The sequence below is a fragment of the Lactuca saligna genome, chromosome 5 (assembly GCF_052625555.1).
Source record: "Lactuca saligna cultivar CGN05327 chromosome 5, ASM5262555v1, whole genome shotgun sequence".
Taxonomy (NCBI): domain Eukaryota; kingdom Viridiplantae; phylum Streptophyta; class Magnoliopsida; order Asterales; family Asteraceae; genus Lactuca; species Lactuca saligna.
The window spans coordinates 98,635,765-98,707,853 of NC_136421.1; the positions used below are offsets into that span (position 1 = coordinate 98,635,765).

The window sequence follows — 72,089 nt, forward strand, 5'->3', positions numbered from 1 at the left end:
CATACATGACAATACATTTTATAACACCAAGTTACTGATGTGTTTTCGTATTAACAATGTATAGCCGACTTGCAAATCACAACTCATATATCTCTGTTTTAAGATCATAGATATTATCGTCTCAGTATTACTTGTGATGAATTCCATGAAGTAATACTCTGAGTGTGGGTTTATCCAATACTCAAATCTCGACTTCTGAGTACTCATGAACATTGCAGCAATTCTATTTCTATGTCTATCCTTAGACAATCTGCAATCCTATTCATGACAGCCTTAATTCACTACTTACTTCCAAAAGTACGAGCGACTGTGGAGTTTGAATAATCATATTATTCAAGAAGTAAAACCTACAAAATATGAAACACAAATTGACAAAAGGCAGTAAAAAACTCATAAATAATACTTTATTATTTAATCACCAAAAGTCAATTACATTTACTTTGTAACAAGTTTCTGAACTAAACTAATCTAACTACTAAAACTAATATCATCTTTCATTCCTATGCTTCGAGCATGCTGAATATGCTTAGCCCTACACAGACCCTTTGTGAGGGGGTCTGCTGGGTTATCTTCAGATGACACCCTCTTTACAACAAGATGGCCTTCTTCTACTCTATGTCTGATGAAATGGTACTTTCTGTCGATATGCCTGGTTTTACCATGATCTCTGGGTTCCTTAGTTAAGGCAACCACTCCCTCATTATCGCAGAACAGATCCGTAGGCTCCTGGATGGTTGGAACACCTCTGAGATCTCCGATCAAGTTCCTCAACCAAGCTGCTTCTTTCGATGCTTCACTTGCTACTATGTACTCTGATTCACGAATAGAATTGGCTACCGTATTTTGCTTGGAACTTTTCCAAGTAACTGCTCCTCCATTCAGTAGAAATACCCACCCAGATTGAGAATAAAAGTTATCTCTATCCATTTGAAAGTTGGCATCACTGTAACCATCTACTCTCAAATTATCATTGCCACCAAGTACAAGGACCCAGTCCTTCATTCTTTGCAAATACTTGAGTATATTCTTTACTGCTATCCAATGAGCTCTACTCGGGTTTCCCTAATAGCGACTGACTATGCTCAAAGAAAAGGCCACATCCAGGCGAGTACATGTCATATAATACATGATCGATACGACAGTGGAAGCATAAATTACACGAATCATGTCAGTTATTTCCTCATCTGTACTAGGGCATTGAGTCTTACTCAATTTGGTATTGCTCTAGATAGGTAGCTCTCCCTTCGTGGAATTTTCCATACTAAACCTCTTTAGTACCTTATCCAAGTATGTGTTATGACTAAGTCTAATTAGTCTTTTCTTTCTATCTCTCAATATTATAATCCCAAGAATATAGGCAGCTTCTCCAAGGTCTTTCATAGAAAAACATTTTCCAAGCCAAGACTTAACTTCATCCAAAGTTGGAATATCGTTACCCATGAGTAATATGTCATCGACATATAACACCAGGAAAGTCACTATACTCCCACTAGCCTTGATATACACACAAAATTCATCTTCACTCCTAGAGAAGCCAAATTCTTTGACTTTCTCATGGAAGCAAAGATTCCAACTACGAGATGGTTGTTTCAATACATAAGTGGATTTCTCAAGCTTACACACTCTATTGGGAAACTTTGCATCAAAAAAACCCTTTGGCTGATTCATGTAAACATCTTCAGCCAACTTCCCGTTAAGGAAAGCAGTCTTGACATCCATCTGCTAGATTTCATAGTCATGAAAGGCAGCTATGGCGAGCAATATTCTGATAGATTTAATCTTGGTTACTGGCAAGAAGGTTTCATCATAGTCAACCCATGGGGTTTGTGTCAAACCTTTCATAACTAGTCTAGCATTAAATGTGTGTACATTCCCATCCATGTATGTCTTCTTCTTAAAGATCCATTTGCACCTAACTGTCTTACGACCTAGTGCATTATCAACCAAATTCCAAACTTGGTTATCATACATGGACTTTATCTCATTGTCCATTGCCTCTTTCCACTTGGAAGCCTCTGGGCCTGCCATTGCTTCCTTATAAGATACTGGTTCATCTAAATTTACCAATGTCCTATCACTGATGAATGTGTCACCGTATGAAGTAATATGATAACCATACAACTCAGGTGGCACACTCACCCTAGTGGACCTTCGAAGAGGTAATGATTTATCAACTGGTTCAACGGGAACTGTTTCCTCTGGTTGAGTGCTAGTGTCATCTAAGGTTCCTTCAGTAGTTGACTCTTGAATCTCTTCAACGTCAATGGTACTCCTACTGTCCTCTTTGAATATGAGCTCCCTTTCTAGAAAGACCCCCTTCATGCTACAAAAACCATGTTCTCACTGGGTCTGTAGAACAAATATCCAAAAGACTTTTTTGGGTAACCAATGAAAAAACATTTAACAACCATAAATTTTACGCCAAATTTAAACTTTTTCAATCATAAATAAAAACCACATAGCATTGTTTACAAAATGTTTTCAAATCCTTTTCCATTAGAGTGTCCCAAAAATCATAACATAAGGATGAGGAGCGATGCGGTCACGCCTTTGCCTTTCCACGATCTCCTGAAGTACCTGAAACAATAAACTGAAAATTGTAAGCCTGAGGGCTTAATGAGCTACCCCCAAAATACCAATACCACACTAGCAATACCATAACAGTAATAATCAATCAATCAACATGCATACAGGGCCATCGGCCTGACTGGACCGCCCTACCGGGCCTACAGTCTGTCTAAATCTATCCCGAGCCTTTAGCATGACTGGTCCGCCATGTGGGCCTACAATCTCCCCGGACCACTCATAGGGTATGTTGGCCTTCAGCACAAAGCAGGACCGCCTCAACCCAACCATTAGCAAATAATCATGTAGGCATACTATCATATACTGGCATATACAAACATCAAACATAATTGTTTCACTGATCATCAATCATAGAATATCTCCTGTAACTAGAGTACCGACCTAGCAGGTCACTAACATACCAATCCCTATGGATCATAAGAGCATAACATATTGTCTGCCTCGATTCTTAACTAACATATCATAACCACATGCAACATATCTTAACAACAACAACTAAAGGGTCGGCCTTGGTGCCGTAGACCCTTTCGATATAGTGAGGATAACTCACCTTTCAAATGTCGACTCAAAAGATACACTCCAACCCTCAGATCACCTGACACCGGCCCCACCACCTAAGAACATAGTACAATATGCTCATAAGTCCTTAACCTTATAAGGTACCCTATAACCCACCAGTCAACCCCTGGTCAAAGTCAAAGTTCTTAGTCAAGGTCAGCAGTCCATGTCGACCTTAACTCGCCAAGTACCCTTAGGTACTCGCTGAGTTCTCTGAAGTACATTCCAACTCCCCGAGTCATCAGAGCGACTCGTCAAGTTCCTTCGATTCTCGATCAAACTTGAGGTTACCCGTTGAGTTCCCTCCTTGCAACTCGACAGATACACACTCATACATATCCAAGAGAAAACTCATTCGACTTGCCGAGTTGTTCTTTAACTCGTCGAGTCTTATGGCGATCTTCATCGGACTCACCGAGTTATTCATCAACTCGTCGAGTTCACGACCATCTTCATGTGACTCGCCGAGTCGGCTTTGCGACTCGCTGAGTCCCTTCATAAATTTTATCATGCAGAGAACTTTTAAGCCATGGCAAGGCCCCAACTTGTAGATCCAACTTCCTTAAGCTTGCGTATCATGTAAAGTTGCAAACTTTACGTGCATGCAAGGCTCCAATGACTCAAAAATCCCAAACTAAGCTTGAAATGGGGTTTTATACTTAGGGAGGGGCTCAAACTTGCCAAAGCTAAGAACTTTATGGTCCTTCAATCCATAGAGAGTTCAGATCTGAAGTTACAACTTCAGATCTTGGCTCATACTCCAGGAAATGACTTTATAACCCAACCAAGTACCCTAATATCCAACCAAGGAGGTGTATAACGAAATAGAAAGGAGGATAACAACTTGATACCTTCCCAAGATATGAAAACTGGAGTAGATTCGGATTTTCCCCAAGCTCCTTGCTTCAAACCACTTGCTTCCCAAGCTCTTTTCACCAAATCCTCTTCCAAGGCTTCAAACACACAATGGGCACACATACACACGTATTAGGGTTTGTTAAGAGACTGCAAAGAGGCTGAAAGAGGTTTGTGTTCCCTTAAATAGGGTGCACAACCCTGGGATTTTAGGTTTCAGCTGCCAGCTCCCACTCGCCGAGTCCCAATATAGACTCGTCGAGTAGGTTACTTAAGCCGCGATCCTTCCTTCTGCTACTCGACGAGTAGATCAACCAACTCGTCGAGTAGGGCTTAACTCAATAACTCATATTTAGACAATACTTGAGAATCGGAGAGTTACAACTCTCCCCCACTTGAACTAGACTTTGTCCTTGAAGTCCGATGGAATAAACAATGTTGGGTAATGCTCGCGCATCTCCGACTCCAGTTCCCATGTCCACTCGAATCCCTTCCGATGTTCCTACTGTACCTTTACTAAAGGTATTTCCTTGTTCCGCAGAATCTTCTTCTTCCTTTCCAAAATAGCCACAGGCCTCTCCACATAGTTCAGGTGCTCATCGACCTGAATGTCATCCAACGATACCACTGCCTCCTGGTCCATAATGTATTTTCGCAATTGCGAAACATGAAATATGCTGTGGATCCAGCTAAGCTCCTCCGGAAGCTCTAGCCTATAAGCCACCCTGCCAACCCTGGCAATAATCCTGAACGGCCCAATGAAACGGGTACCCAGTTTTCCCCTCTTCCTAAAGCGGATCACACCCTTCCAAGGTGAGACCTTCAGAAGAACCATGTCACCCACCTGAAATTCCAGCTCAGATCAGCGTCGGTCGGCATAACTTTTCTGCCGGCTCTAAGCGGTCTGCAGTTGCTGTCTAAATTGTTGTACCATCTCAGTAGTTTGCAAAACTACCTCTTTCCGACCCATCACTTTGTGCCCAACCTCGCCCCAACAGATTGGGGTCCTACACTTCCGCCCATACAATAGCTCAAAAGGCGGGGCGCCAATACTGGAATGATAGTTGTTGTTGTAGGCGAACTCTGCAAGCGGTAGGTGGGAATCCCAACTTCCACTGAAATCAATAACGGACGCCCTCAACATATCCTCGAGGGTCTGAATGGTCCGCTCACTCTGCCCATCAGTCTGTGGATGGAACGTCGTACTAAAACGCAGTCGTTTACCCAGTTCCTCATGGAACTTCTACCAAAAATGGGAAGTGAACCTGCATCTCGATCGGAAATAATATAAACTGGAACCCCATGGTGAGAGACAATCTCCCTAACGTACGGGTCAGCCAACTTCTCTGCTGACGAACTCTCCCATATGGCTAGGAAATGGGCACTCTTGGTCAATCGATCCATGATGACCCAGATAGCATCTAACCCCCTTGTTGTCTTCGGCAACTTCGTGATGAAATCCATTGCAATCCTTTCCCATTTCCACATGGGAATCTCTAGAGGTTGCAACTTACCATGCGGCCTCTGATGTTCGGCCTTAACCATCCTACAGGTCAAGCACCTCTCAACAAACCAAGCGATATCCCGCTTCATGCCAGGCCACCAATAACTCAAACTCAAATCACGGTACATCTTGGTGGCTCTCGGGTGAATCGAAAAATGAGACTTATGAGCCTCATCCATCACTATCTGTTGGATCCCTCCGGACATCGGAACCCAAACCCGACCGTAATGGGTCAACAATCTGCGGATATCCTAAACAAATCGGGCGCTTTTGCCCTTAATCCTCTCCAACCTCCAGTTCTCTAGCCTCATGCACTCAATCTGAGCATCTCTGATCAAACCCACTTGTAGGGAATCCACTGCTATCCTCATACACCTGGCAGGGGTCGAGGACCCAACTGACTTGTGGCTCAGAGCATCCGCAACCACATTCGCTTTACCAGGATGGTAAAGGATCTCGCAATCATAGTCCTTGACCACATCCAGCCACCTGCACTGCCTCATGTTCAGGTTCGGCTAATCCATGATGTGTCTCAAACTCTTGTGATCCGTGTATATAGTACAACGGACCCGTTACAGATAGTGTCTCCAAATCTTGAGAGCGAAAACTACCGCTCCCAACTCAAGATCGTGCGTAGGGTATCTCGTCTCATGCAGCTTCACTTGCCGCGATGCATAGGCTACCACTCGTCCCCTCTGCATGAAGACTGCCCCAAAGCCTGTGATGGATGCATCATAAAATACCACAAAATCCTCCACTCCCTCGGGGAGCGTCAACACTGGCGCCTCGCATAAACACTTTCGAAGGGTCTCAAACGCCCTCTGTTGCTCAGGGACCCACCGAAAATCCACCATTTCCTCGTTAGACGAGTGAGGGGTACGAAAATCTTGGAGAAATCACGAATCAATCTCTAATAATACCCTGCTAAACCCAAGAAACTCATGATGTCTGAGGGAGATTTCAGAGTCTCCCACTGCATTACCGCCTCCACCTTGGCCGGATCGACCAAAATCCCCTCCTGTTTAATGAGATGTCCGAGGAACTGGACCTCTCATAACCAAAACTCACATTTCAAGAACTTTGCATACAACTGTTCTTGCCTCAGAACCCCAATAGCTCCCTAAGATGCTCTGCATGCTGCTCTCGAGTCTTGGAATACACCAAGATATCATCTATGAACACAATGACCGAGCAATCGAGCATCGGTTTGCAGACTCGGTTCATCAGATCCATGAACACCATTTGCGCGTTGGTGAGCCCAAACGGCATCACCACGAACTCGTTATGACCATAATGGGTTTGAAACATGGTCTTCTCCACTTCCGCCTCCCTCACCCTGACCTGGTGATATCCTGATCTCAAATCAATCTTGGGAAAACCAAGATGCACCCTGCAGCAGATCGAAAAGATCATCTATCCTTGGGAGTGGATAAAGGTTCTTCACTGTTAATTTTTTCAGCTCCCTATAGTCAATGCACATCCTGTGTGAACCGTCCTTCTTCCTAACAAAAAGGATCGATGCTCCCCAGGGTGAACTACTCGGACTAATAAACTACTTGCCCAGCAGCTCCTGCAACTTAGATGATAGCTCCTGCATCTCAAGCGGTGCCAGTCGGTACGACGCCTTGGCGATAGGGGCCGCACCTGGCACTAAGTCGATCCTAAACTCAACCTACCTCTCCGGAGGCACTCCGGGCAACTCCTCCGGGAACACATCAGCAAATTCCCTCACCACCGGGACCTCAGAAACTGAGAGCTGCTCTCTAACCCGTGCATCTACCACATACGCCAAATAACCGGCACACCCATGCTGAATATACTGTCAAGCCTTGGCTGCCGAACAAAACCCTGATCCTAATCTGGTGCCCTCACCATATCCCAACATGTCCCTCACAGTCAATCATGGCGCCAAAATGGCTAAGCCAATCCATCCCTACAATCACGCATACATCCCCCATGGGGATAGGAATCAAATCTATCGAGAAGGACACCCCTACAATCTCTAACTTGCATCCACGGTAGACCGAAGAAGCAAAAACCCCATGCTCGTTGGCGATCGAAACTCGCAACAGACACTCAAGATCATCTATCGGCATACTGAACCCTCTAGAGAAGGACTGAGATACAAACGACCAACTCGCTCCCTAGTCAAATAATACCAAAGCGGACAAGGAATTTAATAAAAGTGTACTTAATCACAGGTACAATAATTAAGCATAACACAAATACAAAAACGGAGACAGGGAATAGAAACGTACCTACAACCACATCTGGTGCTAACTTGGCTTCCTTGGTCGTGATCTAGAAGGCACAACCCTGAGCCTTCGGAGGCTCCACCTTGACTGGCCTCCCATCTCCAATCCTCACAGTAGCTGGCGTGGAACCTTGCGCCAGCTTGGCGGTAAGCTGCGGACAGTTGGTCTTCATATGACCAACATGATGACAATGGTAACAAATCCTCATATCTGTGGGAAAGGCGGACTGATGGCAGTCCCTGGCATAGTTCCCCTCCTTGCCACATTTGTGGCACCCACCTCCTTCTCTACAAACTCCCGAATGAGCCCTGCCACACTTTCCACAAGTGCGGCTCTGCTGACTTCTAGACCGTGTATCAACGGTCTTAGACCACTTAGGTGCCAGTTGAGACTGTGTTGGTGCCTGATGTTGCTCCTTCAGTTGCAGCTCTATCTCCAACTCACGCCGCATCGCGACTTCTTGAAGGTCCAGGAGGGTATCACATCGCTTTGTAGACACGAACTGTTGAATATCAGTCTTGAGCATACTCAGATAACGAGTCATCTGAGACTGCTCTGAAGCGAACTTCGGGCAAAACATACCCCTCTCCATGAACATATGGGTGATCTCCATCACAGACTCCCCATCCTCTCTCAATGTCAAAACCTCTTGAGCAAGCCGCTCCCGTTCCACGTGCAGAACGTAGCAGGTGCGAAACATATCCCAAAACTGCTCCCAAGTAATAGCAGCCCGCTAATCATCATAATATGAACCTGTCGTCAATCTCCACCAGTCCTTTGCCCCGATCCTAAGTAGGTTCAGAGCACACCTGACCTTCTGTTCAGCAGGACATGAGCACGTGAAGAAACAACCCTCCACGTCAAAAAATCATTGCATAGCCCTGATTTCATCCTTTGTACCATCAAATGTCGAGGGCTTCGTATTATCAAAGACCTGGTACTGGAAAGCCCTGTTGGTTCCTCCTCCAACCCCTGCCACAGTTACAGCCGAAGTGGCTGCAGCGACAGCTATCTCTGCTAGAGTTGCATATCACTCATCAAAGTACTCAACCATCATGGTCTTAATCAACCCAAACATCTCTGGCAGTTGCGCTCGGAATGCAGTAGCAATCTCGTCGTGCATGATCTCCCGTATCATTGCATCCAACTCCTCGGTCCCTATCTGAACCACGGGCTTAGGTGCTACTGGCACCTCCAATCCTCCGTCTCCCGATCCCGATCTTGATCCTGATCCTGATCCGGATCCCGAAGCAACACGTCTCATCACCACCATATTGAAATATATACAAGTCATCACATAAATAACATAATGTCGGGAGACCAAAACCCAGAAACCCTAGGGGTTGTGGTTTCCTTGCTACACATATGGTACCTGTGCTTTCAGTAGTACGGGCCCATACTACCTTCCACACCTACCCATATTTGTCTCAAGTATCGCCACAACGCCCTAACAATATCATCAATATAGAAATGCGCCCAACCCTCACTTCTAGAGGAATATCAACTATCTCGCATCTAATCTCTCCATTCTTCATGACTCATACATCCATGAAACTTCCACCATCCCCTGCAGTGCTAGTGCATGCTAGCTGCACATAACGCTGGAACGCAATAGACTTTCGAATATCCAATCCTACACGAAGACTGAATCAACATTCTTAGGCTATACGGTCCTTATTATGCACGGCCGTGATGCATACCCTAAACATCTACAATTATGATGTCAATTCCACACACAAGAAACCCTAGGCTAATAGGCATCATGCAATCAGGAAAATCTATCATGTGATTCCTGAAGATCCCTAGCCTAGCACGAGCATGCTGTTCTAACATATCAAAATATCAAATAACTGCATGGTATTTTGGGGTTTACTTACAGGCTCCGGCTGATCGTACCTTCTGCATCCTCCATCCTTTATTTTGAAAACCATTTTAAAATTATTCTGAAAATCTCCTTCATTTGAGACTGGATTCACACGAGTGTTCCTCCAATTCACTCAAACCAAGGCTCTGATACCAACTTGTAACAACCATAAGTTTTACGCTAAATTTAAACTTTTTCAAACATAAATAAAAACCACATAGCATTGTTTACAAAATGTTTTCAAATAATTTTCCATCAGAGTGTCCCAAAAATCATAAAATAAGGATGAGGAGCGATACGGTCACGCCTTCGCCTTTCCACGATCTCCTGAAGTACCTGAAAAAATAAACTGAAAATTGTAAGCCCGAGGGCTTAGTGAGCTACCCCCAAAATTTCAATACCACACTGGCAATACCATAACAATAATAATCAATCAATCAACATGCATACAGGGCCATCGGCCTGACTGGACCGCCCTACCGGGCCTACAGTCTGTCTGAATCTATCCCGAGCCTTCAGCATGACTGGTCCGCCATGTGGGCCTACAATCTCCCCGGACCACTCATAGGGTATGTTGGCCTTCAGCACAAAGCAGGACCGCCTCAACCCAACCATAAGCAAATAATCATGTGTGCATACTATCATATACTGGCATATACAAACATCAAACATAATTGTCTCACTGATCATCAATCATAGAATATCTCCTGTAACTAGAGTACCGACCTAGCAGGTCAGTAACATACCAATCCCTATGGATCATAAGATCATAACATACTGTCTACCTCGATTCCGAACTAATAGATCATAACCACATGCAACATATCATAACAATAACAACTAAAGGACCGGCCTTGGTGTCGTAGACCCTATCGATATAGTGAGGATAACTCACATTGCAAATGTCGACTCATAAGATACACTCCAACCCTCAGATCACCCGACACCGGCCCCACCACCTAAGATCATAGTACAATATGTTCATAACTCCTTAACCTTATAAGGTACCCCATAACCCACCAGTCAACCCCTGGTCAAAGTCAAAGTTCTTAGTCAAGGTCAACAGTCCATGTTGACCTTAACTCGCCGAGTACCCTTGGGTACTCGCTAAGTTCTCTGAAGTACATTCCAACTCGCCGAGTCATCGGAGTGACTCGTCGAGTTCCTTCGATTCTCGATCAAACTTGAGGTCACCCATTGAGTTCCCTCCTTGCAACTCGACAAATACACACTCATACATATCCAAGAGAAAACTCATCCAACTCGCTGAGTTGTTCTTCAACTCGTCGAGTCTTATGGCGATCTTCGTCGGACTCGCCAAGTTGTTCACCAACTCGTCGAGTTCACGACCATCTTCATGTGACTCGCCGAGTCGGCTTTGCGACTCGCCGAGTCTCTTCAGTCATTTTATCATGCGGACAACTTTTAAGCCATGGCAAGGCCCCAAATTTCTTATCCAACTTCCTTAGGCCTGCTTATCATGTAAAGTTGCAAACTTTACGTGCATGTAAGGCTCCAATGACTCAAAAAGCCCAAACTAAGCTGGAAATGGGGTTTTACACTTAGGGAGGGGCTCAAACTTGCCAAAGCTAAGAATTTTATGGTCCTTCAATCCATAGAGAGTTCATATCTGAAAATAAAACTTTAGACCTTGGCTCATATTGCAGGAAATGACTGTATAACCCAACCAAGAACCCTAATCTCCAACCAAGGAGGTCCAGAACGAAATAGAAAGGAGGATAACAGCTTGATACCTTCCCAAGAGATGAGAACTGGAGTAGATCCGAATTTTCCCCAAGCTCCTTGCTTCAAACTACTTGCTTCCCAAGCTCTTTTCACCAAATCCTCTTCCAAGGCTTCAAACACATAATGGGCACACACACACACACACGTATTAGGGTTTGTTAAGAGACTGCAAAGAGGCTGAAAGATGTTTGTGTTCCCTTAAATAGGGTGCACAACCCTGGGATTTAGGGTTTCAGCTGCCAGCTCCCACTCATCGAGTCCCAATATGGACTCGTCGAGTAGGTTACTTAACACGTGATCCTTCTTGTTGCTACTCGACGAGTAGATCAACCAACTCATCGAGTAGGGCATAACTCAATAACTCATATTTAGACAATACCTGAGAATCAGGGCGTTACAAAAAATTTCTCACTTCTTGTTGCTGGCTTGTCGTGAGTATTTCATCTTACGAAAGCTTCACAACCCCATACTTTAATATGTGCTAACGAGGGAACTTTCCCTATCCACATCTCGTGATGTGTTTTGGCAACCTTCTTTATCGGTACAAGATTGAGGATGTGGGAGGCTGTCTCTAAGGTATGGCCCCATAAATGAATTGGAACTGAAGCACGACTCATCATAGAACGAACCATGTCTAACAAGGTTCGATTACGCCTCTCAGCCACACCATTTAACTGTGGTGTCCTAGGATGACTCAATTGTGAGACTATCCCACATTCTTTTAGATAGTTGTTGAACTCAATACTAAGATACTCTCCGCCTCTATCGGATCTAAGTATCTTTATTTTCCTGCCCAATTGATTTTCAACCTCATGTTTAAACTCTTTGAACTTTTCAAAGGTTTCTGAATTATGTTTGATTAAGTATATATAACCATATCGATTAGCATCTCTTGTGGTTGATCTGAAGGGTCCACACACATTTATATGTATGAGGTCCAACAAACCTTCACCTCTTTCACAAGACATTGTGAATGGTGATTTTGTCATCTTTCCCAAAAGAAAAGATTAACACCTATCATCCGATTTTAGGTCAAATGATTCCAACACTCCATCCTTTTGAAGTTGGGTTATGAGTTTCTTGTTAACGTGTCCAAGACGACAATGCCACAAGCATGCCTTGTCTACACTGTTAGACAAGTCAATATTAAACACACTATTTCCTAAGCTATCAATACAAGTCACTGTTTCATACACACCATCACAAGGTAAAGCTTCAAACACGAAAACACCATTCTTATAAACATAAATTGAACCATTCAAATCATTAAAAGAATATTTAAAACCTTGTCTAAACAATGCATGAAATGAAATAATGTTTCTCGTCATCTCAGACGAATAGCAACAATTCAATAAATCTCATCTAACATCATTACTTAGCAAAAGTTGATAAACTCTGATCTTGGTCACTGGTGAAGACTTCTTGTTTCCTATGATAAATTTTATCCTTCCTCGCTCTATCTCCTCACTTTCCTTTAGCCCCTGCAAATCAGAACAGATATGAAAATGACATTCTGTATCAAGGACCCATGAACGAGAATATAATGAGTTATTAGAAGAAATAGTGTAAATACCTGCCAAAGATCGCTTCACTTTGCCATCTTTGATATCTTGTAGATATTTTGGGCAGGTTCTCTTCCAATGCCCTTTTTCATTGCAATAAAAGCAAATAGCATCCTTTGGATCAGAAACATGGGGAATGGTAGCACTGGGCTTAGCCTTTGGGCCACTGCTAGATGACCCAACTTGGACCTTTCCCTTCCATTTTTGCTTAGGAGGACCTTTCCTCTTTGTACGCTTTCCCTGTCCAATAGCTAAGACAAGAGCACTTGTAGGATTGGAGGCTATACTTTTACCCTTCATCCCTCTTTCATCTGTCTGCAACAAGTTGTGCAATTGGGCTAGTATCTGCTCAAGGTTGTTCAAATGGTAAGTTAGGATAATGTCACAACTAGAAATTTTTGGTGCCTTGTAACTACAACACTTATGTCAATTATGAATCAAAAACATGAAAGCATGCATGATGCTTACTCTATGACAACAAAATTTCAATCAAACACTTCATACAAACGCTGCAAATAGTCAACAAACAGTTGGAAACCTTAAAAATCCTTGTTTAAGTCCATTTTGGATTAGGATTTCCTTATTGGGCCCAATGGACCAATAAGCTTCCAATTGGAATATCATGGGTTCTAATTGGACCCACTTTCATTTATTTTAATATTTTGGGCCATATTGGACCTAGAATGAAATAAAATATTTAATACGACCATATTGGGCCATAACAAAACTAAATATCCCTAATGGGCCATAAAAATTTATACTTTGATGTATATTGGACCTATATCTTGGATTTAATCACTCAAGGCCCAAAACTTTCTCCTCTCTTCTCCATTCTCGACCCAAACCCAAAGGAAAAGAGGAGTTGACTTATTAGTGCCACCTCATTTTTACATGGAAGTTATCCATCCAAATAACCCAAATCTCCATGCAACCATCTTATCAATCCTCTCTCTTCTTGCTCTCGGCCGAAACCAAACACACACACTTCATTCAAAAATTCTCTCAAAGAAACTCTCTCCCCATTCTCTCTAAATTTTCGAGATCTAAGAGGTGTTCAAGGGATTTCATCCATAAAAGTCATCATTCAAGGTAAGTTGGTGCTTAAATCTATGATCTAACTCACTTCTTTTCATCAAAAATCATCTCTTAATCCATTAAAGTTCATGATCTTGCATCTTAGAACCCACTAAGTTCGATATCCATCCAAGGAACTTTCTAGGGCCAAAAATAGGACCAAACTTCTCCAAATCTTCTTCAAAACCGATCCACAACTCAAGGGGAGTTTCATAGCCCCTTCTTTTCGGTTTTTATGAGTTTTATGGGGGAGAATACAAGTAAATGTGTAGATCTATGTGTAAATGTATGCTATGTGTGATTTGATGCATGTATGTGTGTGATATCATGTGTTTGTGATGAATATGTTATCCAAAAAAAAAAGTGTGTAAAAACCGAGATCTAAAACATGAGGAAGGAAATAAACATAACTTAAACTATTTTACACTAATCAAGTCAAGAAAAATAATTTATATGGTTAGGATGAACATAGTTGAACATAAAACCCATTTTTGGGCATAAAATGTCAAAAATACAAAACTTAGGGGCCAAACCGACAAATTATAATTCCTGGAGCGTCAAAAGGGTCCAAACAGTTTCTATAATAATTTTTCTGAACAACAACATTGTTGAAGGGCTAAAAATGTAAATTTTGAATTTAATGGGCTAAATTTGGGCTTTTCGGCCCAATAAGCTTCAAAATGCGAGATTTCTAAGTTTAAGCAGCTGAAAATGCAACTTTCTGTAAAACAGGGGATTTGAAGTGTAATAAAACTATTCCAATGGTCAAAAATGCTTTTCAAATTCAAAAAGGATAAAAAATGTAACAAAATTTCTATTTTGGGCCAAAAATGTCAAAGTTGCGAAATTGAGGGTTTTAACCGAGAAAACATCATTCTGGAAGGACCAAAGCTGTTTACAAAATAAATTTGGGCTAAAAATGTCTTTTCAACAAGTTTATGATACAAAAGTGTCAAAATAATGTTTTAAGGACTAAAATGAAATTCTTTTATATAAAGGACTAAATGTGCTATTTTTATAAAAGAAAGGTTGTGAAAAGGTAAAAATCTTACTTTTAAACAAACTAATTCATTAAGACAAAATACAAGATCCACGACTACCGATGAAACGTAAAAACAAATACACTCTCACAACCAATATCGTTACAAAACGAATTGATTCGGTCTCAAATCAATAACAAAACAAAAACCAATAAACCATAGTATTTCAATAAACACGTGATAACGACGAGGAGTCAACATTCAAACTTTGGGCTTGAAAGTTTCAAATCGTGGTTGTTGGGCCTTGCTAGCCCAATAACATGATCTTTGGGCCCGAAGGGAACGCGCTTACATGTTAATGGGCCTTCTATGACCCAATTACATGTAAAAGGACTTTCAATAGCTCTATTGTGCTATTGGGCCCTAATGGTCCATTAGTACTGATAGTGACGTCGAGAAGTCAAATGCGAGTTGGGCCAAGTGCCTTTCGCAATCCCAATAGCCTTGAATAACTTATGGAAATAAAGGGGGCTTCGTACCCTCCTTTCTCCTCGGTTCTTGGGCTTGTGAGAAATCGAGTAAACAGATTCGTGGCGTAAATCAAGAGAAGTCAGGGTGGTTGGATTAAGTGAGTAGTACGGACGATGCCTTAAGGATTGTTCGTAATTTGTAGTTATAAACTAGTCATTTTCATTAATGCGTGATTGTAACAACTCACAAACCTTAATTAATCCAATGTCACCTGGGTAATCAAAAACAATCTTCGTATCGGTATAACAGTAAACAAGACATGTAATTTACGTATTAGGAAAACATCGGCTTTTCCCGGGGAGTTCAACATTTTAACCTGTGAGATGTATACAAAGTTCAATAATTATACATGTTTTCAAAATCGACAAGCATATTTACGGATCTTCACACTTTTTCTATAAACAAATACTCTTTTAAGAAAATATCGGATTTTCTAGGTTTGCAATCTTCACAAAAATCATTTTTCCATAACATTACTTATGAACTCACCAACATTTCATATGTTGACGTTTTTCAAAATAACTTGTATTCTCAGGTAACAGGTAAGCCAAAGAATAAGCACCAAGTTATGTCATGGTGTTTTGCCTAGATTTCCTATCGAGTGGTTTATGTTATGAAATTGTAATGACTAAAACAATGTAATAGATGTACACAATAACAGTTGTACTATTTCAATGCATGGTGCTGGATGATGTTATGATTCATGTATAATCATTGTGATGGTATTCAATTTAAGTCACAAGAGCCCTCGGACGTTTCCGCCGTTCGGTTCGGGTGTGTGACAGATAAACTGACCATAACAATCGGGTAATGAGTTCAAGACCATGTCAATGGCCAATTCCTCAGCAAAGTGAATGTTGAGCTTGACCAAACGCTCTATGTAGCAGGAGTAGACATCTGAAAAGAAGGATAATTTTAGTTAGATTTCAAGACACCTTAATATAGTAACCCAAAAATACACTATCAAGGTTAGGATCCAACTATGATGGTTCACAAATTAGAAACGGGATGCTGAGATCCAACTGTAAATTTCATAAAAGTAAGTGAATGACGATTCACTAATTCCACCTAAAGACGAAACGAATGAAGTGAAATTCCTAATTCTTTTGAGATACATTGAAACTATTCAATGGCATGTTTTGATCTCGGATTATGCTCTTCTATTTGTGACTGGGATATCGATGATCACAAACAAGATGTGAATAACCATGCAAATGTGCTTGGTAACCTCATTGTCTTTATCATTAACTATTGATGTGCCGGTAAACCACACACGCTACATCAAAATGATAATTATGATATACCCATACTACTCTTTATTAGTGCCTATTAGTGTGCTGGTAAACCACACACGCTCCACTAACGACCAATAAAGCATAATGTGCAATTTCATGGACTAGCATACTTTTCACATTTTTCCTAAAGTATAGAGTTGGGATTTTTTTTAAATAATGTTCTAGTACTTTCTTAATAACATTATGTTTTTAATGAAATGTAGTTGTCCTATCAAATCCGTTCTGTTAACGACCCTCAACTAATCAAGGAAGCGATGGGTGAGAGTGGACACCCATTCAACTACCATTTTATAGGCAGTTTCCTTATACCCCTTATAGATTAGCTTCGTGAATGAGGCATACTAGCGATTTGACTGACCATATTCTTATACATATATAATATTTAACTTTTAATTATAATACATATATAAGGTGTGTTTTAAACTTTTCAAAACTTTAAGGTTTATATAAATTTCAAACAATTAAACTATTAATTTTAAATTTAAAATAAACCAAATAACTAGATTTAATAATTATTTATTAATTAACTTTTAACTAATTTATTAAATATTGTATGTATTATCTAATCAAATTAAACAATTAATTTAATCATAATCCTTATCCCTCTAGATTTCGAAAATTAGGGTAAAAGATAATTTCCTTATTTTTCTCAATTATCCAATTAGGTAATAATTATCCAATAAAGCAATAATTATCCAAAATAAGATAAAACCATAAAATAAGAAGCAAATTTCAAAATTCAAGGGAGGAGGCTAGGGTTTTCCAAAACCCTAACCCTAATTTCAATTAGGGTTTAAGAAGTTAGGGTTTTTTAGAAAAACCCTTTGAATCAAAAACCCTAAAAATGAAAACATGGCCTTTTAGGGTTTAATAGCTATAAACCCTAATTTGCAATTGAACTATTATAGCAATTCAATTTAAAACAAAAATAGTGGCTCTGATACCACTGATGGGTTTTAGGTAAAACAAATAAACTAGAAAAACAATTCCTAAGTTCACATGCAACCTACTTTGGATCTATGTTTTAACTATTGAACATATAACTTTGAATTGCAAAACAAGAACCCTAAGGAGAGAGGATATTTTCAAAATTAACCAACCAGGGTTTTAGAGTTACATACCTTTCAATTGTTATAGCAAACAATTGGTAATCCTTTGATCTTAATCTTCTTGGAAGCCTATCACCACAATTGTAATGCCTCTAATGGAATCACGCCCAAGAGCTAGCAAGAAGGAAACTTGTAGGAGAGATGCTAGGGTATGCAAAAATCGGCCTAGGGTTTCTTCAAAAGAAGGAGTGCCAATTTTGGGAGCCAGGAGGTTCCTTATATAGCTGAGGGATCTAGGGTTTAGGGAAAACCCTAATGTTCCTCTGCTTGGGGCCTAAGTTTATCCAAAGGCCTTATCCAAGCCCCTTGGACGAAATCATTAAGGTTCGTCCAACCCCTTCCAAGGAGGTTCTGGAACCTTCCACTCAACTATTAGATAATTGCAAACTAGTCCCTGCACTTTATAATTAATGCAATTAACCCCAAAATTAATTCTAATTAATTTATGGCTAACTATTAATTAAACATTATGATTTCTAATTAATATATTAATCTTTTAACATATTAATAAATCATTTATATTAATTTATTAATCTTATAATAAATCGATATCTCTCTTTTCATAATTTCCTTGTCTAGTTGCTAGGTTTGAGGGCAACCCAAAAGGACTGTGTTGCTATCAATTCAAGTGCATACCGATTATAGTTATGGGCTTAGACACCTAATCCAACATTCTCAAGCTACAAGAATCACTACAATCGAAGCTCCGGTTCGTGTCAACGTATCTGATACGGGGGTACCTATCGATGGCACCAAAACCCTTGTTACCACCAAACCTCTTTCACCATCTCCTTCAACAGATCCTGAACTTATTCTCGGTGGTGATAACTTTTATTTCAACTCAAACTACTATAGTCCTTATCGGCTTCCAAGTGAAGATGAAGATGTTGCCCCGACGACAAGGCAACATTTAAAGAGTCTTAATGACAAACTTGACAGATTACTTGCTTCCTCGGCAACTTATTCTGATGTGGTTATGAAGGCTTTTCTAGACATAACTCTTCAGCAGTATACCACTTCGATTAACAAAGCTACAAAGGTTGTGGATGCCACCACGTCTTCCTGCAAGAAAGCAACTGCTGATATGGTGGATCTTATTCATGATTCATAGATTTTCTTGGAATCATTCAAAGGCCACGCAGATTCCAATGCCGTCAAAGTCAATGCTACTGTTGAGGAACTCTCAAAGTCACTTCAAGAGGAGAAAGTGAAGTTTGACTCTGTTCGATCTGAATTAAAAGCTGATCACACCTCTCTTCTTACTTCGGTCAATACTCGACTCGATAAGCTTCAAGTTGACCTAGTTATGGAAAACAAGATAATGGATGAAATTGCTCGCAAAACTACCACAATTGAAGTCCAGTCTATTCAATTTGCTCAAGCCCAGAAGGAAATTGACTCACTCAAGACTGAGCGGGCCATACTAATAAGTTGTGTCGGTGATGTTCTCTCTATTCTGGGTAATCTTGTCAATGCCCATGACCCTGTTCTCACTCTTACCATCCGGAATCATTTGACTACAAAACTACTTCCAGCTATTCAAATCTTAAGTCAGATTCAGGGTGTTACGGAGCCTATTGCCACTCCACAACAAATAGGAGAAAGTGTTCAAAATCCTCCAGTTCCACCCAAGGTCACTATCAAATCTCAACCCAAAGAACCAAAGGTTAATGAAGCCTCGGGTTCTAGTGGACAGGATAAGGTGAAGGATGTTTCAGATGAGAGTGATGAGGAAGAAGAAACAATTGCAGAAGCTTTGAAGAGAAAGAAAATGGATAAAGAAATCAATGAAAATCTCCGAAAAGCCATAGAAGAAGAAGAAAAAGAACGTATGAAAAAAGAAGAACATGATGTGTTGATATGCAAGCATTCTCTCTTCCCCCCTTAGACTCGGGAAAGATTGATTAAAGAAGTGATTGAGTCCCCAAGCACTCACTGGTTGGAACCGGTTGCTTCATTCGATTGTGTCAACATGAAGGAATCTCAGTTTGATATGCCAATTACTTGTAGGGCATTCTTGTTCCATTATTTTGATCCAACAGTTGACGTTCCTTCTCCTCACCCATAGGTTGATCAAGATCTTGTTGACTACTTACTATCTTGAATTCGCTCAACCCCAATACTTGACATGGGGTGTACAGAAAACAACTTATGTCAAGGTATTGAAACCTTCTTCTGCTGGAAAGTTTATCAATGTTAAATTTAGGGTGACCCGAGGTTCTGACAACTCGGTTCATATGATTTCTTTGGCTAATCTTCCAAACCTGAACCCACATGATTGGATTTTGCTATTCAACATTTTGCTTACCAATCAACAACAGTATGTGCTGATTCTCAACCATATCAAAAGAATGCTGGCTTCCTACATCCATGAAGTTGCTAAAATAGATCAGGAGGTTGCAAATGTTTTGAGGAAGAAGCCGACAGTGAAGCGCATCGGGAAACCGAGTGATCTCAACAAAATGAAGATGTGCAAGATTGATCGAATACATCACACTGTTATGTTCACTAGAGGTGAAGGTGAAAAATACCTTTTCGCTCTTGTTGACAAACACTTGTTCTCCACAACTTGCTTGGAGCACGTTCTTGACATAATCCACAGGTGTAAACAGAATATTGAATCGGATAATAAGAACTTCTCTAACATGCTTCGGTGGTATATCGCTTTTCGTCAGACTCTATTGGCCATTATATCGAAGGTGTTCAAGACGGTGAAGAAGTCTACTCTTACTCAACCGAACTGATCTCTCGTCTCATTGACGCAAAAGGGGAGATTGTTGGGTTTAAGAATGTTGCGTCATTGGGCCTGATGCTATTGTTTATTTTGAATACCCGGTTTGGGTCTATCCAACCGTGGATTATAATTAGGGTTAGCATATATATATATATATATATATATATATATATATATATATATATATATATATATATATATATATAGTGCATGCATGTATAGCTTTTACAAAAACACTTTCGATTAATAGCTTTTGCTGCATTGTAACCCAAACACACGTTTACAGTCGAAATTCTTCATCGAGCTCTTCTAAGGTGTTGAATATTAATCATTCGACATCGTTTGATCCATTCTTGTGTTCTTTACTTCATCAATATTGTTTATCTGTTTGGAATCTATCGATCTATTAGCGCAATATTCCCATCATATAAATAAGTTTTTATCAAAACCTGTTTGAAAATATTTGTGATTCAAATATGAAAAGAGTTGAAAAAAAAAATGAGTTTTATCGCATCAACCCGAATTTTATTGTAATAATGTTTCTATATATCAAATGTATATTGATTTCTAAATATTCATTTTAAATGATTTATTAATGTTTAATGAGTTTTGTTTGATGTAAATGTTATACTAAATGTTGTAGTGTTTTTATGTTGTTAAACGTTGTAGTATTTTTCCATATTATTTCTTATTTGTTTTATATACAAATCAACATATGTTTTATATATGATTGCACAATTTAAAACGGTCTATTAAGTCATCAGAAATTATAGTATTTATTGTTTCATACTACTTTGTTATTTGATATATATATATATATATATATATATATATATATATATATATATATATATATATATATATATATATATATATATATATATATATATATATATATATATATAGAGAGAGAGAGAGAGAGAGAGAGAGAGAAATTAACATACATTTGATATACAATTTACACAACATAAAATGGTCTATAAAATCACTAATTAATAGTAGAAATAACCAATGATATAAACTTATTACAATGAATAAAACTAATATGTTAACTACATGTTTTATTTTGCTACTGACATTGGTTTTAGCATATATATATAAATACTAAATCATAATTTGTAAAATTTTATTATTTTAATTGTATAATTATATTTATGCACAATGCACGAGAATTCGCCTAATCTATTCTAATAAATAAAAATCTTTTTGCCACATGTCATACTCTCATTGATTTGGTCAAATATCATTTTGTCGTTATTTTTAATTATTTTTTTCCACATGACATTTTGTGTTTTTTTTTTCATTTTATTAAAATCCATATAATATTTAAATATAATAATTACAATAAAGATAATAATAAATATATATCAATTTTATTAATTAACTTTCATTCTAATTTCAAATTTTCTAAATTAAAACCTCATTAGTTTCTTTTATTTATTTTATTTAATTTTTCTTTTAAATGAACTCACATGACTAAATTACACGATTCGTCTCTGATGTAAGTGTTAAATTGCACGTTTAGTCTCTATTTTTAAAAATTAACTCAAACCGTCCTTTATGTCGTTAAAAGTTTCACGCTTCGTCCCTAGCGTGATTGAAATAACTATATTGCCCTTTCATATTTCTTTTCCATTTATTTTTTTAAATGTTTATTGATTTTGAGTTTTTTTTATTAAAAAATAAATAAAAGTGGGCCCACACCTTTTTTACCTTACCCTCCTCAACCTTTCCCTATCAAAATCAAACGAACAGGAGCTTCTCCCCCTTCCTCTCTTCTCCGTTCTCACAGTTATCTAAGCGTAAAATCTTACAGAAATCTAGCAAACTTCCACTGTCGGAAATGTCCAACCTCTAAAACCTCGTCTTCTTCCCGAAAGTTTCTGTAACAGGTGAATAAAACCACCACCACCACCACCACCATTGGAGATGTTAGGGTTGTATCAGGTGAATAAAAGCACCACCACTATCATATTCGACCACCGTCTCCGTCAAGAGAGGCAGCTTCGCCAGAATTGCTTCCCTTCGTCTTTCTCCGCGTATCTCCTTCCCATCCCACTCTCTCTGTCTCGATTGTGGGTTTAATTTTCAGGTTTGATTTTGGGTTTAATTTTCTATTTCATTTCAGCTTACAGTTTGAGTTCCCAAGTTGGAATTTAGGTTTCATTTTGAGTGTAAGTTTGATTTCAGTTTTCTGGTTTAGTTTCAGTTTTAATATGTCTGCTTTCGGTTTTAGTAATGAGTGAGATCATTTTTGAGCTGTAGGTTCTTGAACAATAATGATTTACTTGAATCTGACTCACTTATGAATGATTTCAATTTTGATTTTAAGGTTCAAGTTTTGAGTGATTTACTCTGATAGTTGGCGGCGAAGATGGTGGAGTGAGTCGTGAGGGTAAGGGTTATATGAGAGATGTTTTATGGTGTGGCTGGTCTAGATCAGTTGTTAGTGATAAAGAGAGACAGACAGTATCCGGCGGAGATGGTGATTGTTTCCGATGGAGATGCAGGTCGTGTTTAGGGGTTTAGAGGACAGAAAATGGAAATGGTAAAAGGATGTGGGGGTGGACCCACAAGTTTAAATAAAACATTTTTTCTAATAATTAAAAATAATTAGAAATCTGAAAAAATAAATGAAAAAGAAACCAAAAGGGCATTATAGTCGTTTTATGTCTCTCAGGGACGAAACGTGTAACTTTTAACGATATAAAGGACGATCCGAGTTAATATTAGAAAATAGAGATTAACGTGCAATTTAACACTTACACCAGGGACAAATCGTGTAATTTACTCAACTCATATAATACATGAGTCTTACACCTAGAATACTTATAAGACTTAGGTGAGTGCGTTCGGTAGAGACCGCAGTCTCCCTCCACCTCAGCTTGAACACCGCCCCTCCACCGCGGTTTGGGTGTGGTGGAGGCCGCACTACGGTAGTCCCCTACTGCACTCCCCTCTCTCTCTCTCTCTCTCTCTCCCTCTCCTCTTTTACTTGCTCTCTCTCTCTCTCTCTCTCTCTCTCTCTCTCAACCAATCATCTTCATTCTTTTCTTTTTTTCTTCTCTCTCTCCGAACTGTTTTCACACTCCCATATTGTGGTTTCAAATTGACATCTACATGGTATAGAAGGGAGTACAATTTTAGTAGCACCACTCGCTCCAGCCTAAGTAATAAGGTTGGAGGGAGTGGTGCCACCGAAACCGCACTCCCTCCTCCGCCACATAAGCGTCATGTCACTTTTTACCACTCAAGTGTGGTTTCTTGTCATACCAAAGGTGTGGTGCCACACTTTTCATTTCTTTTATTTTTTTTATTTTTTTAAAGTATTTTAATTTAATAAAACTTTTTTTTTTGAACTATTTTAATTTAATATAACTTCTATTTTAATAAAAAAAAACATAATTCGTCATTACTTGAAAATTAAAAAAAACAGTACATTGCGTTACAAAAAAAAAAAAAAACCCACACACATGACATTTAAATAATCCTAGAAACTTAAAAAACATAAATAAAATAACTAAAGAAAACTACATAAAGTCGTTATCCGATAACTCGTCTTCAGGGAATCCGGTGGATCCAAATTAAGGTTAATATTTTGAACCCCGTAAATGTGTTCCACCAAGCTATTGCGAAGATTGTGAAATGTTTCAGTGCAACGTATCTCTGCTCTCCTGTTTATATACTCTTCGCCACCAATTTCTATTAGTTGTGTCTCTGGTATGATTTCTTCCTCGTCAAATGCACATATTGTTCTTCCTTCGTCTTCAATAATCATGTTATGCAATATAATACCTGTATAAATGATTTCTTGAAGTTTTTCCTCGTCCAAATAAGCTGCTAGTTTTTTCAGTATGAACCACCGTTTCTTCAGAGCTCCAAAAGCACGTTCAACATCCTTCCTAGCTCTTTCTTGAGCTCTCTTGAATTTCTTTCGTCTAGAACCATGTGGAGCTGAAAACGATTTAACAAACACAACATACTCAGGATAGATTCCATCGACCGGATAATAATCATACTTATATGGCGTTCCACGCACTTGAAAAGAAGAATCTGGTGCGGATCCATCGTATATGTTGTTAAATATTGGTGAACGGTTAAGAACGTTGATGTCGTTAATCGAACCAGGAGAACCAACAAAAGCATGCCAAATCCACATATCTTGTGATGCAACTGCTTCAAGTATGACCGTTGGGTGACCATGATCACCTCGGGTAAATTGCCCATGATATGTTGTAGGATAATTTTCCCATGCCAAATGGAGACAATCTAAGCTTCCTATCATTCCAAGAAACCCATGCACACTAGCATGATGAACTTGCAATTGCAGGATGTCATTACGTGTAGGCTTACGTAAATATTTTGGACCATAAAACTGAATCACAGTTTTGCAGAAAAAATGGAGACTGTCTCGTGCTATCCTAGCAGACATCCTAAAACTTTCGTCTAACGCATCAGGCAGAATGCCATATGCTAACTAACGAAGTGCAGCCGTGCATTTTTGTAAGGGAGTGAAACTGAGTGTACCTCTAGCATCATAGCGTTGTTGGAAAAAATTGCACTCCCTCGTTACATCTTCAACTATACGTTCGAATAAACCTTTGAGCATTCTAAAGCGCCTACGAAAATAATACCCTTGGTAAGTGGCATTCTCTACAAAATAGTCTTGCACCAAACGTTGATTGGCTTCTTCACAATTTCTGTAAATATATCTTCGTGTTCTCTATTGAGAACTTGCAGCTGCGTTGTTACATACAACGTTGTATCTTTGTTCCGCCATTTGAACACACGCAATAACGGTATCAAAAATAGTCTGAAATTCTTCAGAAGATGACATTTTTGGAGAGTGGTGATTTAGATTTTTTTTTTTTTGAGAGAGAGGAGATTGTGTTGTGAAAAAAAAAATTAAGTTGATATGTGTACATATATAGGAAAGAAAAAGCAAAAGAAAAAAAAAAGAAAAGAAAAGAAGAAAATTACACGAATCTTGCGTTCAACGGTCAAAAAGTTGACCAACCAATCGGAATTCACGGTCTTCAAGGACCACACAGCGGTCTTGGCCGCAGGAAACCGCGCCCGGAGGGCGGTGTTCCATGCTTAGGTGGCAGCGAACCGCGGTTTGGGACCGCACCACACCGTGTAACCTAGCCCTGTCGAAAATACTCGTTACCCAAATTACCTGCTCGATTTTTTCGGGTATCGGGTAATTCGGGTCGGGTAATTCGGGTATCGGGTTAATTTTTTCGGGTAATTGGGTAACCCGATTTTTTTTTCAGGTCGGGTAAAAGGTAAGTGTATTGGGTTTCGGGTATACCCGAATTACCCGAAATATATATAACGTCTCAATTCCCAAATCACAACCCAATTTATTTTACCTCGTTCTTTTTCTCTACATAAAAAAAACCTTGTCTGCCTCTTCGTTCGTCACCGTCAAATCGTCGATCTTCTTCAGCTGTTCGTCGCCACCTCCTCACCGGTCATCAGGTGGTTATCGGCTAGCCGCCGCCTCGCCGGTCATCAGGTCTTCGTCGGCTCGTCGCAGCGTGACTTCAGCTCGTCACCACTCCAAGAAAAAATCACGGATTTGAACTTCAAAATCATATGTAAGTAATAACAACCAATTGATTCTCTTTTTGACATAGAAAATTAGCAAACTAGTGCAACTTTGAATGAGGCTCATGTCGATTTAAAGAAAAAGAAAAAGCATTGCTTTTATTTTACAGTTTACAATTTGTTGGGATTCATGTTGAATCTTGATTATGCTTGGCATGGCGATACCCAAATTGAGATATATAAAATATTCCCGCTCGATTTGTTTTATCTTTGTAACACCCAAAGTTTCGAAGGCCAAGAAAGGAAGGAAAAACCCTAATTTAAGGGTAGACTCGACGAGTCCAAGGAGGGACTCGGCGAGTCCGAGCGGGATCCGGGTCGAGGAGTAAGCGACCGACTCGGTGAGTCGGCCAAGGTGACTCGGCGAGTCTGGTCTGAATGAGGAAAACCCTAATCTCGGGAGTTGTATCCTATTTAAAGGGTGTTATGTCCCTCTCTCAGCCCCCATATCACCCTAGAGAGCCAGTGCACCCTTGATTTCGTGAGAGCTTCCATCATTTTGAGAGTTAAAGCTTGGAGGAAGGAACTTTGGGGAAAGGAACTTGAAGGGCAAGTAGGTTGCTTCAAGGAGGAGGTGTAGATCTGAGATCTACTTCAGTGGTGCTCATCTTGGAGGTAACAAGTTGCTATCTCCCCTCATTTGCACCTAGATCTTTGTGTGTGTTTTGGGCATTCTTGGCTTAAGAGTAACCATTGAGCTAGAGGTTCAGATCTGAGGTTGCTACCTCAGATCCATGCTTATTTTGGTCTAGAATTCCGTAAAGTATCAGCCCTTGAGTGGATCATGGAGCCTTTTTGCCTTAAGCCCTAGTTTATAGCATATTTTGCCTAGATCTCCTTCTCTACACGTAAAGTTTGCAACTTTACATGGGGAAAAGGCTTGGGAAGGGTGGATCTACAGTTTGGAGTTCATGCATGACTCAAATGTCCTCTGCATGTAAGGAGATCTGAAGGGACTCGGCGAGTCCTTTGAGTGGACTCGGCGAGTAGCATGAAGTTGTGGAGAAACTCGACGAGTGGGATGAACAACTCGTCGAGTCGTATGAAGATTGCCTTGTACTCGGTGAGTCTATTCTTGGACTCGGCGAGTCAGGTTGCGAAACCCCAAACCCTTCGAGTTGAGACTCGAATCAGTGAGTCGGGTGGAGACTCAGTGAGTTGGATAGGTCTGGACTCATAAATCGGTAGACTCGGCGAGTCATGGACTGACTCGGCGAGTCGAGTCGCGAATGGAAGGAATCTGAACATTATGAACTCGGCGAGTCAGTAGGGTGACTCGGCGAGCAGGGTTAACCTGGAAGGTTGACCTTGACCAGGACTTTGACTTGGACCAGGGTTGACTTGGTTGTCTTTCGGGGGACAGTTAGACTCAATGTTGCATTGATATTGGTAGTTCGGGGAGCAAGGGGAGCAGGAGTTCCGGGAGTTGTCGGGCAGCAGCTAGTGAAATCATCAGCAAGTTCAGCCAGTGCACGTGAGTTTCCCTTTGTGTGAATGGGTCTAAGGCCACAATGCCGGCCCATGTAGTCATGAGTAGAAGACCCGGGGGTTAGCCCTAGGCACGGTATGCTAGTATGATATTCAGGACGAGGTCCAGTAATAGCTGGTGGGTGCCCAAGGATTCGTTTATATAGATTATACTTGTTGTCTGTGTGATACATGTATGTGCCTGGTAGGGAGGTGAGTGTGGGCGAGGTCCCGTATCTCACCAATAGCAGAGTGTGGATGGGGTTTCATATCTCATTAGTAGTAGAACAAGGGCGAGGCCCAAACTAGAACAGGAGTGAGAGTGGGCTAGGCCCGTACCTCACTACCATTAGGAGCGTGGACGGGGTTCCATGACTCATCAGTAGCAGGACATGGGCGACGCCCAGAATAGGCGAGGCCTTAGGACAGAACCAGTTGCATGTGTTAGTTATGTATTGTGAAATGTTTATGTGTTATTATTTGTTGGCGGGCGAGGCCCTATGACAAGCGAGGCCTAAGTAAAACAGATCTGTACCCGAGCGGGGCTCGAAGCCAGGCGGGGCCTGGAGCGGCGGGGTCGTTGTAGCGGGCGAGGCCCAAGGTAGCGGGTGTGGCCTAGTATGTGCAATATGTGGTTATGCGTGGTATGTGGTAGGGTGGGGAACTCACTAAGCTTCGTGCTTACGGTTTTCAGTTGAGTAAATTACATGAATGATCCCTATGTTTGGGGTAATTTACGTGTTTGGTCCCTAACTAATTTTTTTAACTCGAAAAGTCCTTAATGTTTGTTTTTGTTACGCATTTGGTCCCTACTATTTGTTTTTGTTACGCATTTGATCCCTATCTTACCAAAAAAGACTATTATTTAAATAGGAAAAAATGGTAGGATAGGTAAGGTAAGGTGAGGGGAATGGAGTTCGGGGTGTGTTTATTTAAATAAATTAAAAAATCAATGGCAAAATAATCTTTTTAGGTAAGACATGGACCAAACGTGTAACAAAAACAAACTATAGGGACCTTCCGAGTTAAAAAAATTAGTTAGGGATCAAACGTACAAATTACCCTAAACCATAGGGACCATTCGTGTAATTTGCTCTTTTCAGTTTTGGTTTCAGGTACTTCCGGTAACGGAGGGAGGAGCTCGGGGTGATCGCATGGCACACACCATAGATTAGACAGCCTGGGAATGTTTACTCTGATAATAAACATGTGTTTTGAAAACTTATACTCATATTATGTTTTGGAAATGATGATTTTACCTTGAGTAGTGAATTATTAAAAGAAATTTTTGGTCTTAAATTTTGGGTCGTTACAAGTTGGTATTAGATACTTGGTTTGAGGGATTTGGACATGCTCTCGTGTGTGTCTGAACTCAAACCGAGGATTTGGTATGAGAGTTTTCAAAACAAAAAGATAGTTTTGTAAAAAGAGAGTTTTGAGAAAGAAAATGGTTTTAGAAAAGTAAAAAGAATTAAGAAAGAAAAGAACTTTGAAAAGAAAAGAGGTGTAGTGCATGCAATCAACCGAGCTCAAGTAAGTACCCCAAAATACCCATACGAGTTTATGATTTGATTATCAGTTAATAGAATAGCATGCTAGATTAGGACTAAGGATCTAGGGAGGATGCCTTATGTGCCTATTATATGTGTTTTTGATCTGCATGATAGTGCTTAATAGTCAGTAGTAGGATAGCCTGATTAGGTTATGCCTGAGTTTATGAGTTGTATTGCATGCTAGTTAAGATTCTTGCTATGTGGATATGATTGCTTGAGTATGTTATGGTTAGGCTTTCCCTTGTCTGAATGCTGCTTGCTTTGTGCATTGTGGGATTCTAAGTGATGGGAGTTAGCCATTAGGTGGATATGTCACATCGCATGTGATCAGGGTTAAATAATCTCAGAGTGTTGGATTTGGTCCTATTGCACAGCTCTTGTTTGAGTCCAACCGTTGTAGGAACGAGTCTTTTACTTGAAGGATTATCTGAGCCTCGTCACATGTGATGGTATCCAGGTAATAGCTAACTGGCATTGCAAGGAGGCCTTCAGCAGTTGAGGACTGGTTTGAGTTGAGTCAAAGGTTTCCCTAGGGTAAGCCTAGGATGAGGTAGTGCTGGGAGCAGTAGTAGTAGAAAAGGGACTTGGTGGAGTCAAAGCAGTTCTTGAGGAAAGTACGGATAGATGTGGAAGGTAGTATGGGACCATACTACTGAAAGCAGAGGATCCGTACTCGATTCGGGGAAGGCCGAGACAAGACCGGGAACCTGGTAGTGAGCATGTTTGGTCTCGCGGCAGTGAGGAGTATTCTGATAATGGTTATGTTATATGTTATATGTTTCAGTATGGTGACATTGCAAGAGGGACCAGCGGGCGGATCAGGCGCCGGAGGGGGATTGGGCTCGGGTTTAGGGGCCGAGCAGCTCGAGGAGCGGATGAGAGAGTTGATATCAGCCGAGGTGACGCGCAGTATTCTAGCTCAGACTCCTGTGATCTTTGGCACGGTCAAGGAGGGTATATTGGAGATTTTGGATGAGAGGCTGGGAGCCTTCCGTACTGAGATGATGGCCTTGCTGGGAGCGCGTACCTTGACATTTCGGGAGTTCAGGGCTTGCGGGGCACCAGATTATCATGGGGCTAGGGACCCCATCGCTAGCAGCAGATGGTTGGCTGATGTTGCCAACGCATTTCGTACGAGCCGGTGTCCTGAGGAGGACAAGGTCAGACTCGCTTCCTGTCTTCTAAAACACAGAGCGAGGGATTGGTGGGAAGAGATTGGTCATGCTTTCGGTGATGACGCCGCGTTGGACGCGATGACTTGGAGTGATTTCTCAGCTAGGTTCAGAGCGGAGTTTTCGCCGATTATTGAGGTGCAGCAGTTGGCCCCGGAGTTTCAGGATTTGACGCAGACTACTGAGACTGTGGCGGAGATCACCGCCAAGTTCAGGGAGAGAGCCCTTCTTGTTCCGCAGTATGTCGTGGATGAGGAGATGAAGAAGGCACGATATCACGAGATATTGAGAGATGCCATCAGGGAGTTCGTGAGCAGGTCCGGTTGTAAGACGCTGGAAGATATGATTTCTCGGGCCAGGGAGAGGGAAATCGATTTGGAGCAGATCCGGAAGAGGAAGTTGGATGAGGTTCAGGTAGCCGCAAGTTCGGGCAAAAGGCCCAAGGTATCGGAGTCGAGATCGAGGGATTATCAGGACCGCAGTCGATGCGGAAGCTGTGGCAGAACGCACGGGGGCGCGTGCAGGAGTGGTAGTGGTGGTGAGTCTGGCTGTTTCAGGTGCGGTCGGACTGGTCATTTTAGCAGAGATTGTACTGTTACCACCACCCAGGGATCAGACTTGATATGTTTTCACTACAATCAACGGGGCCACAAGAAGGCCCAGTGCCCCAGTTTGCTTTCAGCAGGATGGGTGATGACACCTGCCCCTGCAACTTTGAGGATCACAGACGGCCGTCAGGGCTGTGCGGAGGCGCCTGCAGTTGGAGGCAGGGCTTTTCAGATGGCTACTTTGGAGACGCGAGCAGCGCCGGACGTTTCAGGTATGCGACTTCCGTTTTCAGTTCTTTTATTTTGTGCATGATTATATTGTTATGGTTCTACATCATTATCTGTATGAGTATTTTATTTTTGAGCGGATTGTCTATGATCGAGTTATATGCCATCTGCATACCTTGGATATTGGTTAGTAATTAAGGGATGGGTTGTATCGAAGAAGGTTACTTAGGGTGCAGTATCTGTAGCATGCCTTGGAGAGACTCGCTATGTCTCGCTAGTTCGGAGCCGTATAAGTTTTAGAATGGTCAGGTTAGACCCTTAGCTATGGTAAGCTTGGGATTCCTCAGCGGATTGATTATGGTAGCAAGGATTGGGATTTCTCTTCATCGAGCATCGAGATGTAAGCAGGATCAAAGTGGGGGAGAATCCTCTGAGTGTATAAGGGTAAGAGCACGCAAATCCAGATCGAGTATGTGATTTCTGAGAAGGAAAGGAGGTAGTTCAGCATTTGACGGATTGAGTAGTTCAGGGTTGGGAGTTTGAGAAACTCCCCATCAATCTGTGCGTGTAAAGGGTAATGGTGAGTATGTGGTTCGGATTCAGGTTGAAGGGTCGCCTGTAGGGCTCGTGTGAGTCGGAATGGAGATCTTGAGGTCAAATAGCGGGAGATGTTTTCGTGTTAGCAGTCAGTGGCAGAAGCAGCATGTAGAGCATGGAAGAGTGGCGGGAGAGCCTCGGTTTTCTTCAGCAGCAGTCAGTGGTGGAAGTGATGTAAGACTACGGGGCAGCCGTAGCATTCCGTAGTAGCTTCGTTGGCGGAATCGAGGGGAGGCCCTTATCTCCTAGCATTCAGATAGGGATCGGGAATGGGAATGGATGAGAATGGTAAGGAGTTGCCTGTATAGCCCTTGAGGGATGAGACCTTGGAAGAGGCCGCTCTAGGATATACTCGGGTGAGACCCGTAGGCGAGGCCCGTATGAGGATAGCAGTATAGGTGAGACCTGAGAGCAGGGTTGCTCAGTAGTATGGTTGGGTGAAACCCGTGGGCGAGGCCCGTGAGTTTTAGCAGTGCAGGTGGGACCTGGTAAGGATCTTAGTGTCTAGATAGGGGGGTCGAGGATCCTAGAATATTGTAGTGCCAGCTTGGTAGAATAGATTGAGAAGTATAGGTGGCGGGAGTTTTTTCGAATGTCGTTGGGAGCGACTAGTGGTTGTGTTGGGTCAGCAATCGGTGAGAGTCGGTAATCCAGATATTGATAGGTTGGTAAGGACTAGGATGGTCTCAGTTCATCCGGAAGCCAGATAAGGAATAGCAGAATTTCTAGTCAGTAGTGGTGCGGGGATGTAGAGTATGGTAGAATTCAGTTAGTCGGTCGAGGGTTGCTCGACACCAAATGGTAGTAGAAAGAACGCCAAGTGGATACTGGCAATGATGACCCGTACTGAGTAGCGGGAGTAATAGATTGGGGGAAGACAGGGTCTTCACGGTGGCAGATGAGATAGATGGTTATGGAGCGTTGCCTCGGGAAGGCAAGGAAATCGCGCAAGGAAAGAAGGGGTGAACCCCTATGTTGCAGTACCCGGAGAGTACCAGAAAGATTGTCGATTGAGTAAGTCGTGTTTCCAGGACGTTCAGGGTCAGGGTGCACCCGAGATCATTATCGGTAAGGATTGATGTTAGTCTGAATGACTGAGTGGAGGGCCAACAAAGTTAGGCAGCTGGTGTTAGAACGAATGGTGAGGTATTGGAGGCAGATCGCAGGCAATGGAGTATAGTAAACTTCGAGGACGAAGTTTAGTTTAAGTGGGGGAGAGTTGTAACACCCAAAGTTTCGAAGGCCAAGAAAGGAATGAAAAGCCCTAATTTAAGGGTAGACTTAGCGAGTCCAAGGAGGGACTCGGCGAGTCCGAGCGGGATCCGAGTCGAGGAGTAAGCGACCGACTCGGCGAGTCGGCCAAGGTGACTCGGCGAGTCTTGTCTGAATGAGGAAAACCCTAATCTCGGGAGTTGTATCCTATTTAAAGGGTGTTATGTCCCTCTCTCAGCCCCCATATCACCCTAGAGAGCCAGTGCACCCTTGATTTCGTGAGAGCTTCCATCATTTTGAGAGTTAAAGCTTGGAGGAAGGAACTTTGGGGAAAGGAACTTGAAGGGCAAGTAGGTTGCTTCAAGGAGGAGGTGTAGATCTGAGATCTACTTCAGTGGTGCTCATCTTGGAGGTAACAAGTTGCTATCTCCCCTCATTTGCACCTAGATCTTTGTGTGTGTTTTGGGCATTCTTGGCTTAAGAGTAACCATTGAGCTAGAGGTTCAGATCTGAGGTTGCTACCTCAGATCCATGCTTATTTTGGTCTAGAATTCCGTAAAGTATCAGCCCTTGAGTGGATCATGGAGCCTTTTTGCCTTAAGCCCTAGTTTATAGCATATTTTGCCTAGATCTCCTTCTCTACACGTAAAGTTTGCAACTTTACATGGGGAAAAGGCTTGGGAAGGGTGGATCTACAGTTTGGAGTTCATGCATGACTCAAATGTCCTCTGCATGTAAGGAGATCTGAAGGGACTCGGCGAGTCCTTTGAGTGGACTCGGCGAGTAGCATGAAGTTGTGGAGAAACTCGACGAGTGGGATGAACAACTCGTCGAGTCGTATGAAGATTGCCTTGTACTCGGTGAGTCTATTCTTGGACTCGGCGAGTCAGGTTACGAAACCCCAAACCCTTCGAGTTGAGACTCGAATCAGTGAGTCGGGTGGAGACTCAGTGAGTTGGACAGGTCTGGACTCATAAATCGGTAGACTCGGCGAGTCATGGACTGACTCGGCGAGTCATGGACTGACTCGGCGAGTCGAGTCGCGAATGGAAGGAATCTGAACATTATGAACTCAGTGAGTCAGTAGGGTGACTTGGCGAGTAGGGTTAACCTGGAAGGTTGACCTTGACCAGGACTTTGACTTGGACCAGGGTTTACTTGGTTGTCTTTCGGGGGACAGTTAGACTCAGTGTTGCATTGATATTGGTAGTTCGGGGAGCAAGGGGAGCAGGAGTTCCGGGAGTTGTCGGGCAGCAGCTAGTGAAATCATCAGCAAGTTCAGCCAGTGCAGGTGAGTTTCCCTTTGTGTGAATGGGTCTAAGGCCATAATGGTGGCCCATGTAGTTATGAGTAGAAGACCCGGGGGTTAGCCCTGGGCACGGTATGCTAGTATGATATTCAAGACGAGGTCCAGTAATAGCGGGCAGGTGCCCAAGGATTCGTTTATATAGATTATACTTGTTGTCTGTGTGATACATGTATGTGCCTGGTAGGGAGGTGAGTGTGGGCGAGGTCCCGTATCTCACCAATAGCAGAGTGTGGATGGGGTTTCATATCTCATTAGTAGCAGAACAGGGGCGAGGCCCAAACTAGAACAGGAGTGAGAGTGGGCTAGGCCCGTACCTCACTACCATTAGTAGCGTGGACGGGGTTCCATGACTCATCAGTAGCAGGACATGGGCGAGGCCCAGGATAGGCGAGGCCTTAGGACAGAACCAGTTGCATGTGTTAGTTATGTGTTGTGAAATGTTTATGTGTTATTATTTGTTGGTGGGCGAGGCCCTGTGACAGGCGAGGCCTATGTAAAACAGATCTGTACCCGAGCGGGGCTCGAAGCCAGGCGGGGCCTGGAGCGGTGGGGCCGTTGTAGCGGGCGAGGCCCAAGGTAGCGGGCGTGGCCCAGTATGTGCAATATGTGGTTATGCGTGGTATGTGGTAGGGTGGGGAACTCACTAAACTTCGTGCTTACGATTTTCAGTTTTGGTTTCAGGTACTTCCGGTAGCGGAGGGAGGAGCTCGGGGTGATCGCATGGCACACACCATAGATTAGACAGTCTGGGAATGTTTACTCTGATAATAAACATGTGTTTTGAAAACTTATACTCATATTATGTTTTGGAAATGATGATTTTACCTTGAGTAGTGAATTATTAAAAGAAATTTTTGTTCTTAAATTTTGGGTCGTTACAAGCTTTCATTCGGTTATATTTGTTTTCCAAATCTGATGATACTCTTTTGAACTTTGCGTTGCGTTGGGTGATGAAAAAGGTTTAAATTTATTTTGTGGACATATTGATAAGTTAGAAGAAAACATATCCACCAATGGTGTAATTTACCCAACTTGTGGGAAATTTAAGGAAGCACTATAAAAAGAGGGCATATATCTCCAAAGGAACAATAAGAGGATTCTGATTCAGATCTGAATAGACCATGCCATGGAAAACGTATGTTGTGGAATCATCTGAACAAGATGCAAACAAAGGGTAGTTGCGATGGAAAGCCACATTTATTATGTCTTTATTGTGAGATCTGAACACATTTGAAAAAATCATATGGTAATGTTAGATTCATGGATATCAATCATGGTATGTATTAATGAAAAACATATCTGAGAACTTTGTAAGGTTTTGAAGAAAGATCCATGTCAAACCAACATAACTTTCCATCTTTACTTCCCACAATAACATTATCACCTGCATAAAAACAATAATATAGTTTTCATTAAAAATTATTGATAAAGAACAATAAACAAGGGATAGAATTTGAAACATACCACCAGGATGAATGGAGATAGAAGAGATTTCACGAACTCCAGCTTCAAGCTTTTTGATGAACTTCTTCATTACTAAATCATAAACTCTGACATTCTTTTTTCTTGACAATATTCTTTTTTATATATTATTATGTCTAGATACATAATAATATATAAAATGATCTTGTTTTGGTTAATAAACTATGTAAATATTGAGAAATGAAATTTGTGCACTAGTTAGGCCCTTATGTCATTCATGCATGAACTATTGTATGCTTAATGTCGATCAGGCGGGGTTGCTGGTAAAGTGGTAAGTATAACCCTTTTGCAGACAAGAAAACAATTTTTTGAGTTGCATATAGAAGAAAAATTATCGTTAATTTAGAAAAAAAATAATGAAATATTTGACAACTATTTATTAGGGTATATTTGGAGGATAAATGAATAGTATTTTGAGTAGAAATGTGGGGAAAGAAAGAAAGGACAATTCTGCCCACTCAAGACCCATACCTATATGGGCAACAGTTGCATGGTCTCCCCACCACAACAATAATAACCTTTGCCATTTCTAATTCTAGAGACAATTTATCGTTTTCATTGAAATATTTTGTTATTTTTTATGTTTTTTTTCCTGTTGTTTTATTTATTTATTTATGTTTCTTAACAGTTTTTCTGTTTTTTTTTTCTTATCTTAGATGTCAAAAACGGATGACTATATTGAAGTGGAAGACGAGACGATTGAAGTTGACAACCCAACAAATGATCAAGTTCCACAAGAAAAAGAGAAAAAAACTAAAGAATTCAACCCAAGATTGAAATTTTGGAATGAATTTGAAAGATATAAGGACGAAAACGGTGTTCAAAGATGCAAATGTAAGCATTGTGGTGGTGGGAATTATAAGTGTGAATCGGGTAGTTATGGGACCAAAAATCTAGGTTATCATTTAAATAAATGTAAAGTTTACTTGGCTACACTTAACGGTGGGCAAAAACAACTAACTTTCCAATATGGTGATGAAAACAAATTGTCGGCTTGGAAATTTGATCAAAAGGAGAGTCAGAAAGCTCTAGCCCACATGTTGGTAGTTGACGAACTTCCTTTTAGCTTTGTAGAAGGTGCAGGCTTTAGGTATTACAATAGTGTTAATCAACCATTGTTTAAAGTTCCATGTAGAAGTACAAGTACAACGGATGTCTACCAATTGTCTGTAGAGGAAAAAGAAAAAATTCGTGACTTTATTAAAAAAAATGTTGGTAGAATATGTTTGACTACCGATACGTGGACTTCTAAACAACAGTCATGTTATATGTGTCTCACCGCTCACTTTATTGATAACGAATGGAAATTAAAAAAAAAGTGTTGTGTTTTTCTTCTCAAGAGAGTCACCGTGGGGTTGATATTGGGAAAATGGTTGAGAAATGTTTAACGGAGTGGGAAGTATAAAACGTTTTCACAATTTCTGTTGACAATGCAAGTGCGAATGATGTGACAATTGACTTCTTGAAAAAAAGTTTTCAAAACTCCAACAAGTGTCTTCTAAATGGGAAATGGATGCACATTCGATGTATTACCCACATTTTAAATTTACTGGTGCAAGATGGCATAAAAAAAGTTGATAAGGCGGTGGAGATAGTTCGATGGGCAGTTAAATGGATTAGGCAATCGCATTCTAGAATTCATAAGTTTATCGAGTTTGCTAAGGTTGCTAATCCCGGTATAACAAAACACTTGAAGAGAGATGTGCCAACAAGATGGAACTCTACTTACCATATGTTGGAAATTGCCCAAGCATACGAAAAAACTTTTGAGAGATATGATCTTGAAGAATTTGATTTTCGGTAAGAAATTGAAAAGGCGGGTTTGTCGATACCTTCATCAAGCGATTGGGAAAGGGTTAGGAATGTATGTCATTTTTTAAAACCTTTTCATGATGTTACTTTGAGGATTTCCGGGACACTTTATGTGACATCAAACACATGCATTGAAGATATATATTCCATTCGTACGCTCTTGGATGATGCTATTTCCGATTCTAGTCTTTGTGATATTGCATTGGCCATGAAAATAAAGTTTGATAAGTATTTTGGCGAAATAGAAAAAATGAATTTATTGCTCTACTTTGCTTTGATTCTTGATCCGAGGAACAAAGTAAAGTATTTGGTTATACTACTTGAGGATCGTTATGGAGAAAAGGGGGTGGAGGCCAAAAAGAAATATATCATGGATTCTATGTATGAATTATATAATGATTATATTAGAATTCATTCTCCAAGTTCTACTTCAAGTACTGCCGAGTCTACCACTTCATCATCGATACTAGGGAAACGCCAAAACTCGGATTTTATGGCACCTAATCCCCCATTAAGAAATAAACTAAGAGAAAGAATGAAGACGAACATAGTTGAATCAATTGGGGAGTTAGAAAAGTATTTGCAAGAAAGTGTTGAAGACGACTCATAAATGTTTAGTATTCTAGATTGGTGGAAAGTGAATAGTCCAAGATTCCTGGTTCTATCATTGATGGCTAGAGATGTGTTTGCCATTCGCGTCTCAACCGTGGCTTTGGAATCCGTTTTTAGCACTAGTAGGAGGGTGTTGGATCCGTTTAGGAGTTCTTTGACTCCTAAGATTGTTGAAAGTTTAATTTGTACACAAGACTGGATTCGGGGTAGCATAAGTGACACAATTGATTATGAAAAAGATTGGGAAGAAAATCAACAAATTGACAAAGGTAATTGTTTATCGTTCATTATTTTAATTATTGTAAATTTAATATATTTTCCTTTTAATAATAACGTTATTTGACTTTTTTTTATATAGAATTGAGCAAGATGAAGTAGTGAATGTGTAAAAAGAACGAGTAGGTGCAAGAAGACGGATATATTTATGAATGTCTTTTGGAACCTGAATGTTATTATTTTCGTAATATGTAATGGATTTCTATGTTTTCTGGATTGACGATGTAAGTTTTTTTGGTAAATGCAAAATATATGCACATACATTGATATCAAGTAATTTAAATGATTGACTTTGGTTGTTATTATTTCTTTTAAGTATTTGTTTTTTAACATCTTATTAGATTTGATTAAATCGTTAAACGAATAGTTTATATCTCAAATATTATTGAGTAAAAAATCTCAATGCTCAAAATTTGAGCACAAATACTTATTTCATTAAATTTATTTTTAGGTCCCATTTAAAAAAAAAAAAAATCAGGTAATACCCGAATTACCCTTACCCGACCCACTACCCGAATTACCCAAACCCGAATTTAGTTTGGGTAGGATAACGGGTAAATTTTTTAACATGAATTACCCGAATTGCCCGAAACCCGAAAAATTTACCCGATTGACACCCTACTATAGACTAACTCATATGGCAGGCCACACAAAATCTTAACATCACCGACAAGTGTCTCAATTTCGTCATTTTCTTCAAGTTGTTGTGCGCAGTCTCCCTTAACATACGCACTCACCCACCACCGCCACCAAACTTTTTGATACCCAACCCATGATTTTCACCAAATATTTGATAATAATTAATATATTAATAATTTAATACCCACCAAGGGAATATACTATGTGGGTCCCTGCATTATTCACCTATCTCTATATTCTGCTCTTCAATATCATTTTCAACCACATTCGGTCCTTCATCTATGTTTTATCATTATTTCACTTATAATTTTATTCATAAAACGATTAATCAACAAACGTATACATTTCAAGTGGATTAATCAATTTATCAAGTGGAAATATCACTTTCCATTTAAAAATACAATAAACATAAACATAAAATAACATATAAAAATTTGTATCTTAAAATTTTAATATTTATTATTAGAATAGAAGATCTAAACCAAGCATTTACTATCCTATATTTGAAGAAAGTTTCTAAATGAAATGTTGTTTATGTTTCCAACATTTGTTTTTATATTTTAAGAAATTCTTGTTATTTTGTTATTTTGCTGACGATAAACAAATAATAGCCATTAATAAGAATTAGTTTAAAAAAATCATCTTTCTTGTTCTTGGTAATTATGATTTACCTTTTCAAGTTTGGTTGTCGGACTTGATTTTAAAAAAATCATCTTTCTTGTTCTTGGTAATTATGATTTACCTTTTCAAGTTTGGTTGTCGGACTTGGTTGAAGGAGACATTTGAAGGTGGATTCATCCAATTAGATCTACATTAATTAATAGTAATTAGAGTATTTTTATCGTAACTCGGCCGAACTAATTGGCACATGTTGATCACTCATTCAGTGTGTCCTCAACAACTTATTCCACTTTTGTTCAAAATAAAGAGACACTTCAACCTACAAAATTATAAATAATATTTTTGGATGCATAATTAGTTAATAAATTTTATTCTATCTATCTATTCTTATAAAATAAAAATACCATATAAAACATTGCTATTCATAATTTCCATAAACCAAATACTATTGAATCCTTCTTTTATGCAAATGGTATCAACTTCTTTAGGAGTTTCATAATAAGCGTATTGAAGACTTGCTTCCAACTTCATGTGTCACAAAAATATACTTTTCGAAGACAGAAATTACTTTGTGATAATTTGGTGTTTTCTTTGTTCTCTGCAGTTTACCAAGGCTAGTAATTAACTATAAACATTTTGCAATGGATAATCATTAAGTATCATCCTCTGTTACCATATATAATAAATAATATACTAGCATAGATATAAAATTCATTTACTCAAAATAATAAACGAAATACGGCAATAAATGTATAGCTAAGGGATCAAAAACATAATTTCTCTTACCTAGTCCACAGAAATATAAATATAAATATGTGCGTATGAGGTCAATAACAACCCCTTATCACCAACCCACTACTACTCATGAAATACTAAAAAACGAACATAGAAACAGAGAGCATTGAAGCTCTTCCTCTTTTTATAATCCACTTCTCTTGAAGTGGGTGTTGTTCATTTGAGCTTGATCCATTCAAGTTCAATTCGAATTCACCATACACACACAATGGAGCGTGCACGCAGGCTAGCAAACAAAGCCATTCTCAAGCGCCTGGTTTCACAAACCAAGCAAAATTCACCATCCCCTGCGTTGTATTCATCTTCGAGGTATGTTTCCTCGTTATCTCCATACCTTTCTCGTGACAGAAATGTTAGATCAGAAAGAAACTTTCATGGGTTTGTTTCTCAAACTCGATCCATATCCGTCGAAGCTCTGAAACCCAGTGACACTTTCGCACGCCGCCATAACTCCGCCACCCCAGCAGAACAAACCAAAATGGCCGAATTTGTTGGCTTCTCGAGTCTCGATTCACTCATTGACGCCACTGTACCTAAATCGATCCGCCTTAATTCAATGAAATTCCCCAAATTCGATGAAGGCTTAACCGAATCCCAAATGATTGCACATATGCAAGAATTAGCTTCCAAAAACAGGGTTTATAAGTCATTTATTGGAATGGGGTATTACAACACATCTGTTCCTCCTGTGATTTTGAGGAACATTATGGAAAACCCTGGTTGGTACACCCAATACACTCCCTACCAGGCTGAAATTGCGCAGGGAAGGCTCGAATCCCTGCTCAATTTCCAAACCATGGTAACGGATCTTACTGGTTTACCCATGTCAAACGCTTCATTACTCGATGAAGGAACCGCAGCTGCAGAAGCCATGGCGATGTGCAACAACATCCAGAAGAATAAGAAGAAAACATTCATCATCGCAAGCAATTGCCACCCACAAACAATCGACATCTGTAAAACCAGAGCAGATGGTTTCGATCTTAAAGTGGTGACATCGGATCTGAAAGATTTCGATTACTCTTCTGGTGACGTTTGTGGAGTTCTGGTTCAGTATCCCGGCACCGAAGGTGAGTTATTAGATTACAGCGAATTTGTGAAGAACGCGCACGCTAATGGTGTGAAGGTCGTCATGGCTAGCGATTTGTTGGCTTTGACTATCTTGAAACCTCCTGGTGAATTTGGAGTTGATATTGTGGTGGGTTCTGCTCAAAGATTTGGAGTTCCCATGGGTTATGGAGGTCCTCATGCAGCGTTTCTTGCAACATCACAAGAGTACAAGAGGATGATGCCCGGAAGAATTATAGGTGTCAGTGTTGATTCCACTGGAAAACCTGCTTTACGTATGGCGATGCAGACAAGAGAACAACATATCAGAAGGGATAAAGCTACCAGCAACATTTGTACGGCTCAGGTATCATTTTTCCCAAAATCTTATAACCTTTTTTTTTTTTTTTTTTTTTTTTTTTTTTTTTGGAATTGGTGACATTTTGTATTGTTATTATGTAGGCATTGCTTGCGAACATGGCTGCTATGTACAGTATTTATCATGGACCTGAAGGCCTAAAGACCATTGCACAACGGGCCCATGGACTTGCTTCAACATTTGCTGCTGGACTGAAGAAACTTGGGACAGTGGAGGTCCAGGGTCTTCCCTTTTTTGACACTGTGAAGATCAAATGTGCCGATTCAAATGCAATAGCTCAAGAAGCTTACAAAAACAAGATGAATCTTCGGATTGTCGATAAAAACACTGTATGTTTTCAGTGTCGATTAACTTGTCTTTTGTACGTCTTACTTCCATGTGCTTTTTAATTTTGTTCCATTTTTGTTATCATGGAACAAAATTAGAAGGTATAAATAATATGGACCTAGGATGTGTGATCTTAACTCATGAATGTTAGCAAACATGAGTTTATTTGTGAAGTTAATTGTAATCTTGTTGCTCTCAGATCACTGTCTCGTTTGATGAAACAACCACTATTGAGGATGTTGATACCTTGTTTAAAGTGTTTGCATCGGGGAAACCGGTGAGTATTATTGTGTTCATCTGTTTCTACTGGAAAACGGGTTATAAAGATTGTTGTTGATTGATTGTAGGTGACATTCACTGCTGCATCTCTGGCACCAGAAGTTGAGGATGTCATCCCTTCTGGGCTTGTAAGGAAAACTCCATTTATGACACATCCAATTTTTAACTCGTATGTTTCTTTCTTACTTTTTTTTAGCTTAACAAGTTTACGGGTTTTAACCCATATGATATCTGACATTTTTGACATTTTGTTTTTGGGTTAACTAGTTTTCACACAGAACATGAGCTACTGAGATACATCAGTAAATTGCAGTCGAAGGATCTTTCATTGTGCCACAGTATGATTCCATTGGGGTCTTGTACAATGAAGCTTAATGCAACTACAGAGATGATGCCTGTGACATGGCCTGCCTTTGCAGATATGCATCCCTTTGCACCTACCGAGCAAGCACAAGGATATCAAGTAATCATGATTTTTTTTTTTTTTTCTCAGCATGGTTGTGTTTTTTCCTGAAAATGAGGATATGGAGCCATCTGTGTTGTTGTGTCGTATGTAACAAATGGGGCATATAATAATTTATGATTTAGTATTTTAAGAATTGTGTATTTTCAGGAAATGTTCAAGAATTTGGGCGATATGTTGTGTACTGTGACTGGATTTGATTCATTTTCTTTGCAACCAAATGCTGGGGCTGCTGGAGAGTATGCTGGGCTGATGGTTATCCGAGCATATCACATGGTATAATTCAAAATATTTTCGCAGATTATGTCTGGATAAATGATGCTTAATTGTTTTTGGAAGATGATTGACAGCACCCTTAGGGAAATGAAAGCCAAAAATAAAGGGTTAAATTCACTTTCATTTATTTGTTTATTATAGCATCTTACTTTAATTTTTTTCTAAAGACATTGAAAATATATTATACCCATTTGAATGACATTGCTATTATTGGGTGGGTTTTTCAAACTACAATGTTAGATGAAGAAATGAATGCTATAGTATTTAAATAAATTTAAGTTAGCTGCTATTTCTTACAATAAACCCAAATATAATGAGGAAAACTTTGTAAAAAGTTATGATTTTCCTGACTTCCTCCATTTTGTTGTTCTTTCTGCATTAAGTCAAAAAACAACACCCATATGTGAATGAACTGTCTTAATGGGAGTAAATGATGATTTTACCCTTGTGTAGGCAAGAGGTGATCATCACCGCAATGTATGCATCATTCCGGTGTCAGCACACGGAACAAATCCAGCAAGTGCTGCTATGTGTGGAATGAAAATCATTACTGTTGGAACCGATGCTAAAGGTAACATCAATATTGAAGAGGTACGAAAGGCTGCTGAGGCAAACAAGGACAAACTATCTGCACTAATGGTATGTTTATTTATTTTTTTCTCAAAGAAAAGAAGATTCATTCATTAATAGTTAAAAAAAATGTCGGGAATAACGATTTTCAATTTCAGGTTACGTATCCTTCAACCCATGGAGTTTATGAAGAGGGTATTGATGAAATTTGCAAAATTATTCATGACAATGGAGGTCAGGTTTACATGGATGGAGCAAACATGAACGCACAGGTATTGATGAAATTTGTATTCATTACGCAAATATTTAAAAATTCATATGATGGTTTTGTTTTTGTGTTGCAGGTTGGGCTGACGAGTCCTGGGTGGATCGGTGCTGATGTTTGTCATCTAAACCTTCACAAGACATTTTGCATTCCACATGGGGGAGGTGGTCCAGGAATGGGTCCCATTGGAGTCAAGAAACACTTGGCACCCTACTTGCCTTCCCACCCTGTGGTAAATTTTCAATTCTTTTTTTTTTTTCATAATAAATAATAGTTATGAATGAAGATTGTGGTTGCTTAGGTGGCAACAGGAGGGTTGCCAGCCCCTGAAAAGGCTGAGCCGCTTGGCACCATTTCTGCAGCACCTTGGGGTTCGGCACTTATCTTGCCCATATCATACACATATATTGCCATGATGGGATCTCAGGGACTTACAGATGCATCAAAGATAGCCATCTTGAATGCAAACTACATGGCAAAGCGTCTTGAGGTTTCTTTTCTAATACTTCCATTTTTTGTTTCTTCTAATTAAATCCTTGTGCTTTCGTTTTTTCTCTTATTAATAATAAATACGTTGTACTTTAAAATTATAGCTGGGGAAATTGATTTGTATTTGGATGACGTTACTGTAATTGGGTAGATTTTTTAATGTATAATATTTTAATAGGAAGAAATATTTGATTGTTGGATGCTATAGTAAAGAAATATTTGATTGTTGGATGACGTTACTATTGGGCTTTTTCTTATTAAAACATTGCACTGTAAAATATCTACCCAATTACAGCAGTGAAAGTTGCATTATTTTTGGATGACATAGCTATAGTTGGATAGATTTTCCAATTTGTAGGAAGCAATCAAAGTAGGATTGTATAATAAAGAAATCAACAAAAGTACATTGGTATTTCTTGCATTTAATCCTTTTTGACCTGGTAAAGGGGTGCAACATTCACCCATCCTAAGCATGGGTGGACTATCCGCAAGCCAAAAACGAGTTTGTAATGCTTTGTACCAAAATAATAAAAAATTTGTTATTGTAGTACTCTCATGAAACATATGAGCTGTGATGGGATGTGATGCATTAATGTTATTATGACTGCTACATGTGAAACTAAATGGTTTTCCTTTTGGATTATTTTCAGAGTCACTACCCGATTCTTTTCCGTGGTGTTAATGGGACTGTTGCCCATGAATTTATTGTTGATTTGAGACCCTTAAAGGTAACAACTAACTTGTTAAATTCTAGAAAAAAAATATTATCACAAGTGTAACTCTTTTGTGTTTGATAATTTAGACAACAGCAGGAATAGAGCCAGAAGATGTTGCAAAACGTTTGATAGATTATGGATTTCATGGTCCAACAATGTCATGGCCAGTTCCTGGGACGCTAATGATTGAACCTACCGAAAGTGAAAGCAAGGTATATTCATATTCGTGTCTTTTTTTTTTCTTCCATTAACTTATCTATATCACTTTTTTTTTTTGGTAGTAACAGTAACATATTTATATTGTGAAAGTGCAGGCAGAGTTGGACAGGTTTTGTGATGCTTTAATCTCTATTAGAGAGGAAATAGCAGAAATCGAGAAAGGAAAAGCTGATATCAACAACAATGTTATCAAGGTATTTATTTTATCCTGATTTTAATTTTGAATTTTAACACTGATAAGAAATTAGTATTAAATTGATATTGAAATAAAAATGTGATTGGATTGATAGGGAGCCCCTCATCCCCTCCAAGTGTTGATGGCGGACAAGTGGACAAAACCCTACTCTCGCGAATATGCAGCCTTCCCTGCTCCTTGGCTTCGTGCTGCCAAGTTCTGGCCAACTACATGTATGTCTCTCTCCTCTCTCTTATACTAACACTAAAATATCAAAACATACATCTATAAATAAAAACCGAATTAATTAGAATCAAAATAAAGTACTAAGGGGGTGTTTGGATTAGATTTTTAGCTTATTGCTTATAGCTTATTTGTGGTGGGAATAAGCAATAAGCAATAAGCATGGGGAGGAATGCTTATTAAAATTAGCTTATTTAGCCTAATAAGCTGGATTTTATCCAAACACTTAAATTAGCTTATTGTGGGAATAAGCAATAAGCACCTCTTTTTTTCCTATCCAAACACCCCCTAAATGCAAGAAATAACAATATGCTTTCACTTATTGTTTATTATAGCATCTTGTTTTCATTTATATATTAATTTCTATTTTTTTTTTCATAGTAAGGTTTTTGTAATTTGAATATCAACCCAATTATAGCTTTGTACAACAAACTTTTTTTTTTTCATAGACATTGTACTTAGAAAAATCTACTCAATTATAGCAATAAAAGTTTCAAAATTGCTTTCATCAGTAGATTTTTATGAAGTTCATTGTTGTAAGTGGAAGAAGTGATAGTAGGATGATATAAGAAAGAATACCTGAAAGTAGATTGTTATTTCTTGCTTTAGCCCTAAACACCTAAACTAAAAGATTAATTTTGGTGCTGAATTAATATATAATTCGTGCAAATCCACAACACCAATCCCAATTAAAGGACTTGGCCCATTAATGAAGTAAAAACTTTACGTATAAAGTAAGAAATTTATTTCATTTCCGTCTATGTGGGACCAACATATCCTTCTGAAAAGGAGTTTTTTTTTTTTTTTTTTTTTTGGCTGTGTTTCATTATTTACCAATAATGGATAATGGATATTGGTTTTATGGTAACAGGCCGTGTAGATAATGTGTATGGTGATCGGAACCTCATTTGCACCCTTCAGCCACCACACGAGGAGGAAGAGAAGGCTGCAGCCACTGCTTAGGCAATCTTCTTTCTTCCAAAACAAATTGGCTTTAAATTATTACCTTCTTTGTTCTATAGGTTGTATATACAAAAAATTCCATATTTATCCCACTATTACATATGCCACTTTCCATATCATTCGTATATTCATGGTCTATGATGGTTTCTTAAGGCCAATAAAATATAAACGTATTAAGAAACACACAACATAATGATATTGTGTAATTCGGCCACGGAAGCTAACAAAATAGATACCCAACAATGACTAGATTCCAACAGTTGAGATGTTTAAGACTGAACGGTGTGGGCAACGCTCACTTCCATTTTTGTGACATGGCACTGGAAAAACGGCGTGGTAACACCACCACACCGCCCCAGCCTCTTGTTTTTGTGCGTTACGTTATTGGCCGTGGTCACAGTAACGAAGGGCAACGGGAGTTTTTGCATGTTGAAGGTCCAAAAATGTTGAGTTACCCTCCCCTGTATGCGCGCACAAGGTAACACCGAAGAAGTTTTCGGTTTGGGCAGTTTTGGCCCCTTAATATCCACATTTTTATGAGTTTAATCCTTAGCCAAACTTGTCCTATAAATCTGGTTTTCAAAAAAAAAAAAATAACAATTTGGACCCTGCACTTCTATAATCTTTTTTTAATCATTATTATTGTTATTATTACTATTATTATTATTAAAATAACATGTTTTATTAGTTTATATTTGTTTTTTATAATTATTTAACAAATGAAAAAATAAATGATGACATAGAGTGTTATAACTAGTTGCCTATTTCCTCAATTTGGTGTTATAATATTATATTGACATGATATATGATGTGAAAACTTTTGGGTGATAATTAGTTATCCACACCCACTATAAACTCAGAAACTCTTTTGGGTACATTCTAAAATTTAGTTTTTGTTAAGACATATTTTACTATTAATACAAAAGGTCAAGGGTTACAATTAAGCTATAAGGCATCGAGATGTAATAATAACAAAACTTCATAAATGGTCACTGTGGTTTCACAACATCTGAAGCTTCGTCTTTAATTTAAAAAAAAAAACTCGCGGATGGTTACTATGGCTTCAAAACTTTTAACAAAAAAAATATATTTTAATATGCAGTAGGTCCCACTTCTCTCTCTCTCTCTCTTACACACACACATTCTCTCTCTCTCTCTCTCTCTCTCATAATCTTGTTTCTTGGCCATCAAAACGTCAACATGTCATGTGTCGGTCTAATGTCGAAGCTGAGTAGTAAGGGTAGCCAATGTTGTTTAATAAGCTTGGCTTCGTAATCTTCCTCTTCAATTGTCTTGCCCTCTTGCTTGTTCCCCTGTTGTGTTTTGTGATAATGTGAGTGTTATGTACCTATCTTCTAAACCAGTTTAGCACCAATGAACAAACATGTTGAAATAGATTTACATTTTATTAGGGAACACATTTTTATTGGGCGGGTTCGCATGTTACATGTTCCATCTGCTCACCATTTTGTTGACATATTTACTAAATGACTGCCTACACAGTTATATTTAGATTTTCGGAACAATTTAAGCATATGTGAACCACTTACATCAACTGATGGGGGAGTGTGAATTTGTATATATTTATTTAGTGTAGGCGTTTATACATTGTGTAGTTGTGAGTCCTTGAAGTAAATATATTGTACTATTTAAAACAATGAAATATAAAGAACCTTAACGGGTACTTTCACAACTTTACTGTTCAACATGGAGGAACAACAGAGGTAGCAACATGTGGTCAACATATAGGAAAGGCAAAAGAATTTGTGTAACATCCGGGCTCCCATGTATATTATTCATGTCACACCCCCAAACCAAGGATGACGGAAATGTCAGGGGGTGGAGGACTTCATGTATAGTATCATAACCACAATTGCAATAGTAATTTAAGCAAACACAACCAACATATATATAATTGAAAGAGTTACATCATTGTATGAATTACATGTTTCCAAATCAATTACAATATGTTGACAAAATATGAAATGTTTGACGCCTTAACGTTTCATCTTCAAAATGCACTTGATTACCTGTTTAGTGATTTCCTGAAAATACAAGTTGTTTGAAAAAGTGTCAACACAAAGGTTGGTGAGCTCATAAGCTTTTGTTTTATCTTGATAAAAACCTTTCTCTTGTAAATGTCATGTTTGTTCCAAAAAAATCCGATATTTTCCTTAAAATGTGTAATGTAGTCTTATATCCAAAGACCGAAATGTATAAGTAACATTTCTTACTTATAGAAAATAATGTAAGTTTAAATCGACATAAACACGTTTGAATTCAATGAAGTTCCCGTAAATTCCTATGTTTGTTAATACTTTTTGTGAGTTATTATAACTATGCTATGACCTAGTTGGCCTGAAACGACGTTCTTTAGGCGTCAGAAATGTTATGACATTTGTCACCCCAGACTTGCCGGTCTAACTGTTGCATGCAGTTAAGGTGTGGGTTTGTCAAACCCAATATAGATCTATATACAACTATCACACTCTCTATCCAGGAGACTCTAGTTACAATACATGACTTATTGGTAAATGTGAAGCGAATGTCTCACAAAGTTATTAACGAATTTACGTCTAATGTAATGAAAATCCCTTTTCGTATAAATGTACCGTTTTTGTATGAGTGTGTTATGCAATGAATCATAAACTATACCTATTATAGTTTATCAACACAAGGGTAGTAGTGGTAATGTACGTAAACTATATTTAACATAGTTTATTCAAATGTTTGTATGTAATGGATGTACTTTGATTATAACAATTGTTATCTTTTATATTCCATATATATATATATATATATATATATATATATATATATATATATATATATATATATATATATATATATATATATATATATATCAAAATCCATTTATTAACTGATGCATGTCTATATACCAAGACAAAATGCCATTTATTTGCAGTAACATATGTTCACATAAAGATATACACCTTGCTCGATATGTTACAAGGTGAAATGAAATTGTTAGCATTCTTCTGTTATTAACATTTTCCATTACTGTTCTTAGAGAATTTATAGAAAATTTATAACAGGTTCAAATCAGAATCCGTAAATTCTGGGAGTTAGGAAAATGAGTCTAGTTTGTTCATAAATTTTCCCATGATTTTTAGTGACCTCCAACTTAGGTGAAAACGTCCATAAACATAGACTGGTCCAGATTGGTTCTTGAAATGATAGACAGTTTTGTAAAAATCACCATAAATTGTAGAAAAATCATATGGAAATGTGCAAGTAGCCATTTTGAAGCTAAGAACTTGAACCACTTGCACCATGTACAATTTTGAAAACTAAAATGTTTTAGTTGACCAAAACAGTCCGTGAATGGAGTTCAACTTTTCTGATGCATGTTGTTAGAAGCATTTAGTCGTGTCCTTGGTTATTTAACTTGTATTACCCCATTTAAAACTTAAGAAATTATGAAAATGTAGGGGTATGAACTCACATTGTGTGATTTTGGTGGATGGATGTTGGAAAAGGGAAGTGTTCAACTCAAGAATACTTAAAAGATTGCTTGAAGATTCGAAGATCTAACACAAGTATGATGGAGTTTGTGTAAGTAACCTATGATTTGAGTAGAAGGAGGTGGGGTAATCATATAAATGATAATATTACTTACCAAAATTGGAAGTATACTTGATGATCAACCTTGAAGTCTCGAATTTTTAGAGAGAGAAAGTGAGAGGAAAGTTGTGTTTGATCTTTGGTAAAATAAGAGGAAATGAGTGAAGTGAGGAGTGATGAGTGATGTTACAGCTCTAAAAGTGTGGGAAAAGGTTAGAAATGATGAAAAAGTACATTGTCATGACCTAGGCATGGTAGAAGGAGTGTGGCTAGTCAAGGAGTGGGTGTGAAGGGTTGCTTGTGTCATAAGCTAAAGGAAAGTTAACATTCCACCTTTATTACACCAACCACTAAATATTGGATAAGATTTTCATTAAAAACGTGATTAATTAAGACATATGGGTCTTAATATGTTAAAATAAAGTTTTGGGTCAAAATCCCGCTTTAAAATGATGAAAAACGGGCTTAAAATGTTAAAAATATTGAAAACCGGGCAAAAGTTGTAAATTTCCGAAATTCTAGCCGAGGACGCGAAGGTTCGGCTTGGTTGTACATGGGGACCAAGAGTAGAAGAGGAACCGAGACAGGGGGAAGATGAACCGAAGGTGCGAAGGGAAGGGCTGAAAGCGAGATTCGGTCATCAGGCAGGTTTCGGTTCTCAAGGGTTTCGGTCCTCGAGGTTTTGGTCCTCGGGGTTTCAGTTCTCAGGGGTCTTGGTTCTCGGCTGCTTCTCGGTTCCAGGTTTTGGTTCTCCTAGGGTTCAACACTTAGGAGGGTCTCGACTCCTAAGAGGGTTTCGGCTCCTTAAGGTTGGTTTACTCGTTTTTACCCCGTTTCAAGCTGTTTTTGACCCGGTTAAGGGTCAGGATGGCCCGAATGACTATAAAAAGTTTAAGGAACTTTTAAGAGAGATTTGGGAGATATTTAAAATAGATAGAGATAGAGCAAATACGATTGATAGAGGTTTCATTTATGATATTTTTGAGTGTCCGGCTTCGCAATGCAAGGTCCGTAAACCCCATTAAGCCATGTTTTAGTGTCCTACACCCTCCTGATGAGTGTGTCACAATTAGGAATTTTTGTGCCTTGTAACCAACACTTAAACCAAATTATGAATCAAAAACATAAGAGCATGTATGATGCATACTCTATGACAACAAAACTTCAATCAAACACCCCATGCAAGCAATTCAAATAGTCATTAAGCAATTGGAAACCCTAGAAGTTCTTGTTTAAGTCCATTTTTGGACTAGGACTTCCTTATTGGGCCCAATGGACCAATAAGCTTCCAATTTGGCTATCTTGGGCTTAGAACTCTTAAATGGGCTCTAATTGGACCCACTTCCATTTAATTCAATATTTTTGGCCATATTGGGCCTAGAGGGTAATAGATTAATTATATGAACCATTTTGGACCATAATTAACCTAATCTAGCCTAATAGGTCATAAAAATCACATTTATATTTTTTTAGTGCCAAAAATCATCTAACCTAGCTATAATATGGACTTAAGGGAAAAAAGCCCAAAAACCTCCTCTCACCCTCCCTATTCTTGGCCCAAGCCCAAAAGAAGAGGAAAGTTGACTTTGTGAATGCCACCTCACAATTGTTCAAGGGACTTCCATGCAAGGAGACTCAAACATCCATGTACTCACATACTTCCATGACTAGCTAACTCTTTCTCTCTCTCTCTCTCTCTCTCTCTCTCTTTCTCTTTCTCTCGGCCAAGTCAAAGCACACACACACATTTCACTCTCCTTTCTCTCAAGGAAACTCTCTCATATCCCATCCATATTTCGAGATCTAAGGAGGATTCAAGGGGATTTTTACACAAAAATCATCATCTAAGGTAAGAAATCTCTTAGATCCTTAAGCTAGTTACTTCATTTCATCCAACAATCACCTCTTAATTCATTCAAACTCATGATCTAGCACCTAAGAAGCATCCAAGTTCGAAATCTTCCAAGGAAGGTTGCTAAGGCCGAATTTCTTCTCATTTTCTTCCAAAAGCCGAAACCACACCCAAAGGTGAGCTTCATACCCCCTCTTTTTCAGTTTTTATAAGTTATTGTGGGGGAGAATACAAGCAAATGTGTAGATCTATGAGTATATGTATGCCTTGTGTGATTTTTATGCTTATATGTATGATCTTATGTGATTGTGATGTTTATACTAGTCAAAAGAACTTCAAAATCGAGATCTACAATAAGAAGAATGAAATAAGTATAACTTATACCATTTCACACTAATCAAGTCTAGAAAAATAACCTAGTTGGTTAATATGAACATTTTTGGACTTAAAACCCATTTTTGGGCTCAAAATGCCAAAAATAGAAAACTAAGGGGCCCAAAATGACAAAATGTAAATTCTGAAGGTTGAGATGAGTCTAAACAGTTTCTAATATGTATTTTCTGAATATCAACACTTTCGAAGGGTTAAAAATGTGAATTTTAAACATAATGGGCCAAAATGGGCTTTTCGGTCCAATGAAGCCCCAAATTGCGAGATTTTTGATTTGGAGGGGCTGAAACTGCACATTTCTGTAAAACAGGGGATTACTTGTGTACTAGAACTATTTCAAGGGCCAAAAATGCTTTTCAAATTAAAAAGGGACCAAAGATGCAAAAATTTTCCATCTTGGGCCAAAATTGGAAAAGTTGCGAAAATGGAGGTTTCTACCGAGAAAATTTCATTTTTGAAGGACTCAAGCTGTTTATCAAGTAAATTTGTGCTAAAATTGTCTTTCCAATAAGTTTTGATACTAAAGAGTCAAGAAAAATAGTTTAAGGACTAAAATGAGAATTCTTTTATATACAAAGGGTTAGAAGTGTAAATTTTATCCAAGAAGGGGCTTAAAAAGATAAACTCTAATTCTTAAAACAACAAACCCCTTAAAATAAAAATACGAGTACTACGTCTACCGACGAAACGTAATAATAATTACACTTTCAACACCAATATCGTTACCAAACGAATTGATTCGGTCTCGAATCAATAACGAATCAAAAATCAATAAACAATGGTACTTCAATACACATGCGGTAATTTACGAGAAGTCAATACACAATCTTTGGGCTCGAAAGTTTCAAATCGTGCCTGTTGGGCCTAGCTAGCCCAATGACATGATCTTTAGGCCCGAAGGGAACGCGCTTATATGTTATTGGGCCTTATATGACCTAATTCCGTGTAAAAGGATTTTCAACAACTTTATTGTGTTGTTGGGCCCCAAGGGTCCTTTGGTACTGCTAGCAAAGTCAAGAAGTCAAATGCGAATCTAGCCAAGTGCCTTTCGCATTCACGATAGCCTTGAACAACTTATGGAAATAACGGGGGCTTCGTACCCTCTTTTCTCCTCGGTTGTGGGGCTATGAGAAGTCAGGGTGGTTGGATTAAATGAGTAGTACGGACAACGCCTAAGGGATCGTTTGTATTTTTTAGTTGTAAACTAGTCATTTTCATTAATGCGTGATTATAACGACTAACAACCCGTAATTAATCCAATGTCACCTGGAATTATCAAAAACAACGTCGTATCGGAATAACACAAACTAAGCCATGTAATTTGATGTATTGGGAAAACATCGGGTTTTCCCTGGGGAATTCAACACTCTTAACTATGTGATGTATACAAATTAAGTTTAACAATTATTCACGTTTACAATAATCAACAAGCATATTTACGGATCTTCACACATTTTTTTATATACAACATTTTTTTTTAGAAAATATCGTATTTTCTGTGGTTTTCAAAACTATACAAATCATTTCTTTTCAAACCTTACTTATGAACTCACTAACATTTCATATGTTGACGTTTTTCCAAAATACTTGTATTCTCAGGTAACAGGTAAATCGAAGAAAAATGTATCCAGTGATGTCATAATGTTTGTTTAATTAGCATCGAACGGTTTATGTTTTGGGAATGTAATGTTTTGAACAATGTACTGACTGTAAACAATATCGGTTGTAATATTTCAATGCATGGTGACGAATGATGTTATGATTCATGTATACTCATTGTGATGGTATTCAATTGAGTCACAAGAGCCCTCGGACGTTTCCGCCGTCTGGTTCGGGGGTGTGACAGGTTGGTATTAGAGATCTGTTTATAGTGAACTAGCATATGTAGCCACACATTGATATGCAACTATAAACCAAAAGAGGGACTACCAAAACTCTGAACGAAACAAGTAAAACATAACAATAAAACACCCTTGCTTGTATTAGGAACGAGAACCTAACGCCGAATCAAACAAGATAATGCTAGTATCTCGGTTAATCCAGCACTGTTCTTAGTTGTATCACGGAGCGGATGTAGCCTGATCAACTACATTCCCTCCAAGGTATCACTACCACACGTCCTGAGGAGATCGTGATAGCTAGGGAACCTAAAAGCGTACCCCTCTATCACCAAAAAGAGAACGCCTGCTTAGTCTGTACAATAGTTGTAGCATCCTAGGAATAATGTTAGCATATTTACACACTCTCGCAGACAGCATGGCTGGTTTCCATCACCCCAGAGATCCTTACTTCCCTAACCAGGGAAATAACGGATGGATCGATGAAGAGCCTGAAGAAGAGCCTGAGGAAGACCCCGAGAAGGAATCTGACGGGGAACCGGAGGCAGGAGCCGAGGGCGAGCTTGCCGAACCAGAAGAAGAACAGGAGGAGGAAGAAGATGAAGGAAACTTTGAGGAGGAACCCGACGATAGTGAAGGGGGTGATTCGGACGTAGAGTCCTAAGTCATCAACCCCCCTTACCCGATTAGGGTGCCTGGTTACCGGGTGGGCCCCACTGGTCCTACACCCCTTGGGGTATTGATCTTTGGAGATGGAGCAGCCAGCAGGGACAACGACCCCCGTTCGGCATGTCACATGAGTTCTTTTACCTGAGGGACGGAGGACCGGCCGATTGAGCCCTTCCGGTCATGGTGAGACGGTTACGGAACACTGACGACCTTGCTCAGAGCACCGCCGACCAGGTACGCCAACTGTGGACTATGGTCGAACATACAGAGCAAGAGACACGAGACGTACTTTGAGAGTTCCATATGAGGCAGGTGAGGTGGGAGTCTCGACTCCAGGACGCAGAACGACAGGTGGCTTGTCTTCAGGGAGCATCCCCTTCCTCAGCACCACCCCCGGGCATAGCTCATCGCGATTAGGGATAGACTTATCGTACTAGGCCATTAGGATCTATGCTATGTACCCCGACTCTATGTTTAAGTGACTACACTACTCATAGAGTCGTTATGCTGTCGAACTAATATCACTTATGTATGCTCCTTCGAGAAAAATTTTCATGTATCAAATGCGGATAATATTTGCGAACTTTTACGTGTTTTATTATGACATTACAAATTGCTATGTGTTGCGAATCCATGATTGTATGCTAAATGGTAGAAGTACTTAAGTTCGTACCATGCACCTAGTCAGTAGGATCACAACCTCACAGAATCCACAAACACTCAACATGTTTCCGTTTCATGACAGAAAGATGCCTCGCCGACCCACTCGCGGAAACCCGGGACCAACCCCACCCGAAGTTGACTAAATCGCATTCCAGGTAGCTGTATCTGCTGTGGTCACCGCAGCAATGGCACAAATTCACCAAGGGAACAATGGAGGAGTCAACGGGAAAGGGGCCGGGAGTTCGAACAACGGAATGAATCAAGGACCCACCAAAACATGTACCTACAAGGACTTCACAAACGCCAAACCACGAACCTTTAACGACACTGGAGGAGTGATCACCCTGAAACGATGGATCGAAAAGGTGGAATCGGTGTTCGAGACATGCGATTGCCCTGAAGAGATGAAAGTAAAGTTTGCTGCATGCACATTTTTCGACCAAGCACTAACTTGGTGGAACGGGCACGTAGAAGCCATGACACTCCCCGTAGCCAATTCCATGCCATGGACAGAAATGAAGGAAATGCTGATGGCTGAATACTGACCTCGTGGTGAGATTCAGAAAATGGAGCAAGAGCTGTGGAACCTCAGTGTACGAAATGCTGATATCGATGCCTACATATCAAGATTTAGTGAACTATCTCTGTTATGTCCGGGCATGATCACCTCGAAAGGAAATAAGATCGAGAGATTCATCTGGGGACTAACCTCTCCGATCCAAGGAAACATGATAGCTACAAATCCTGAAACTTTCGACAGTGCTAAGATATTGGCGAAGAAGCTGTATGACCACAACAACAAGAAGGGTGAAAAGCCAGTGGAGGCTGAAGGCAAGAAGGAAGGTGATGGCAAGAAGGGGAAGAACAACAAGAGGAAGTGGCATCAAGGCCCTGAGACTTCTAAGAAGCAGCAGACAGTGGCAGTTAATGCTGCCACCGCACAAGTTCTGACCACACCACATGCTCCAACCTCAGCTGCTTCGAATGCTCCTAGACCTTATTCCGATAATCTTCCCAAGTGCAACAAGTGTGGTTTCCATCACAATGGAGAGTGCAAGGAGATGCAGTGCACCAATTGCAATCGAAAGGGGCACACGACAAGATATTGCAGGACTTACCCTCCTCAGAATCAACAACAGGGAAACAACAACAACAACAACAACCGCAACAACAACATCAACACCGACGGCAACAATGCAGGACCTAGCTACACCTGCTATGGGTGTGGAAGGATTGGGCATTTCCACCGAGATTGACCTAACAAAAACAATCCCAGAAATGGAGGAACAGGAAGGGTGCTGACCATGGGTCAGGGGGAGACAATCCAGGATCCCACTGTTGTTACCGGTACGTTTCCCCTAAACCACACTTATGCATGCATCCTATTTGACATCGGAGCCGAGCGAAGTTTTGTGAGCAATAAGTTTAAACATTTATTAAAACAACAACCCCAGAAGCTCAATGAAACCTTTACGGTGGAAATGGCCAATGGGTAACCGAATCCACTGGGGAAATCTACATCGGATGTACCCTAACTCTAAATCAAAACGTCTTTCAAATAGACTTGATGCCTGTTTCCATTAGGAGTTTCGATGTGATTATTGGCATGGACTGGTTAAGCCCCCACCATGCTGAAATTATGTGTCACGAGAAGGCCATTTGCCTTCATCTTCCCAATCACGAAACCCTAGTTATTTACGGAGACAAACCTGCACGAACCTTCGCATCATCTCGTGCGTCCAGGCACAGAAGCATCTATGAAAGAAAAATTTCACATTCTTGGCTTACATAGTGGATAAAACCAAGGAAGAGGTTAACATTCAAGACATCCCAGTAGCATGTGAATTCCCAGACATATTTCCTGAAGATCTTCCTGGAGTACCCCCCGAGAGACAAGTTGAGTTCCGAATTGACCTCGTTCCAGAAGCAACTCCTCTCGCTAAATCACCCTACCAGCTAGCTCCTGCTGAAATGCAGGAATTGTCCAGCCAACTCAGCGAACTCCTGGGAAAGGGATTCATCCGACCTAGTTACTCGCCATGGGGAGCTCCAATCCTCTTTGTCAAAAAGAAGGACGGATCTTTTAGATTGTGCATCAACCACAGGGAGTTAAATAAACTCACTGTCAAAAATCGCTATCCACTCCCACGAATCGACGATCTATTTGACCAGCTCCAAGGAGCTAGTTACTTTTCTAAGATAGATCTACAGTCCGGATACCATCAACTCAATGTTCGGGAAGAGGATATTCCAAAAACCACTTTCCGAACTCGTTACGGACATTATGAATTTATTGTAATGCCCTTCGGTCTAAAAAATGCCCCTGCTGCATTTATGGATCTGATGAAATGAATCTGTCGACCATTCCTCGACAACTTTGTCATCATCTTCATTGACGACATTCTCGTCTATTCCCGAAGTGAGGAAGAGCATGGCCAACATCTCCGAAAAATCTTAGAAACTCTGCGAACGGAAAAGCTATACCCAAAACTCTCCAAGTGTGAGTTCTGGCTCCGTAGCGTGAACTTCCTAGGTCATGTTGTTAGCCAAGATGGAATTCATGTGGATCCCTCTAAGGTCAAAGCCGTTGAAGGATGGGCAGTCCCGACAACACCCACAAAAATTCATCAATTCTTAGGCCTAGCGGGCTACTATAGGAGGTTCATTCAAAACTTCTCTAAGATTGCCAAGCCACTTACCTCGCTTAAACAAAAGGGCGTACCATTCAAATGGACGGACAAACAAGAAGTTGCATTCCAAACCCTGAAGCAAGCCCTCTGTAGTGCCCCGATACTATCCCTACCAGAGGGAACAGAAGATTTCGTGGTATACTGTGACGCGTCGAATCAGGGTTTAGGTTGCGTTCTCATGCAGCGTGGAAGAGTGATAGCTTACGCATCCCACCAACTAAAGACACACGAAGTGAATTATACAACCCATGATCTGGAATTGGGATCGGTGGTCTTTTCTATGAAGATTTGGAGGTATTACCTTTATGGTACGAAGTGCACCATCTTCACGGACCACAAAAGTCTTCAGCATATCTTGAACCAGAAAGAGCTGAATATGAGGCAACAAAGATGGGTTGAACTATTAAACGATTACGAGTGTGAAATAAAATACCACCCAGGCAAGGCCAACGTGGTAGCTGATGCCTTGAGCTGGAAGGAGTACTCTAATCATCGTGTGAAAACTCTCTCAATAACCATCAAATCTCACCTAACCACTCAGATCGGGGTAGCCCAGTCAGATGCCATGAAAATGGAAAACAGAGAAAGCGAAGCATTACACGGAATGGAGAAGAATCTAAAGGTAAAGGAGAACGGAGTATACTACTTCATGAACCGTATTTGGGTCCCTAAACTCGGAGGATTTAGGGAGGTAGTCATGAATGAAGCTCACAAAACGCGATACTCCATCCATCCCGGTTCGGACAAGATGTATTTGGATATTAAACAACATTATTGGTGGCCTAACATGAAGACAGAAATTGCCACCTATGTCAACAAATGCCTTACTTGTGCCAAGGTAAAGGTGGAGTACCAGAAGCCCTCGGGGTTATTACAGCAACCGGTGTGTCCCGAGTGGAAATGGGAAGGGATTTCTATGGATTTTTTGACCAAACTACCCAAGACGTCAGATGGACTAGACACCATATAGGTAACAGTCGACCGATTGACGAAATCCGCTCATTTCCTGCCAATAAAAGAATCCTACAAGATGGAGAGACTGACACGATTATACATTCGAGAAATCGTGAGACTCCATGGAGTACCAGTGTCTATTATCTCGGATAGATATAGTAGATTCACTTCACGTTTTTGGCAATCACTTCAGAAAGAACTTGGAACCCATCTCGACATGAGCACCGCTTATCACCCACAAACGGACGGTCAAAGCGAACGAACCATCCAGACGCTCGAAGACATGCTTCGCGCATGTGTGATAGACTTTGGGAAGTCTTGGGATACCCACTTACCCTTAGTCGAATTCTTGTATAACAACAGTTACTATTCGAGCATTAAGGTCGCTCCTTTCGAAGCACTATATGGGCGTAAGTGTAGATCACCATTGTGTTGGGCTGAGGTGGGTGACACCCAGCTAGCAAAAACACTAGCATCGGACAAGGCACTAACGGGACCAGAGATCATTCGTGAAACCACAGAAAAGATAGTTCAAATCAGAGCTCGATTACAAGCATCGCGCGACCGACAGAAAAGCTACGCTGATAAACGACGAAAGCCCTTAGAGTTTCAGGTCGGGGATCGAGTGCTGTTAAAAGTTTCACCTTGGAAAGGAGTCATTCGTTTCGGAAAACGGGGAAAACTGAACCCACGATATATTGGACCTTTCGAGATCGTTGTCCGAATAGGTCGAGTGGCGTACAAACTGCAGCTACCCGCAGAGCTAAACAGTGTACACCCCGTGTTCCATGTCTCCAATCTAAAGAAGTGCCTATAAGATGAAACACTCGTCATTCCCCTTGACGAGATTGAAATCAACGAGAATCTCCTGTTCGTTGAAGAACCGGTTGAAATCATGGACAAGGAGGTGAAGCGTACTAAGCAAAGCCGCATCCCGATCATGAAAGTACAGTGGAACGCGAAGCGTGGGCCAGAATTCACGTGGGAACATGAAGACCAAATGAAGCAAAAGTACCCTCACCTATTCTAGCATTCTCAAATCTAGCTTTCAAAAGAATTTCGGGACGAAATTCCCTCTAACGGGGGGATGATGTCACAATTAGGAATTCTTGTGCCTTGTAACCAACACTTAAACCAAATTATGAAAAACATAAGAGCATGTATGATGCATACTCTATGACAATAGAACTTCAATCAAACACCCCATGCAAGCAATTCAAATAGTCATTAAGCAATTGGAAACCCTAGAAGTTCTTGTTTAAGTCCATTTTTGGACTAGGACTTCCTTATTGGGCCCAATGGACCAATAAGCTTCCAATTTGGCTATCTTGGGCTTAGAACTCTTAAATGGGCTCTAATTGGACCCACTTCCATTTAATTCAATATTTTTGGCCATATTGGGCCTAGAGGGTAATAGATTAATTATATGAACCATTTTGGACCATAATTAACCTAATCTAGCCTAATAGGTCATAAAAATCACATTTATATTTTTTTAGGGCCAAAAATCATCTAACCTAGCTATAATATGGACTTAAGGGCAAAAAGCCCAAAAACCTCCTCTCACCCTCCCCATTCTCGGCCCAAGCCCAAAAGAAGAGGAGAGTTGACTTTGTGAGTGCCACCTCACAATTGTTCAAGGGACTTCCATGCAAGGAGACTCAAACATCCATGCACTCACATACTTCCATGACTAGCTAACTCTTTCTCTCTCTCTCTCTCTCTCTCTCTCTCTTGCTGTCGGCCGAGTCCAAGCACACACACACATTTCACTCTCCTTTCTCTCAAGGAAACTCTCTCATATCTCATCCATATTTCGAGATCTAAGGAGGATTCAAGGGGATTTTTACACCAAAATCATCATCTAAGGTAATAAATCTCTTATATCCTTAAGCTAGCTACTTCATTTCATCCAACAATCACCTCTTAATTCATTCAAACTCATGATCTAGCACCTACGAAGCATCCAAGTTCGAAATCTTCCAAGGAAGGTTGCTAAGGCCGAATTTCTTCTCATTTTCTTCTAAAAACCGAAACCACACCCAAAGGTGAGCTTCATACCCCCTTTTTTTCGGTTTTTATAAGTTATTATGGGGGAGAATACAAGCAAATGTGTAAATCTATAAGTATATGTATGCCTTGTGTGATTTTTATGCTTATATGTATGATCTTATGTGATTGTGATGTTTATACTAGTCAAAAGAACTTAAAAATCGAGATCTACAATAAGAAGAGTGAAATAAGTATAACTTATACCATTTCACACTAATCAAGTCTAGAAAAATAACCTAGTTGGTTAATATGAACATTTTTGGACTTAAAACCCATTTTTGGTCTCAAAATGCCAAAAATACAAAACTAAGGGGCCCAAAATGACAAAATGTAAATTATGAAGGTTGAGATGAGTCTAAACAGTTTCTAATATGTATTTTCTGAATATCAACACTTTCGAAGGGTTAAAAATGTGAATTTTAAACATAATGGGCCAAAATAGGCTTTTCGGTCCAATGAAGCCCCAAATTGTGAGATTTTTGATTTGGAGGGGCTGAAACTGCAGATTTCTGTAAAACAGGGGATTACTTGTGTACTAGAACTATTTTAACGGCCAAAAATTCTTTTCAAATTAAAAAGGGACCAATGATGCAAAAAATTTCCATCTTGGGCCAAAATTGGAAAAGTCGCGAAAATGGAGGTTTCTACCGAGAAAATTTCATTTTTGAAGGACTCAAGCTGTTTATTAAGTAAATTTGCGCTTAAATTGTCTTTCCAATAAGTTCTGATACTAAGGTGTCAAGAAAAATAGTTTAAGGACTAAAATGAGAATTCTTTTATATACAAAGGGTTAGAAGTGTAAATTTTATCCAAGAAGGGGCTTAAAAAGATAAACTCTAATTCTTAAAACAACAAACCCCTTAAAATAAAAATATGAGTACTACGTCTACCGACGAAACGTAATAATAAGTACACTTTCAACACCAATATCGTTACCAAACGAATTGATTCGGTCTCGAATCAATAACGAATCAAAAATCAATAAACAATGGTACTTCAACACACACGCGGTAATTTACGAGAAGTCAATACACAATCTTTGGGCTCGAAAGTTTCAAATCATGCTTGTTGGGCCTAGCTAGCCCAATGACATGATCTTTAGGCCTGAAGGGAACGCGCTTACATGTTATTTGGCCTTATATGACCTAATTCCGTGTAAAAGGACTTTCAATAGCTTTATTGTGCTGTTGGGCTCCAAGGGTCCTTTGGTACTGCTAGCAACGTCGAGAAGTCAAATGTGAGTCGGGCCAAGTGCCTTTCGCATTCACGATAGCCTTGAACGACCTATGGAAATAACGGGGGCTTCGTACCCTCTTTTCTCCTCGGTTGTGGGGCTATGAGAAGTCAGGGTGGTTGGATTAAGTGAGTAGTACGAACGACGCCTAAGGGATCGTTTGTATTTGTTAGTTGTAAACTAGTCATTTTCATCAATGCGTGATTATAACGACTAACAACCCATAATTAATCCAATGTCACATGAAATTATCGAAACAACGTCGTATCGGAATAACACAAACTAAGCCACGTAATTTGATGTATTGGGAAAACATCGAGGTTTCCCTGGGGAATTCAACACTCTTAACTATGTGATGTATACAAATTAAGTTTAACAATTATTCACGTTTACAATAATCAACAAGCATACTTACGAATCTTCACACTTTATTTTTTATTTTTTTATATACAACACTTTTTTTTTAGAAAATATCGGATTTTCTGTGGTTTTCAAAACTGTACAAATCATTTCTTTTCAAACCTTACTTATGAACTCACTAACATTTCATATGTTGATGTTTTTCCAAAATACTTGTATTCTCAGGTAACAGGTAAATCGAAGAAAAATGTATCCAGTGATGTCATAATGTTTGTTTAATTAGCATTGAACGGTTTATGTTTTGGGAATGTAATGTTTTGAACGATGTACTGAATGTAAACAATATCGGTTGTAAAATTTCAATGCATGGTGACAAATGATGTTATGATTCATGTATACTCATTGTGATGGTATTAAATTGAGTCACAAGAGCCCTCGGACGTTTCCGCCGTCTGGTTCGGGGGTGTGACAGTGTGTAATAGTGTTTTATAGCTTTGGTTCAATGTTTAGCATTATCACGGCTATGGAAATTCAAACACACGAATTTTCCAAATGATGTTTTCTCATTAAAATAGCGAGTTGTTTAGTAATTACACAATGTAAACCCTAATATACAATGGCTAATTGAGTCGTCCGGTTTGACTTGTTGACTTTGTTTGACTTTGACTTGACTCGAAATTGACTATTGTCACAATTCATGTGTTTAATGTTGGGATTTATTGAGTGAATCAACGAGTTGTGAGTCCAAATCGTTGATTAGAATCGAGTTGACCACGTGGGATCAATGAATGGACTCGACGAGTCAGAGAGCCGACTCGCCGACTTGGTGCTGCGCAGAGAAACCCTAATTTTTTGGGGTCGAGGCCTATATAAGAGAACTTATGCACTCATTTCTGCCTCCCCAGCTTCCTAACATTCCTGTGTAAAACCGTAAACATGTGTAGTGAGCTATGAGAGTCTTATAAGCTAAACTTGGAGTAACCTAGTGCATCTCTTGAGGAGAAGAGGAGATTATTCAACAAGGAAGCAAGTTAATCGGTTGGATCTGGTGTATCTTCATGCAAGGGCTTCAGTGGGAGGTAAAAGCTTGCATCTTTCTCATTTATTTTCCTATTTCTCATTGCTATGAATATTAGGGCTTCTTCCACCTTTTGATGGGACTTCAAGCATATAGAGTTATCTTGGGGTTTAAACCTTAGATCTGGACCTTATGAGGTCCCTAGAGTCTCCAAACTTTATTCATCCACATGAGGGTTATTGTGCTTAACACTTATGAGAGCATGTTTTGGTATGTTGGAGAAAAATTACCATGCATGAACGTAAAGATCGAAGCTTTACGTGACAACTGAGTCTTGAGATACTAGATCTAGTGTTTGGAGTGGTAGATCTGCTTAGAATCGTCTGAATGAGGAATGGATTTAAATGGACTCGCCGAGTCGATGAGCCGACTTGACGAGTTGGTGAGGGTTTGTCTCGATGAGCTTAATCATGCGATAACTCGACGAGTTGGGGGTCAACTCGACGAGCTGAGTTGGACCTTCACGAGACTTCTGAGGAAACGAGTGGACTCGACGAGTCACATGGGTGCACTCGGCGAGTCAGGTCAAACATGGACTATTGACTCGAGTTTGACTTCTGTTGACTTTAGGGTTTGGTCAAACATGAGTAATGGAGACTATGGAGGGGTAAAATGGTCTGTTATCCACTTCAAGAGTTAGAGAGAGAAGGAATAGCCTTCGGTTATTAGAGTCGTGAAAAGAGATTTAATTAGAGATATTGTTCCTTTGTGTTAGGCGGAGGCTAGTTCGAGATTCGAGTGCGAGGTTATTTGCTCACTTGTTTGCGATGTGAGTCTTCTCACTATACATACCTAGAGTGGTAATATGAGTTGTGTGTGACCGGAGGGTCTTATGTGTTTATTTAAGTACTATGATATCCTGCATTGTGTGATTTATGCCATGTATTATTATGAGTTACAGAGTTAGGACCAGATGGTCCACAGAGTTAGGACTGGAGGGTCAATTAGAGTTGTAGGACTGGAGGGTCCCACTAAGACACATTGACCGGAGGGTCTTATAGAGTTATAGCCCCGAGTGGCTAATGAGTTGTATGTGGTATTTTGGGGAACTCACTAAGCTTCGTGCTTACCGTGTTATGTGTTATGTGTTTCAGATACTTCTCAGGATCACGGGAAGGCGCCGACTTGATTGTACACACATCCGAGATTGAGTTATGATTGAGAAGATCCTGGAATTTTGATATATACAGTTTTGATTATAAGATCTGATGATTTGATGTTGTGACATTTTGATATTTTTATTACTGTGATAAATATGTTTTTAAATTGAAAAATTTGGTTTGAAAATTTACGTCGTTATAATTTGTCTTAATACGAGTCAATTACCAGCATATCCCAGCTACCAAGAGCCAAACTAGGAACCACCCAACTCAATACCAACTAATCATCACTATATATATATATATATGTTTAGGTTCTATAGAAAACAAAAAACCCTAAATATATATATATATATATATATATATATATATATATATATATATATATATATATATATATATATATATATATATATATATATATATATATATATATATATATATATGTTTAGGTTCTATAGAAAACAAAAAACCCTAAAAATACAAAAAACAATACTTATAGATCACAACTTTTTTTTTTTGATTTTTTTTTGAAAAAGTCGCACCTTTTACTACAAATTCGTTGAATTTTTTTTTTGAAAAAAAAATCCAAAAAAAAGTTGATTTTTTTTTTCACCAAATTTTTAAATAAATATGTGAATTTTTCATATATAAAATCAAAAAAAAGTTTTGTAATCTCTAAATATTTTTTTAAGCATTTTTATGATTTTTAGAGTTTTTTTAGTTTTCCATATAACCCTTCTCTCTCTCTCTCTCTATATATATATATATATATATATATATATATATATATATATATATATATACACACACACACACACACACACATACACACACACACACACCCTCCATCCCAAATTTATAATCAATATTTCCTTTTTGGTTTGTCCCAAAATGATAGTCTACTTCTAAAAATAAATAACATTTTTAGCAAAATATCCTCTCATTATTACTTAACCAACTAAGCATTTAATGAAACATTAGATGCAAAGTAAGGACAAAACTATCATTTTATTGTATAAAATTAGTAGTGATTAATCTTTCCTTAATCTGTGTGTTTTTTTGTCTGTGGACAATAATTTTGGGATAGAGGGAGTATAATGCTACAATCTAAACGTGCCTTCAAAGGATTTGGACTTATAAAAATTTGGAATTCGAAGGATTTGATCTATGTCGTGTGTATGGTTGATAATTTGAGTGTATTTGTTAAATGTCAAATTTGTCCTTTTAAAAAAAATTTATTTTGTTCTTTCATAAGATTACTTCCATTCACAACGAAAACCAACCCAACAATCAATTAAAAAATTGATTTATCAGTGGGGACGATGAACGACTCTTCGTAAAGAATAGAGATTCTCAAGGGCAATTTGGGAAAAAAAGTATATATATATATATATATATATATATATATATATATATATATATATATATATATATATATAGGGTGAGGTTCAATAGAGAACTATAATTAACCAAGGAACAAAGGAACCAATCGTGAGCATCGGAAATCATAACGATCAACGGCTAAAAAAATAGATGTACACTTTTACATTGGACGCACACATACCAGATTATACCAAAAAATCTACCATTTACAAAAAAAAACCCACCACTTTTTTTCGTTTAAAATTTTTTTTAGGCCATGTTTTTTATCAAAGAAAAAAAAACCGAATATACCGTTGTTCACAATTTTTCGTCCTCTTTCCATAGAGATCCATGATGATATATAAAAAACGAATCTTTTTTTTTTTTCGAAAAAAAACCCACTTCATTTTCTTTAATGAAAAAAGTTAAGATCTATTTTTTATAGAAAAAAATTAATAAATATATTAAAATTCATATTTTTTTTGTACTTTTTAAATATAGATTTATATTCATATTAAAGAAAAACAATATTTCAGTTCAGATTCACATTGTGAACTTGTTTAAATTCATATTGTAAACCTATTCAGATTCACATTGTGAACCTCCTCAAATTCACAGTGTGTATAATAATAAATCAGATTCACAGTGTGAATCTGAACTGATTGAAGCTTTTTCACATTGTGAATGTTAAAATTTGAAATTTTTACAGTTTAGATTCACAATGTGAATCTACACTGATCGAGGTTTTTTTTTTTTTTTTTTTTTTTTTTTTTTTTTTTTTTGTGAACCTTCTCAGATTGGCAGTATACATAATAGTAATTCAGATTCAAAATATGAATTTGAACTGTTCGAGATTTTTCATATTGTAAATGTTAAAAATTGAAATATTTACAGTTTAGATTTACAGTGTGAATCTACTCTGTTCGAATTTTTTATTTTTTTATTTATTTTTATTTATTTTTTAAATCGGTGTTGATGTTTATTAATAGAGTACAAAAAATTAATATTTTTGGTATAATTAGTTTTTTCTTTTTCTTTTTTTTTTGAAAATAAAAAAAAGCTTAAATATTGAAAAAAAAAGAAAATTAAGTGAGTTTTTTTCGAAAAAAAAGTTTGTTTTTTATATATCATCATGGATTTTTATGGAAAGAGGACGAAAAATCGTGAACAACGGTATATTTGGATTTTTTTTTTGATAAAAAACTTGGCCTAAAAACAATTTAAATGAAAAAAAGGAAATGTGTCTTGTTATAATCCAATACATGTGCGTCAATTATAAAAATTTACAACTCTTCCTTTTACTATTGATTGCTTTAAATTCCGACGCTTTGGATTGGTTCCTTGAATAATAATGGTTTTCTATTGAACTTTTTCATATATATATATATATATATATATATATATATATATATATATATATATATATATATATATATATATATATATATATATATATATATATATATATATATATATTGGAATGAGTTCTATGGAAAACAAATAACAAGAGCAACATCTACCGAAACCAATAATCAAATGACACGTGTCTATTTCTTTGTTCACAAGTAATGTATTGTGGAAGTTATTGTGGAAATGATGTGTTGTCATGTTTTCATTGGTTCAAATATGTGTTGTCCTAATCATTCATTTTCCATATAACTCTTCCTTTTATATATATATATATATATATATATATATATATATATATATATATATATATATATATATATATATATATATATATATATATATATATATATATATATATATATATATTAGTTTTAGTGCCTAGCATAACATGACGAATTGGATTTTTAAATCTTTGGCTTAGGGAAGGTTTTTACAGTCCAGCCAACAAAGGTTTTTATAACGATCCCCGAATTAAAAAAATAAAACAAAAAAAAAAATTCTACTTTTTTTATAACAAAAAAATGGATTAGCCGTTAAAAAAAATAAAAAATAAAAAATAAAAAAAGTAACAACATAATGTATTTGTTAGTATTTGAATTCCAAATCCCTCACAATCCTTGTAAATCATTCAAACCAAACAGCCCTTAACAAAATTTGAAATCCAAAACCTTTCAAAAGATTGATAAGCAGAAATATTTACATAGATAACCCGTAATAAATTATTTATAGGGAAAAGTAACGTTTGAGCTTGCTAGAGTGGTTGAAACTTATGTGTGAACACGAGACCAAAAGAGTTTGATCCGTGGTTCTTCAGAAAAGATTATCCAAGAGAAACAATTATTTATATTGAAAGCCATATCTATATATTGAAACTTGAGGAAGGTAATTATTTATTGAAAGTCATATCTATATAGGCATGCCCCTTGCGTATTCAATAAAAAGAAGTAATATGCATCATGCATGCTAAAAGGGCTGGATTTGGTAATTCTTCATGCAATATATAAATAGACTACATAAGTATATAAAGGGCTGGATTACGGGGAGATGTGACTTAGGAGATCTCATTTGTTTATTTTACAACAATTCAGCATCTCATCTATTTAATAAATTAATTAGGAGCTCTTTGCCAACTATTAATTTGGAGTTCTTTCAAGTTTTGTTCCATCATCAAAAGAATGTCAGGCATAAAAGAATTTGAACACCTTAGGATTCAACTTGGAGCAATAGAATCAGCCAGCAACAACTTTGGTGAAAGCAACTGCATCGGAAGAGGTGGATTTGGGAAGGTTTACAAAGGAGAACTCATGATCCAATCTAAGGGGCTGACCATGGTTGCCATAAAACGCTTAGATCGTGCATTTGGTCAAGGAGACCGAGAATTTTGGAAGGAGATCATGACGCTTTCCCTTTACAGACATGAAAATATTATTGCTCTTTTAGGTTTTTGTGATGAGAAGGGTGAGAAGATCATAGTATATGAGTATGCCTCTAACGGAAGTCTTGACTTGTACCTAAGTAGCACTTATCTCACATGGATTCAACGCCTCAAGATATGTATTGGAGCGGCTCGTGGATTAGAGTACCTTCATAATCCAAAGGGTACACAACATAGAATCTTACATCGTGATATAAAGAGCTCCAACATCTTGTTGGATGAAAACTGGAAAGCCAAGATTTCAGATTTCGGTTTGTCCAAAGTAGGTCCTGCAAACCAACAATATACATTTCTTGTGTCACAAGCAGTGGGTACTGCAGGCTATTGTGACCCTCTATATCTAGAGATGGGGTATTTGACAAAAGAATCTGATGTTTACTCATTTGGCGTGGTACTGTTTGAAGTTTTGTGTGGGAGGTTGTGCATCAATAACTACAATGATGTGTGTCAATACCTTGTAGGGATGGCACGACAACGCTTCAAACAAAATAAACTAAATGAAATTATTTTTGATCACATAAAGGAACAAATAAATCCAGATTCCTTGAAGGTGTTTGCAACAATAGCATATAAATGTCTAAAAAGAGATCCTGAAGAACGACCAACAATGACTCAGATTGTAGAAGAACTCGAAATTGCTATTGAATCCCAAGTATGGCTTCTTATACTTTCTCATTAAATTCAGAAGTTAACAATTGCTATTGATTATCTAATCTTGCTCGATTAAAATTCTTGGCGAATGCGACTCATCATAGAAAATGCACACTAAATTTACTGACATATAAATTATATATAATATATATTATAGTTGGCAGCACATTTCAATTTTGGAAAGTTGCTACACGGGTGTAAGCATTATCGCAGACGATGTAAAATCCGTGCTTCTTGCTGCAACCAGGTTTTTTGTTGCCACCATTGTCACAACAAATATACCAGTGAATTGAATGACCCCAAGGAAAGGCACAAAATGGTGTTGAAAGATGTAAAGCAAGTTGTTTGTATCATTTGTAAAGTGGAACAACCAGTTGATCAGATTTGTTGCAATTGTGGAGTGAAGATGGGGGAATACTTTTGTGGGATTTGCAAGTTGTTTGATGATGACACATCAAAACAACAGTTTCATTGTTTTGATTGTGGGATATGCAGACTAGATGGTCGTGAAAACTACTATCATTGCCAGAAGTGTGGAGGTTGCTATCTGGTAGAGATGCGTGGTTTTCACACTTGTTTGGAGAACGCTGCAAAAAATGACTGCCCTGTATGCCAGGAGTATCTCTTTGATACCATTAGAAAAATGACACTTTTGTATTGTGGACATACGATACATGTGGATTGCTACTCGGAGATGTTGAAAAAAAATCAAACATATTGTCCTATCTGCTCAAGGTCATCGCAAGAACCTATCCATGATTAATTTGTATATGTTTGTGAGATATAATTCTTTAATGTGGAATTATCAACGGATGGAATATTCAACCTCTTCTCTTGATAACTGATGAATACTGTCTCTCTATATTTCATGTTCTTCGAATGTAAGATACAAATTAACCTATAGTAGCAATTCACATGCCATCATCAATTACTAACATAATACAAAATTATTATTTATCGACATGAACAACAATTATACAAAATTATCATGAGTAACAATTGTAGGACTTTGAATAAGGGGGAGCTTACAGAAAGATTAATAGTTATACATATATGATGGAACATACATGTAACCAGGGGCAGAACAATGCAGTTGCAATGTGGGGGCCGAAATCGAAACTTTAAAACAAACCATATCGACAAGTTGTATTCAATTCATGGTTATATCATATAAAAAAAATAAACAAACAAAATAATATGAAATATAATATCGCTTACTAAATTGGAACCCGTTGACTTTAAAGTATAGCACAATTGTCTTTAAAGTAAGCTCTCTTTCCATATACAAAACTAATGAGTCATTCAAAAACTTACATGTTTTTCTATCAAGAAATCTAACAATTATGGATTGATTTTTTTGTTCAATTTGATTCAAACTATATAACATAATTAGCTAAAATAAATAAATACAATAATAATTACAATTTCACTATGACAAACAACTAACTACTTCACCAAAATTTGTTTTATAAAATTTCAGTTTTTACAATTAGCAAATAATACTACTAACTAAAACTTAATAAATATAAAAAAAACACCATTAACCCATGTATAGTATTATTGTTTTTGTACTTATGTATTATATATATATGTAGACATAAAACATGTTCAACATATTCGTACTCCTTTACTTATCAACATTGTTTTGAAAATCGGACTGGAACGGCTAGTTCAACCGGGAACCGATCAGGAATCCAGTGTAACACTTGATTTTTAAGTAAATATCATAAATTCTAAAGTGTTAGTTTATTTTTCATGTTGGT

At 38.6% G+C, this 72,089-nt stretch overlaps 2 protein-coding genes across 2 annotated transcripts; both read left to right on the forward strand.

Moving 5' to 3' along the window:
* The first annotated feature begins 22,405 nt into the window (after positions 1–22,405).
* LOC144997289 (uncharacterized) lies at positions 22,406–35,182 on the forward strand. The gene is made up of 3 exons (XM_078957154.1): positions 22,406–22,745; positions 30,071–31,278; positions 35,034–35,182. Exons 2-3 carry the CDS (start codon positions 30,072–30,074, stop codon positions 35,066–35,068), a joined length of 1,242 nt encoding a protein of 413 aa, XP_078813280.1. The 5' UTR covers positions 22,406–22,745; position 30,071; the 3' UTR covers positions 35,069–35,182.
* A 5,448-nt stretch (positions 35,183–40,630) lies between these two features.
* Positions 40,631–47,119, forward strand: LOC144997525 (glycine dehydrogenase (decarboxylating) A, mitochondrial-like). The gene is made up of 15 exons (XM_078957424.1): positions 40,631–42,003; positions 42,099–42,344; positions 42,542–42,619; positions 42,690–42,790; positions 42,889–43,084; positions 43,235–43,360; positions 43,814–43,999; positions 44,089–44,202; positions 44,275–44,427; positions 44,497–44,685; positions 45,335–45,412; positions 45,487–45,612; positions 45,715–45,813; positions 45,910–46,027; positions 46,909–47,119. The coding sequence occupies exons 1-15, from the start codon at positions 40,798–40,800 to the stop codon at positions 46,998–47,000; spliced, it is 3,108 nt and encodes a 1,035-aa protein (XP_078813550.1). The 5' UTR covers positions 40,631–40,797; the 3' UTR covers positions 47,001–47,119.
* The last annotated feature ends 24,970 nt before the right edge of the window (positions 47,120–72,089 follow it).

Bases quoted from the DNA above. Each gene is read 5' to 3' on its own strand.
- LOC144997289 (XM_078957154.1), top strand. From the start codon at position 30,072: ATGGTGACATTGCAAGAGGGACCAGCGGGCGGATCAGGCGCCGGAGGG. The intron at 31,279-35,033 runs GTATGCGACTTC...TTTTGGTTTCAG, and splicing joins AGCAGCGCCGGACGTTTCAG to GTACTTCCGGTAGCGGAGGG.
- LOC144997525 (XM_078957424.1), top strand. From the start codon at position 40,798: ATGGAGCGTGCACGCAGGCTAGCAAACAAAGCCATTCTCAAGCGCCTG. The intron at 42,004-42,098 runs GTATCATTTTTC...GTTATTATGTAG, and splicing joins GCAACATTTGTACGGCTCAG to GCATTGCTTGCGAACATGGC. The intron at 42,620-42,689 runs GTGAGTATTATT...GATTGATTGTAG, and splicing joins TGTTTGCATCGGGGAAACCG to GTGACATTCACTGCTGCATC.